The sequence below is a fragment of the Zeus faber genome (assembly GCF_960531495.2).
Source record: "Zeus faber genome assembly, chromosome: 14".
Classification (NCBI taxonomy): Eukaryota; Metazoa; Chordata; class Actinopteri; order Zeiformes; family Zeidae; genus Zeus; species Zeus faber.
In genome coordinates, this window is record NC_137200.1 from 12,733,539 (window position 1) to 12,805,627 (window position 72,089).

At 44.2% G+C, this 72,089-nt stretch overlaps 5 protein-coding genes across 5 annotated transcripts in view; 4 read left to right on the plus strand and 1 right to left on the minus strand.

Annotated features, from left to right (window-relative positions):
- LOC307239844 (beta-2 adrenergic receptor-like) overlaps positions 1-1,894 on the plus strand; it is a gene marked incomplete at its 3' end in the record, with an annotated part of 4,462 nt that extends 2,568 nt beyond the window's left edge. The window contains exons 2-4 of the mRNA XM_080013423.1: positions 238-403; positions 518-809; positions 952-1,894. Coding sequence (XP_079869549.1) covers positions 241-403; positions 518-809; positions 952-1,894 — 1,398 coding nt within the window. The 5' untranslated portion in view covers positions 238-240. The remainder of the gene's footprint in view (positions 1-237; positions 404-517; positions 810-951) is intronic.
- A 16,035-nt stretch (positions 1,895-17,929) lies between these two features.
- On the plus strand, positions 17,930-34,493 carry ubtd2 (ubiquitin domain containing 2). Its single transcript, XM_080013318.1, has 3 exons — positions 17,930-18,053; positions 26,151-26,387; positions 32,176-34,493. Exons 1-3 carry the CDS (start codon positions 17,984-17,986, stop codon positions 32,673-32,675), a joined length of 807 nt encoding a protein of 268 aa, XP_079869444.1. The 5' UTR covers positions 17,930-17,983; the 3' UTR covers positions 32,676-34,493.
- Positions 34,494-39,039: 4,546 nt separating this feature from the next.
- il12bb (interleukin 12B, b) lies at positions 39,040-42,482 on the plus strand (the record flags this gene model as incomplete). The annotated part of the gene is made up of 6 exons (XM_080013424.1): positions 39,040-39,106; positions 40,135-40,323; positions 40,891-41,008; positions 41,165-41,334; positions 41,757-41,926; positions 42,363-42,482. 6 exons carry the CDS (start codon positions 39,040-39,042, stop codon positions 42,480-42,482), a joined length of 834 nt encoding a protein of 277 aa, XP_079869550.1.
- Positions 42,483-44,423: 1,941 nt separating this feature from the next.
- Positions 44,424-47,852, minus strand: ublcp1 (ubiquitin-like domain containing CTD phosphatase 1; the record flags this gene model as incomplete). The annotated part of the gene is made up of 10 exons (XM_080013426.1): positions 44,424-44,451; positions 44,584-44,711; positions 44,894-45,010; positions 45,253-45,351; positions 45,470-45,507; positions 45,925-46,023; positions 46,691-46,806; positions 46,929-47,014; positions 47,253-47,344; positions 47,699-47,852. 10 exons carry the CDS (start codon positions 47,850-47,852, stop codon positions 44,424-44,426), a joined length of 957 nt encoding a protein of 318 aa, XP_079869552.1.
- Positions 47,853-51,645: 3,793 nt separating this feature from the next.
- Positions 51,646-65,729, plus strand: LOC307240053 (RING finger protein 145-like). Its single transcript, XM_080013630.1, is given in 13 exon segments — positions 51,646-51,779; positions 53,904-54,162; positions 56,172-56,280; positions 57,967-58,001; positions 58,004-58,057; positions 59,246-59,481; positions 59,923-60,098; positions 60,463-60,603; positions 60,893-61,075; positions 61,338-61,485; positions 63,908-64,030; positions 64,132-64,365; positions 65,115-65,729. Coding segments are annotated over 12 exon segments (2,175 nt in total). The 5' UTR covers positions 51,646-51,779; positions 53,904-53,978; the 3' UTR covers positions 65,667-65,729.
- The last annotated feature ends 6,360 nt before the right edge of the window (positions 65,730-72,089 follow it).

Genomic DNA, 72,089 nt, shown 5'->3' on the forward strand with positions numbered 1-72,089 from the left:
AATACTGTCCCCCATAATGGCTTCAGCCGTTTCAGATGGTACAGATAGAGATATTTCAGTCTTTCATTCATTCAATTCAATGAAGGATGCCCATTCTCTGGGGAAGAAAAAGGTTTCATTCTTTATCCGTCAGGAGCCAGCTGTTAAACTGCCACCTAGCAGGGAGATTTGGTTCAAATATTTAAAAACATATTTTATTAAAACATAAAATATTTTTGTTGTGTATTATGCCTGCAGGTGATGGAGGATACACATGTTCTATTACTGCTACCCAACCAATCGCAGCACCAAAACTCCTCCTTGCTTTCTCCTGATTGGTCAGCAAGGTCATCGGAGTACACCGATGTAGAACTCGTGCTGCTTGGAGTTGTTATGGCCCTTCTGGTGTTGGCCATAGTCTTTGGTAACTGATAAATTACTCTTCTTGTCTATTGATTGAGGGAATAATCAAGTATGCAATTGTACTGATTATTAGATGTACTATAAACCGATACTAATACTAACCAATACTTGCCAGGCAACATTCTGGTGATTACTGCGATCCTACGCTTCAAACGGCTCCAAACTGTCACCAATCTCTTTATTGCCTCATTGGCTGCCGCCGACCTCATCATGGGTGTGGCTGTGGTCCCCTTCGGTGCTACCCACATCTTGCTGGGCTGCTGGAAGTTTGGGAACTTCATGTGTGAGTTTTGGACTTCGACTGACGTGCTGTGTGTGACGGCCAGCATTGAAACACTGTGTGTGATTGCCGTGGACCGATACCTTGCCATCACCTCGCCACTGCGCTACCCATCACTGATCACCAGGTAGAATCTCCACAATAGTAAACCTCTGTCAAATATTCTGCAATGTGATCTGTATCGCTGCATCAGACATTGATTTTTCCAACTGACAAATGCTTTTCCTCTTTCTCCTTTCATGGTCTTTCCTTTCCCTTGGTGCGAACAGACGTCGGGCCCTGGGGGTAGTCCTGGGCGTCTGGGTGGTGGCCTGTCTCATCTCCTTCCTTCCCATCTACATGAAGTGGTGGGTGTCAGAGGAGGAGGAGGCCCTCCGTTGCCTGGCCGACGCCGCTTGCTGCGATTTCAACACCAACATGCCCTACGCCGTGTCCTCCTCGATAGTTTCGTTCTACCTGCCTCTGGTGGTGATGATTTTCCTGTACGCGCGGGTGTTTCAGGAAGCCCAGAAACAGCTGGGAAAGATCCGGGTTGCAGAGGAACGCTTCTATCATTTGCATCAGGAGGAGAATCGAGTGAGCACCTACTGTGATACGGGGGGAGAAGAGGGGGAAATTGATGGGCATAATGGACGGAGCAACGGAGGAGAATGCAGACATAAAGCAGACAGCGGGGACGGCAAACATTGCACCACGAAGCGGCACAAGTTCTCCCTGAAGGACCACAAGGCTGTGAAGACCTTAGGTATCATCATGGGCACCTTCACACTGTGCTGGCTGCCCTTCTTCATCCTCAACATCCTGATGACCTTCCTCGTTCTGGGCGATGTGAGGATACTCTTCAGGGTCCTCAACTGGCTGGGCTACTCCAATTCGGCCTTCAACCCGCTCATCTACTGCCGGAGCGGCGACTTCAGAGACGCTTTCCAGGAGATACTGTGTCTCAGGGACAAGAGGCGGCTGGGAGGGCAGAGACGACGGTTACCGTGGTGCGGCCGAGGATTCAAAGAGCCACACTCCAAGTCCCCGCGCAGGACTAGGCAAGCCACATTGTATGATGTTAAGGGGTCTAATGGGCTAGTTGTAGGCCAAGGGGAGACGGAGGATATGGGGAACTCGCTGGCTCTGGCTCCTCTCACGACGCTCGCTGAGCAACAAGATCTTAAAGTTTCTCCAGGATCTATGTCTGGCCAACAGTTCCACCGACGGTAGATCTGAAGAAAACGTGACCTCTATTGTCTGGCTAATAGGAAGGGTATGAATGTTACACCACTTGATAGGGGTGTGTGTTTTGGTGATGTCTGCTGTGGAAATACAGAGGGAGTTCATTTCACCATTTTGGCAACACATATTTTCATGAAGAACTTCTTGATTTATTGATTGTCGCATGTCGACAAATCATACAACCGCACAACTTTATCCATCTAATGACGGGAATAGCTTTAAACAGTCAAGAGAAGCGAATCAACTTCCATGATGAGCAGGCAGGGCATATTTTTACTGGGCAGCTATCAGATGTTTTGGATGCGCCGAATGGTATTGCTCGAGAAATACTGATAATGAGTCAAACTTCCCGTGTTAAGAGAAGTTCTGATCGACTCTATGCGATTTGTGGGATGTGTTTTGCCATTGCAACACTTTGTTTCATGTGTCCATTCCACTGAATGACCAAATTGAAGCTCTGAACTTGATGCTGCCTACTAATATGACAATGTAATGTCAGACATTTTGTTTACACACTTATCTCCTGCCACCTACACACCTGATTAAGCGCCAGCTCTAACAGATAGGTATACCCTGGAGAAGACACAAATTCACAAAAGCGTATTCAGATAAAGGGCATAGTAAGCGACAAGTGGGAGACAAGTATATATATCTTACTACCCATGTCAAAAGTCTACAAAACAATATTTTTTACAGAACTGGGAAGACTATTGAGAGTTTGCGCGCAAATAAAATTACTTTCCAATTATTCAAGTAACTAAAAATGAAGTATTTAAACACAAGGACAGTGCGAAGACTTGTATTATTCCAGACTACTCTCTCCTTCCTTCGATCACCGATTTTGCAGTAGGCATGGTGTGGCCGAACGTTTTTGATCTGTAATGGAGGGCGACCAAACAGTGGGATAGTGATCTTGTTTCAAAACGTGGTCATCTAATGAACCCAGTGTAAAACAAAAAAAACACTGTACTTTCTGTCAGTGTGTATCCAGTGGTACGATTTGGTAGTTAAATTTCTCCTGAACTTGTTTTGTAAGGACCTGGATTGTTTGGCAAGGGTGACGTATTCAGGGATGAAAAAATAAATTCCATTTTTGAAATACAATATTTTGCTATTCCAATAGATTATGTATCGTAAGGGTTATACTGTCGATTGGAAAGTAATTCCCCTCCTATTGCTTATAAATGTATAAACTGTTCTCTATTGAATTAGTGCTCATTGCTTATTTTCCTATGTGAGGCTGTAAACAAAGCTTCGAGGCTAAATTACTGTGGATTGTGTGCATGTGATTGGTCCATACGTGTCTGCTTGCGATGTAGATAATGTTCCGTGTGTGTCTGTGAGGTGACGAAAACACTGAAGTTGAATAGAATTTGCAAACCAGATCATGATGTATCGTCGGACCTGCTCGGCACGGTGTAATACATCAGGCACAATGAGATATTTACAGAGGTGGACTCATCGATCGTCAAAAAAGGCTTCTCACTCGAAACCTGACTCACACCCTGATGCACCAAGAAGAAAACAAACACCTCAGACATGCGATCTGTGAACAAATGCATGAAAGGTCAAGGACTTTAAGCTGCACTGAAACCCAAATTATTTTGTAACAATGTGCGTTCAGTCGTGATGACCAACTAACTTCTTGAAAATGTATGTTTAAATGAGTTTACTAGTAGAGGAGTAGACTAGACTGTTTACTACTAAGTATTTGTTTGTATTTGTCCCAAACTTCACAAATGGCTGTGTTGATAACAAAGAAGTATGTTTTCGTCAAAAGAACAACATTGTTTCCGTTTTTGTTTTTTCCCGAATGTAAACTTTGTGAAGGTTTGGTGCTGTTTTTGAGAGAAAGGAGATAAAGTTTTAAATGTATTGATTTAACGCCTGTTACTTGAGTATGTGTGTGTGTGTGTGTGTGTGCCTGCGTGTGTGCGTGCGTGCGTGCGTGTGTGTGTCTGAAGTCAAGCCCATGACAAGCACTAGCAGGTGCGTGCAGCCAGTTATAATCAGCTGCTACTGAAGTAATTGAAGCAGCAATCCTGTCTTAAAAATACACATTCACAGTACCAGATCACACAGATAAACACTACCACACCACACCGCCAGTGTGTGTGTGTGTGTGTGTGTGTGTGTGTGTGTGTGTGTGTGTGTGTGTGTGTGTGCGTGCATGCAAGACTCTTACTCTTCTGAATAAAAATAAAGCACGGTTCATCTTCTGCCTAACACTATAAGGAATTGTTAGAATCACATGTTACAGAAGATGAAAGTTAGTCGCAGTGTACCATACATAGATGTGCCTCAAATACTGTAATCAAGTCCTCATGAAGTGATAAACATCTATGACGGTATCTTTATTCCATCACAGTATGCTGGTGCGGAAAGCACAAAGGAGCTGGCCAGATGTATGGAGAACAGGGATGACTGGAGACGCCGATGGAAGGCTCGTCTGAGGACGACGTAGAGAAAGAGATGACACCCCAGAAAGATGCTAAATTCAAAACACACATTTGCGGTTGAAGACTTCTAATTGCCATAAATCCACTCCAGGATTAAAGTGTTTCTTGGTCAACGGGGGCAATAGCTTTGGATAACTGAGACAGCCTCTGGGTTCGGGCGTTGTCTCCGCCGCCGTTAGTTTGACTTACACGTTCCCTAAAAGTGTTAAAGGGAAGACATGAATCGCTGTGGAGATTCCGCACTGGAGCCGACCCCGCACTGACTCACTGGGAATGACAGAATAAAGGAGACTCCCACTCCTCCACTCTCCATGTCGCTCTCTCGCTCTCTCTCTCTCTCTTCCCTCCATCTCCCTCTCCTGGTAAGGACGTGACCTCTAAAGATTTGCCTGGGAGTGTCTGTGTGTTTTGGTGTGTTATGGAGTGTTAACTGGTATTAAGACATTGACAATGCCAAACATCGTGGGTGTTCTCTCAAGCTTCTCTAAAGCCAAATGCATACACACAGTCACACACGCAGACGGGTCTGCATACTCAACAAGTAACGCTTGAAAATGTGATTGTTTGGAAGAGAGGCAACATACACTCACTGAGCACTTTATTAGAACCACTAAACTAATACTGGGTAGGGGCCTCCCTTTGCTCTCAAAACGGCCTCAATTCCTCTTGAAATGGAATCCACAAGATTTTGGAAAGATTCCTTTGATACTCTGGTCCATGTCGACATGACTGCATCACACAATTCTTGCAGATTTGTCAGCTGCTCATCCATGCTGCGAATCTCCCGTTCTATCACATCCCAAAGGTGTTCTATTGGATACAGATCCGGTGACTGGGAAGGCCACTGAAGAGCATTGAACTCATTGTCCTGTTCATGATGACTTCTCCTTTGTGACACGGTGCAGTATCATGCTGGAAGTAGCCATTTGAAGATGGGTCAATCGTGGCCATGAAGGGATGCGCATGGTCAGCAACCATACTGAAATAGTCTGACATTCAAGCGGTGATTTATTGGTATAAACAGGCCCCAGAGTCTGCCGAGAAAAAAAAGATCCACACACCATTACACCACCGCCACCAGCCTGGACTGTTGACACAAGGCGGGTCGGGTCCGTGGATTCATGCTGTTGGAACCAAATTCTGACCGTACCATCTGCGCGCCTCGGCAGAAATGGAGATTCATCAGACCGGGCTACGTTTTTTCCAGTCTTCAAATGTCCAGTTTTGTTGAGCCTGTGCCCACTGCAGCCTCAGCTTTCTGTCCTTGGCGGACAGACGTGGAACCCGACATGGTCTTCTGCTGTCGGTGTCATGAATGAGGCGGATAGGACCCAGACGCAGCACGCACCACGGGGGAAGTACAGAAGGTTTATTTACAAGGGGAACGAAATGACGGGGGAATGGAATAAAGGGCAGGTGGGTCGCTCGGGGTCCAGGCGGGCCGGTTGAAGGCACAGGGCTTGGAGGTGTGGACAGGCCGGTGGTGAGGCGGAGGCCCACAGCAAGGCAGGCTGGCACGTGGGAGGTTTTCTGGAGACGAGGGGTGAACAGGGTCAGACAAGGCAAGGCGCAACAAATACATGCTGGAGAGTGGGGATGAGTGTGATAAGGAGCAGCTGTGCCAGCCTGGAACCAGGAGCCACGCCCATGCTGCACTGTCAGGTATAGACAAGACGATACTAGATACAAGCGGGAAAGGGAGGAGAGACACATAAGGAGACCAGGGGACAGAAAGACGCGGCCGGGCCTGTGACAGTTGGAGCCCATCCGCCTCAACGTTTGACATGTTGTGCACTCTGAGATGTTTTTCCGCTCATCACAATTGCACAGAGCGGTTATCTGAGCCACTGTAGCCTTTCTGTCAGCTCCAACCAGTCTGGCCAGTCTCCTTTGACCTCTCTCATTCACAAGGCGTTTCCGTCAACAGAACGCTCACTGGATAGTTTTTCCACACCATTCTGGGTGAACTCTAGAGACCCTTGTGTGTGAAAATTCCAGGAGATTAGCAGTTACAGAAATACTCAAACCAGCCCGTCTGGCACCAACAATCACGCCATGGAAAACACTGAGATCACATGTTTTTCCCCATTCTGATGGTTGATGTGATCATTAACTGAAGCTGCTGATCAATATCTGCATGATTTTATGCATTGCACTGCTGCCACGCGATTGGCTGATAAGATAATTGCGTGAATAAGTAGGTGTTCCTAATAAACTTAGTGAGTGAATGTGGTTAGGATTGACATAGAATTATACCTGTGACTCTGAAATACCTTGAATTCCTCATCTCATTGCACACATATTTTCTTTTCTTTTTTTTTTTTTTTGCATTTTGGCACTTGGTAACTTGTGAGAGGAAGTTATCTCAGGTTAACCCAACATCACTATTTGAACTATGTTACTCAGTATGGATAAACACAATGACACACACAGACAAATGACAAACAAACAGAGCTATTCTCAAATACCCAGAAAGAGAACACACCTGTTTCAACGGGCCCAAAACACGCCACAGTGGAACCTTAAGAAGTGCAGCTGGATACACGTCATGTATAATACATATTATACATACTTTTATATATAAATATATAAACATATCTAGTACACACACACACACACACACACACACACACACACACATACACACACACACACAATATACAATTATTTACATGGTCGTGTATATCGTCAATGTATTAAATGTGTGCGTGTTTGTCTGTGTGTGTACATATTTGTGTAAGTCGCAAGTACGGCTAGTGATCATAAAAGGGTTTATAAATTGGAAAAACTCAGGGGGTTGGGGCTGAACCTGGTTCTCCGACGCAGCCACAGGCACAGAATCTGGGCCGCGGGCGCCAGGCACGGACCGCAGGCCCAGATTGTGCGCCTGTGGCTGCGTCTTGTACCTGTATATGGGGTTGGGTTGTATGTGTGCGCCTCACAGGGTCTCCTCACGCGCTCGAGACTGGGTTATGCTCCTTGGGGCCAGGTGTGGGGGTTGCCCCGCAGGCTTCCAGCTTCTCTGGGGGCTGGGGGGTCTTCTGTGGCTGCAGGGCAGGGTGCTCGGTGCTTTCCTGCGGACGTGGGGTGTCTGTATTACTACGGGACTCAGGGATGGCTTTGGAGCCTTCTCTGCTGCTTGGAGGCGCTACGATATAATACCGACCTTATACACCAGAACCAATTGGGACGAGTCCTGTACACTCACTGCTGGACACTTCACATGCACACACACACACACACACACACACACACACACACACACACACACACACACACACACACAAACACACACACATACAGGCGGTCTCATCACAGGCACACACACACCACCAACACCTGCTTTGAACACACCCCAACACCCTCCTGGTTGCATCCCTCTCCTTTCCTCCCTCATTTACTGTCATAACTATGACAGGAAGAGGCCACGTGCCCAATTGCTGTTACAGTTTTCCTGGACTTAATCTGTTTTTTCGATACATGTTCTCGTCGGATGTTTGTTTTTCCGTGTACATGTTGTTGTTTGGTTCTACATTAAATTGTCTCACCCATGCTGATTCTCCCCCTCTTGGAGTAGTGATTAGTTGTTTATAGACCCAAACATGGTAAAATAGTTCATCAAAGAGGGGGAATGGTGGTAGTTCTGTACAACAAAATACTGCTCTTGTCATCGTTCAGGTCGTCCACAGTTATTGCAGCAGTAATTAATTCATGATTTCTGTTCTGAAGTTGAACATCACTTGCAGACTACCTCTGTCCTAGATGTAATAACATACAAATACTCTGTGTTGTATGGCTACCATGCTGACAGCGCAGGTAAAACTATATAAATAAATAAAGCAACTGGAAAAACTCTAGCTGACCTTGTGCCAGCTACCAAATGCCCAAGAAACAGCAACAGTGAGGGACTATGAAGAAACTTTTCACCACAGTCCAAGAACCTCTCTAACCTTCTCTCTGTGGCGTTTGTCTCTCTGCCCGAAACGTCCAAACAAAGCCGCAGTAGCTGGGTGCATTGAACATCCATGACAGAGGCGGCATTTTCTATCTGCGATGCTTCAAACTGTCGATAGAAGACAGACATTCATGATAATATAACAAAAATATTTACTATTAATATTTATTAATATAATTTTTATTATTTTTATTTATTTATTTTTAATTAAATTTATTTTTATTTTTATTTTTATTTTTATTATTAGTAGTAGTATTATTATTATTATTATTATTATTATTATTATTATTATTATTGTTTTATCAAATATGGTTTATCATTTTATTATCTTTTTTTCATAATGTTCATTTTTTTAGAGACCATCTTAAAAAGTGAATCTGTGGCCTACTGTGTAGTTAAAAAGTTAATTAACTTAGTAGAAGCATCTCCCCAAATTACAACTATTACAACAATTACAAAATATTGAATCAAACCTGTGAACTTTTATTTTCTAGATTAGTGTGTTCTATTTTGTGTCAGAAATTTCTGATTTCTAATTTGCTCATTTGGGGGTAACCCTGTGCATTTCTTTCCAACACTACGGTAGTAATACAACATTACAACGTGTGTGTGTGTGTGTGTGTGTGTGTGTGTGTGTGTGTGTGTGTGTGTGTGTGTGTGTGTGTGTGTGTGTGTGTGTGTGTGTGTGTGTGTGTGTGTGTTTGTGCGTGTGTGTGTGTGTGTGTTGGTCAGTAGGCTTTATCTGTTTGTGAATAAATGTCTGTGGTTTCGTGATTTAGTGATTTGTCTTTGTATATGGGCATGTGTGTCTGTATACAGGACAGTGTTTTACAGTGATATTAAAATGTCTGTGCTCCGAGAGAGCGAGAGAGTGAGCGAGAGAGAGAGAGAGAGAGAGAGAGAGAGAGAGAGAGCGAGAGAGAGAGAGATTAACAACAATAACAGGGAATAGGAGACTTTGGGGGAATGAGGGAGTTAAATGAAGTATGTGAACAAAGTAAAATACACAAGATAAAGCTTGGTGAGGAACGTAAGTAGTGATGGGAAAAAGAAAGAGGGGGTAAAGACAGAGACAAAACATATTATATAAAGGACATACTAACGTGTCAAATGTGTCAAATTTTAAGAGCGATAGAGATCAAATATATCACAAGAGAACAAAGGCTCAATATCAAGATGCTTTAAATAGCCTAAAAACTTTAAAAACGCTTTAAAAACGGTCTAATTATGAAGAGCAAACAGAGAAGGTTAAGTTCGTAGAATTCCTCACGCAGAACTTCCTAATGCACATTGATATGTTGAATGTCAGGATTTCTCTGGACGTGTGACTGGTCTAGTTCTCTATAGTTCAGTGCTCTGTATATTTTATATATTTGACAATTCTTGTTTTCCTTTTTCTCGGCTATTTGTGTATATTTGGCAAATTCTATTTTCTACTTTATTTTAGAGGCAATTTTGTTTTTTTCTCAGACTCTTAAGCTTTTTTTTTTTTTAATTCTAATCGTCTGTAGACACGAACCAATAATCACCATGACAAATTTCGAGTACATGTAAATGCGTGTGGCAGTCGCATCGCTGCAGAGCATTCTGGGCATTGAAGGCATGACGCAAACATTTGCTTTCACCCCTGTTATATTGGTCTAAAATTCAACTCATTGCTAAAGACGTACAGTATAATTGTGCGTGGAGATGTGTGTGTGTGCGTGCCTGTACCAACTTGACAAAGATGGTGTGTGTGAATTCTAATGAATAAGCTCATTGGAATGACCAGCCACTGCTGCCAACTGTTTACTGCCAACATATGCCACATTATGCTGGTTGGCTGGGGAGCCCTGGCATCACTGTCTGTGTGTGTGTGTGTGTGTGTGTGTGTGTGTGTGTGTGTGTGCGTGTGTGCGTGTGTGTGCGTGTGTGTGCGCGCGTGTGTGTGTGTGCATGTGCGTTCGCTCCCATGATATGATTCCAGAGAAAACCCAGGAAGTTAAGTGCTGCTAATGGTCCCGCTGTGGTTCTTCAGGCCCTTTCCCAGGCGATTACCCTCAATGAACCATGGCCGGTGGTGAGGCCATTCAATTTTTCGTCAAAAAGTTGTCGTTCAAATTGTTAATTGTTTCATGTGGCTGCATCTGCCAGGTCTGGTATTTGTGTCACAATAAAATCATAGAGAAATGCGCAGAAAAGGAGCATCTTTGGGATCTAATCTTCAAGGGTTTAAAAAGTGTTGTGTCTTTGTCAATCCGTCACCCACTCACAATCAGTATGAGTTGAGCTTCCAATACGGTATATTATAAGGTAGAAATGACAACAACAAACTATCCTCTGCTGCAGTGTTATCGACCACCAGTGCGCCGTGGCAGCTCGCCAGGTGAACCATGAACTTTTTCCAAATTTCGCTGAAAATAAATTATGCAAACTAGTTCTTGTATTGCAAGATCAAAATTGCCACGCCGTAAGAACTATGGATAGCGATGTAAGGTCCTACTTGTTTGTTATATTCATTATAAATTATGCCAAATGCCTTCGTCTGTTTTGTCTCAGACTGTCATTCAGTCCTCTGTCAATTATTTTGAATTTTGTAAATCGAACATTCAGTCGCCAATTCTTGTCGGAGGGACTCCCGATGCCGGAAACGATCAATTCGGGACTAAAAATTCAATTATGGCACTATTTAGTTCTTTCTTGTACATGTGCTGATGATACAGCCACAACGCAATATTTAGTCATGTAGGAGTATGGGGGCAACTTTTCTTCCGAGCACTTTTTTTTTTTAATACAGGCATGTGGTCATATATAATCTCCTGAATCCCGCCTCCCAAATAACATATTGGAAGCCAGAGAAGTGAAAGTATGTTGTGATGGCTTCTCCTAGACCAATGCATCATTGCACTGCTTGTCCGATTACCTAAATTCAATTTGAGTAGAGGGAGGGGATGACATCACAGCGCATAATGTCTCGAGCTGAAAGGGCTGGAAACTCTGAGGTGCAGCCGCTCTATCAGCCAGACAGCCGTGCAGAGCGAGGTTTACCATAACAAGTCAGGTGAGGGTTTAGTTTTATGTAAAGGAATGAAGGAATATTGCACACACACACGCACACACACACACACACACACACACACACACACACACACACACATACTGTATATACAGTACTGTGCAAAGGTTTAAGCCACTGTAGATGTTTCATAATACATAAATTTGTCTTAGACAGTTATTTTATATATTCTGCATTAGTGTGTCAATATGCCTGTAGCATGACAACGACTCCAAACATTGGTCTGGGATCACGTGAAGAGAGAGAAGCAACTGAGTCAGAAGAGGTGGAGCAAGTTCTCCAAGATGCCTGCAACAACCTACCTGCAGAGTACCTTAAAAAACCGTGTGCGTTTGTACCGAGGAAAAGAGGTGCTGTTTTTAAGGCAAACGGTGTTCACACCAAATATTGATTTTATTCTGTTTTTTTCAATTCACCACACTTTATATGCCGCTAGTTGATGAATAAAAACTATTTGTGGCATTCCTTTAGAAAGCATCCTCACTTTACAGCATTTGACAAGTGCCTCAAACTTTTGCGCCAAGTCCACTGTAGTAAGAGGGATACAGAGAGATAGCGAAGGCAAAACAGAGCGGAGGGAGATGGAGAGGGAGAGAAACAAATTAATAGGGGAGGGAGGGAGAGCTGTGAGAACAAAGAGATGAATTGAGCCTCCAGGGCTGCAGGGGTAATGCCCAAAATTAGTCATACGCAGGTCCGTTACCAGTCTGGCCGTGTTTTTTCCACTTGCATTTCTTGCCGCCTCACAAGCTTGCCTGTGCTCTCTTTATTGCTTTCCTCAAGGTTGTGCTCATGCATTTGTTCTGAACTAAATGGGCATCTGCATTTGTCTTGTGACAATCGATTATTGGCCCCATGAATATTAGATTATGTGCCTAATAGTAACAAAAAACTAATTACATTATTGCCACTAATACTTCTACGACTAATACAACAATAACAACAGCGCTGTGTTAGGGCTTCTTCCACCTCTACCTGTCTCCATATTTCCATCTCCCCTTCTCTCCCCTCTTTTTGCCTTTCCCGACGGCTCTTATCCTCAAACTCTCTCTCTGTCTGCGAGAGTGAATAATCCCACCACCTGCCCCCTTCACCGTCTTTTATCTTATCGGGGGAGAAGGGGGTCGCAGAGGACAGTCTGTCAGCGGAGGGGCTGTTGTGGTCCCTGATGACTCAGGTAATTGTAAATCAATAAAAGGACAAAAAGCCTCTGTGCGGTCTGTCAGCTTTTCTCACTCACGGCTGGAAGAGAATGAGTTCAGAAGCTTGAAAGGGGCCGGGGACATTCCCCGTCATCATTCAATGCGTTGTGGGGTTACAGGTCCAGGCCCGGGGTAAGCCCCCGCAGATAACAGCAGATAAATTGAAACCACTATCAGGCCCATATCTCCCACACAGATGTGACAGCTCTTCAAACAGCGAGACAATTGAAAGTAACCTCTGATGGATAACAGCGGAGATATGCAAAGGCTATAGGTTCTGGGTGATCGCCGTGGCTAAACAGTGGAGAATAAATCAATGACAAGGCAATTAGCCCTGTGTCAGCTGGTGGCTCCATGAAAGAGAGAGAGAGAAATAGAGATAGCCGGGGGGTGGAAAGAAGGAGAGTCTGAGAGAGAGAAAAAGAAAGCAAGAGAAAAAACATCAGAGATGAGTTCCATGCCCTGGCTTCTTTTGTTGTTTAGTTCTTCTTTGCCTGAGAAAAGACACAAGGATACAGATGCAGACACGCACGCATGCACACGCACACACACACGCACACGCACACGCACACGTACACGCACACGCACACATACACGCACATGCACAAATGTCAGTGTTCTCTGAGTCTCTGGCTTCCTCTCATCTGCAGCAACAGGCACGATAGTCTGAAAGAGACAAGAAATACAGCAAGAAAGAGAGAGAGAGAGAGAGAGAGAGAGAGAGAGAGCGAGAGAGAGAACTTCAACATCTTCAAGCAGGGATAACAGACACCACGGCCCCACAAACCTGAAGATCTTTAAGGGAGTAGAAGAGCAAACCTTTGGCCTCGGTTTATTCAGAGTTTTTTTTTTTATTCTCTGGCGCCATCTACTGACAGCCAGCAATAATGGCAGGTGTGGGCATCTGCATATTGGTGCCTGTAAATCAAAAATTTTAATGTGTTCTGAGATTGTCACACCACAGAAAAAAACGTGTCATGAACCACCCAGCCAAATTTGAATGATGAAAAATATCACCAAATATGGAAAATTAGGTTTCCTGGTCGCTGGAGGTTGGGTGCCTCCAGGTGCGGGAGGTGGGCGTGCTATGGTGCGGTCGCGTTTGGAGGGGGGGGGGGGGGGGCGACGTCCGCGTGGCCGCACCCCGGGCCTGCTGCGCCCCTGTGTTGATCTGGTTGCACTTCGCCTATCTCTCCCAGTGCCAAAACTCATACTCAGTACATGCACCATACAATAGGCCTAGAGTTTGCGGCATGGATGGGGATGTGGCAGGCAGCTGCCCTCTTGCCCGTAACGCTCCTGCCCCGACGTGCTTCTCATCCGTCCCAAAATTTGAATCCCACTCATATTAGAGGAGAAGACATACACTCACACACCAATCCCACTCCGAACAACACTCCATCAGCCCAGGGTTTGTGGGGCAGGAGGGGTGTAAATGATTCGGGTTTGACTTGCTTGGAGGACTCATATCCACAAGACCCGCAATTCTAACTGCAATTGCCAACAGCACACATTGAGCACTGGGTTTTTTTCTGGGGTGGCGGGTCGCTGGTGGGTCGGTGTAGGGGCGTGGTTGGGTTGGGTGGGCCCCCTGCCAGCTGGGCTGCGACCTGGCGGTGCTGCGGAGAGCGCTGCCGGGTGCCTTCCGGGGGGTTGCTTGCTGTTGTGGGTGTGGGTTGGGGTGAGGGGGGACGGCTGTTGGCCTTTGCTCCTGCTGCGCGGCTTCTCTGCGGTGGGTGTCCCGGTGTCCCTGGCGTCGGCGGTGGGGGCTAACATCCGGGTGCCCTGCACTGAGCACACGCTGCTACGTGGATGGGCGCCCTGGGCTCGCGGCCGGGTGGGGTGTCTGGTCGGCTGCGGTGGGGCACACACACGCCCTTGCGCAGGGCGTGTGTCTGCATGGGGGTCCCACTGGCTCGCCTGTGGGGCGGCCGGTTTGAGTGGGGTGTCGGTGTGTCGGCGCGGGGCCGGGCTCCAGGCCTGAGGTCCGTGCCAAGCGCCAGCAGTCCGGGTTCTGTGGCTGTGTCTTGTGCCTGCACTTGGGAGTGGGTTGTATGTGTGCGCTCCGGGGATGCGGGGTTTCCTCGTTCTCCCTGGGACTGTGTTATGCCCCTGGGGAACCGGGGGTCTTCGGTGGCTGCAGGGCGGGATGCTCAGGGCTTTCCTGGGTGTCGGGGAGACCTTTCCGCTGCTTGGAGGCGGCACGACATAATACCAATCTCATACACCAGAACCAATTAGGATAGGTCCTGTACACTCACCGGTGGACAACTCACACTCATCACACACACACGCACATACCACCAACACCTGCTTTGAACGCACCCCAGCACCCTCTTGGTAGCAATCCTCTCCTTTCATTATGACAGGAAGAGGCCACAGGAAGAGGCCACGTGCTCAGCTGCACTTCCAGTTCTCCTGGACTTAATTAACTCTGTACATGTCGTCGTCTGATGTTTATGTTTTCCGTGTAAATGTTGTTTGGTTCTATGTTTAATTGTCTCACCCGTGGTTTATCTCCCCCTCCTGGAGTAGTTATAAGTTGCTTATTGAAGTTGTTTCAAATATGTTAAAATAGTTCACCAAAGAGGGGGATTGGTGCCGGCTCTGTACTGCATAACAAAAAACTGTGCTCTTGTCATCCTACAGGTTGTCCACAGGACAGAGTTAGTGCAGCAGTTCTTGATGATAAAGATAAAGAATTAATAAAGAGTTGCATTGCAGGTTGAGAAGCTGAACTCCACTTGCAGACTAACTCTGTCCTGGATGTAATAGCATACAAATATATGCAACAAATAAATAAACAAACAAACAAACAAACAAACATATAAATATATAAATATACAAATAAATACATATATAAATATATAAACAAAATAACAAATAAAATAAAAGTTATGATTTAGCCCCGCCCAAAGAATCCACAGCACAAAAATGGTGAGAAACAGTTTAACGCCACAATTCAGTACTACATCGTCTTCTCACATGTTTTCAGCAATTACTTTCTGACATTTATAATGTGCTTAGAACCAGTTTGCTGTCGGTTGAACATTGAGAAAATATTTTTAAATGCGATATATAGATTTTTTTTATTTTATGTTATTCCTCCTTTTTATTTATTGTTATTCCCATTGTTCTTTTATTATTTATTTTTATTTGTAATACTCTGCCCTGCACAGTCTCTGGACTTTTCCCGAAAACATTTCACGACACGATGCTTTGCACCGTGCAATATGCATGCGACAAATAAATCTCTTGAATCTTTGAAATGTGGTTGGAGTTTATTTTGTGAGTATGTTCGTTTTTACAAGCTGCTATCCTGCCAATTAGGGAGTTGTAGTTTAGCTCCAGCGGTCTTCTTCAAAGTAAACTGATCCAAGATCCCAGATCGTGAACTAGATTTTATCTACTTTGCACAGAATATTTTGTTCCTCATTGTACAGTCCACGTTTCTATTTCTATTTTTATTCTATTTAACATTGATATATTGGAAATTCTGTTGTTTTTGTTGCTTAAAATGTGCACAATCTCTGTAGGCACTGCCACTTTGCATTTGACTGCATACCTGCATGCGTGTGACCAATAAAAAAAATCCTGAATCTTGAATCTTGAATCTTGAAGACATTACTAGTTCAATTCTGTTGGTCGGTGATACACAAATGATCCTTAAAGCACCGTTCGTTGTGCTTGTAAATCTATAACTCGAGGTCAGAGTTGGGTCGTCATCGGGTTTTGGGGCAAAACCGAAATGAGAGCAGCATTGATGTGTGGAGGCTTATTCTCAGTCCGCATTCTGAATAACAGTTATAGGATTGCGGTGGGTAGCCATTCGATCTAGGTGATTTATTGTCGGGCACGGAAAGGAGCTTTTCTGAATTCTTCTAAGGTTATGGGTTGATCCAATGTATTGTTTGGATCGTTTCGGGAGGCCAGTGCTATTAAGGAATGAGTTGATGTCTGAGATGGGTGATGCTGTGGGGTAGGTGTTATATGCCCCTGCAAAATCTTTGACGGCTGCGATGAGTGTTGGGCCTTTTATCTCGTTTCAATTGATTCCCAAGGAATCGACCTGCTGGGTCATTGTATTCAAATTCAGGATGTCGTTTCTGCGGAAAAGAGAGAAAGAGATTGGTCCGTTGTTGATCGGGAGTGAGGTGTTTGGGATGGCTTCGTTGATGAGGCTGAAACTGATTGGTCCGTGATCGGAGACGACAGTTTTGTAGGATTTCAGGGTTGGTGATTTTGGATATTACCAAGTTACTTGTTAAAATAGTCATTTTTGGAGAAGCCTTTGCAGGGCGGAGAGTAATATGCGTGTTCTCTGCTATGCCCTTTTATGTCTGATACGGCGGTTTTATTTTGATTTACTTTAATTGATCAGTATCGAGAAACCAGTTTTTTTTAGAATTGTAAAAAGCAGAGAAGGTACGATAAACCCATTTAGCTTTTTAGGCTGGAGGTGCTCAGATGCAGTTGGGAGCATGTGGAATATACTTCCAATTGTCGGGCATCATTTGTGCAAAAATGGGGAAAAACTTAAATACCGTGTCATTCTCTTCAGAGGCGTTATAATCTATTGAAAACAAAAACACATACTTGTCATTTTTGAAAAAAAAATAATCGAAAATGACAAAAGCAATATGCTTAAATGACCTCTTAAATAAATATAATGAAATGGTATGTTAGTATGTTCTCAAGTGTAGTGGGAGTGATAAGAGATCGTTCACTAATGGAACGCAAACAGCCCAATTTAACAGATTGCGGGTGGTGTTCATTTCATGTTCACGTGAATGATACCCTGATTGTCACTCCCCTCTCAAATCCAATAACCATAAATGGTCCGTAAATAGGCTGAACCCTACTATTAAAATGCGCAGCGAGAAGCGCGGCGGACGGGCGAAGGTTGTGACATTAAGCAAAGATGCGCAACTCTCCGTTTCAAACGGGTTGGGGTGTGACGGCCATCGCTCGTGTCATTGGGGAGCTTTGTTGCGGAAGGAAGCGTGTTTTGAGGAGGAAACAAACAAACAAACAAACAAACAAACAAACGAGACGGTTTTGATGAGACGGCGAAAGGTGAAACTGGCCACATTTCGCCGCGCGCCTCCTCTCCGGGAGTTCGCTGCTCCGTGGCCACCTTGTGACGGACTCCGCCTGGGAGCCCGCGCCCCCTCCCGCCGGGGCCCCCGTCACAGTGGAGAGCGGAGGAAGTGAAGGAAGGGAACAAGGAAGGAAGGAAGGAAGGGGAAGAAGACGGGGGGGAGGGAGAGAGCGAGAGCGAGGGAGGGAGGGAGGGAGGGAGGGAGGGAGCGGAGGAAAAAAAAAAAAAAAAAAAACAACACAGGACCGGGGCTAGCTGTGGGTCGGGGGGTAGCTAGCTTAGGGGGCTGCGCAGCTGAAACATCCATGGGCGGCTGTGTCGGGAGCCACCACGACTCTTCGGGCAGCTTGAACGAGAACTCAGACGGCACCGGAGGTAGGGAGCCCCCCCCTCCCCTCCCCTCCCCGCCCCCCCGCCCCGGTTGGCCGCGGCGCGTCGGGGTCCCCAGGAAAGTGTTTGGTTCTTGGGTTTCTTCTCTCACCGCGCCCGTGGTTCCGTGTCCTTTCTGAGGGCTCCCCGGTATCCACGCCGCCCCACCACCACCACCCCCACCGAGGCGGGCAGAGACCGGCGGCGGCGCCGAAACGTGACGGGCCTTCTGCGACGAATGGCGTGCGCACTAGTTGTCGGTGCGGATTGTTTTATTGAGCCGCTGCCTTTGTTCTTCCGTGGGAGGGCGGTTGGCGTGGATGGAACTAGCCTAGCGCGACCTAGCAGCTAGCCCGCTAGCTCCCTCACCAAGTACAGCTGCGAAAAACAAAAAACCGTTCATGAGTTCAAACATGTCGCAGTGGATGGGATCGTGGGGGTTTGTTTTTGTTCGCGGCTGTGAAAGGGTTGCTTTTTGAAAAAAAGAAAAAAAAAAAACCAACTCGGTCTCGCGTCGATCCGGCCGATATATCGCTATTAATTCGATATCGCGACAGACCACTCAGCGGTCATCTGGGGTTTTTTTTTGTTTGTTTTCCATTTCGCGATCGATCGTCTCCTCCACATTGATCGTCCGTCCCCGCTGGCGACCCTGTCACCGACTAACAAGTTCGAAAAACTTAACTTGTCTTCTGGCCGATACGTCATATCACGTTGATATGGCGATATGAGACGCGATGCCGCCCGGGGTTAATTGCGGTAATAGGGAATGTGACGTTTGACGGTTGCTACGGGTTGCCATGGACTACGGAAGGTGCGGTGGGCACGGGAAACCTTGCAACCGAGATTTTCCGTGGCCGTTTTTCACCCAACAAGACTCCCAAGGCAGCTTTTAAGTCAAAAATACCGACCGACATTCACAGTCAATTAGGGATGTTAGTAATTAACCGTTGACCGGCAATAATTTTGACCGATCCATACCATCAGTTTAAAAATATAAAAAAAAAAAAAAGTTGTTTTTTTAAGTAAAAAATAAATGACAAGTTTGTTGCATGGTAAAAGAGAAATAGGGAGGGACAGTCCATTAAACATATGGAGGATCTCTGTGTGTTTCCTGTTGTTGTTATTATTATTATTATTATTTTTATTATTATTCCTAGGGTTGTACCCGACTCAGAATTTTGTCAGTCGAATGGGATTCGGCTCTTCAATTCGATTATAGGACGAGGGAGCGTTGTTTTCTTTGGAGTCTCCAAATTTGCAACATCTGCAGCCGAACTTCATAGGCCATCGGTTCTCGCTGTTCTAATCGGCCTTGTTATAATATCCACATTACTAACGTAAGATAACATAACACTTTATTCTTCCCTGGGGGGAAATTCGCAGGTGCATATGTCGGTACATATTCAGGCGACCATTGATTGTTTCCAGGGGTGTGACGGATCACAAAGCTCATGGTTCGGATCATATCACGGTTTTGACCAGATCAGAAAAAAGAGGAAACAAAATGCTTTGCCTTCCATTTATTCTTTAAAACACTTAAAGTAAGGACCCTTTGCCCATGGTCTTAAAGGAAAACAACATACAAGATGTCCAATGTTAACAGAAAATTCTTAAAATACGTTAAATATTCAATACTCAATTGTTAAATTTAATTGCAATATGAGGCACGCGCGATACCTTCTTCCTTCAAACATGGTAGTGAATGAAAACATATGATTAGATCCGCCCCAAGTAACTGAATTCAATTCCAGTATCATGTTCAATTTCTCGCGTTTATAACAAACCAAATTTCATGAAGATCGGTTCAGAATTAGGCGAGTCACAAGTCTCCATCTCTCAATACACATTGTATGTTCGTATGTTGTTTACTAGCGGATCTTGACCACGCCGATATGGAGGACGAGCAGACGCATGGCGGCGACATTTGCTTCACAACATAAAATAATAATCGAATAGAAATCATAAAATAGCAGCAACATAGACCATAAACATGTACCATAAAGCAATCAATGCGCTTCAGAGTAAAACACAGCACGCATCTGTCTTGTCTCTTCTTTCGACTGCAACTCTGCATCGAGATCTATTGAATTATTACTTTAAAAAGAAACAGAGGCAGTAAAACTGTATTTCACCATGACGGTTAAATTTTGCATTTAATCCTCGGTTCACACGCGTTCCGAACTGTGGGGGGCGTTCTGTACGGATCGACTACGTTCCGTCACACCACCAATTGTTTCTCAACTATTTCTTGTGTGTAAATATCTCACAAATGCACCAATAGTCATCCCCAAAATATTCTCAAACGGTCGATATCAAGGAACTCGACAGCAAGAATCAATATTGTGTCATGTAACACCACAGAACAAAGTGTCCATGAAATGTTCTAATAACCTACTCCTACAACCACGCGTTGCATCATCACGCTTGAATCACATGCTGACGTGAACGTCCTCGAGAACAGATTCGTTTAAGCAAAGTTGCGGGGATGTGAAATCCTCGTCCTCGTGGCCCACCGCTTTCTTTTTTGAATTACCGATAGCAAGATAGATTCCGGGAAGTACAGTCTGTGTGTATGGCCCCTGGTGTCGGCCTCCCAGTGAACAGGGTTGTGGAGATATCATCTGGCTGTCTGTGTCTCTGCTCGTTTTGTGTGTGTGGTTTTTGTTTTTTTTGTTGTTGTCAGCGTGCCAATTCGCATGCCCGCATCTTTCGGTTGTGACAGAAACGCCCGTGCAAACTCCCCTAAGCTGTAGACCACTGGCGGAAGTGGCCCAGCAACTTCTAAATGTTGATCAATTATTAAAAGGGCAGCCATAAAAACTGCTTTTGATGGGTTGTTGCTGGAGCAGGCAGTGTACGCTACGTCAGGCCTTTGTTCCTTTCCTCCACGCAGAGGGATATAAATACCAGTCAAAACACTGAGTCTGTATGGGGGATGGAAGTTTGAGGTCATTGTGGATATTCCAAGTTTCAAATCTCATCTTTGCAAATGAGAATTGTTTGAATATTCCAATTCAGGGCTACGGCGTTGCTCTTGGGGTAAATTGTAAATGTGTAGTTATTTAACAGGCATGATTGATATCATTTAAAGTCTAGTTTCATTTCGAAATTTGAACAAATGTATTACTCATGGTGCTGAATTCTTAGTTCAAGAATGTTTAATTCACAAAAACGTATGTTAGATAAAGGTCCTTCATTGAATGTAAGATTGATAAATATTTACATTATTTTCAATTTTAGGATTAATCTACACCACAAGTGCCAGCATTAAGGCAAAATGTTTACATGGCAAGTAATGCCGAGTTCAGACCACGTGATTCTGGGCTGATTTTCATGACAGGTTTTTGGAGATCACCGAGCAAAGCCCCAGATTGGAGGAAAATCATAGCGTGCTCCCGTGAACGACAAGCATGTGGTGTGAATTGCTCACAACGCGATGGCTCTCCGGGGCCGGCGAGGTATCAAGCGGGTTTAATATCTGGTCGTGTCGGGATCGACATGGGAGCGACACTACGAGCTACAAGCCAAATGAGAGCAGACACGGAGTGGAGGGGGCGGGGGCGTCGAGAAGTAGACGGATAGAAAGAAAAGAAGAAACAGTCTTTAATCATCACACGACACTCCACAACACATGCTTGCACACACACACACATGCACATGCTTGATGGTGGCCGGTGAAATGGCTCCTCTGCTTTTGACCCATCCTGGCTTGTTCTTCCTCCGGGGGCACAGCCAGGAGCAGTGGGCAGCATACGTGGACGCGCCCGGGGACCAGGTTATAAGTGTCCATCGCTGGTCAGACGATGATGGGTGCATGTTTTTGGTGGGGGTCCTTACTGACGTGAGGTGGAGGAAACCCCATGTGAACACGGGGAGAACATGCAAACTCCACACAGAAAGGCTCCTGTTTTTTGGAAGATAACCCGCCGGAGCACGGATAGACAGGAGTGCAACGGAGCAGTAGCCATAAACATGCCACATGCCTATTTTACTTTTCTTTTTGTGACCAAGAAGGAAAAAAAAAAAAGATCCTGTCCCACGCATGGGATCGCGTCATTCCCGGTGTCAATTCTCGCGTTAAAAAATAGAAAGCCTTTATTGTCATTGTATAGAATACAACGAAATTAGGAGCGATACTCCTGATCAGTGCATTAAAAGACACAGAAAAAAAAACAACCTCAGCAAACAAACAACTACAGCCAACAACACAGGTTGTAAATAATAAGTACAATAAATAAATACAATGTCATTTTTGCACTAAAGTAAGTGCACTCCTTGCACTTGAATAAATGTCATTGTTGCACTAATATGAATGTAATTATAAAACAAATTATTTGCCCTAAGAAGACAGTCATCATATTGCACGTGAGAAGTCATTCAATGCTTGTTGGAGTTTAGAGTGCTTGTGGCCCAGGGAAAGAAACCGTATTTAAGTCTGGTGGTCTGTGCTTTCATGGTCCTGTAGCGCCTGCCAGGGGGCAACGGGTCAAACCGGTGGCATCCAGGATGAGAGGAGTCCTGTAGAATGTTTTTGGCTCTGCCGAGGCAGAGCTGGAGATGTCTTCCAGGGAGGGCAGAGGGCAGCCAATGATTTTCTGTGCGTTGTTGATGACCCTCTGAGGGCTCTGCTGGTGAGCAGCCGGCGTATCAGACTGCTGTACAGTACGCCAGTACACGCTCGATGGAGCAACGTTAGAAGGCCACCAGCACCTCTTCTCCCAGCCTGTTTTGCCTGAGCTCTCTCAGGAAGTATAGTCGCTGATGTGCATTCAGTTGGGCTGTGCCTACACGCAGTGGTGTTTGCAAACCAGGAGAGGTCCCCAGAGATGTGGGTTCCTAGAAATTTGAAGGTGGGAACCCTTTCCACACAGTCCCCAATGATGTGAAGTGGAGTAGGGTCTGCTCTGTTCTTCCTGAAGTCAATGATGAGTTCCGTTGTTTTTGTGGTGTTCAGTGTCAGGTTGTTTACTGAGCACCACACTGTCAATTTCTGGACCTCATTTCTGTAGGCTGACTACAGTGGTGTCATCTGCAAATTTGATGATGGTGTTGGTGGGGTGGGTTGGAGTGCAGTCATAGGTGTATTAGAGCATAGAGTAACGGACTCAGCACACAGCCTTGTGGAGAGCCAGTGCTGTGCGTGAGGGTGGAGGAGAGGTGGGGGCCAAGTTAAACAATTTGCGGAGGTTAATGAGGAAGTTCTTTATCCGGTTGCAGGTGGGAAGGGGGCGTTTTAAGTCAGCCAGTTTGCCAACTAGTATGTCTGGAATGATTGTAACGAATGCTGAGCTTAAGTCCATGAAGAGCATCCTTGCATAGCTCCCCCAGTGTTCAGTGGTTCTCAGTCAGTGTTTCTCAATCGGGGGTACTCATACCCCTAGGGGTAGTTTGGGGCACTGCAGTGGGTACTCTGAAAATTAAAAGCAATGTGTTGAAAAAATATTGGTCACTGGACAATATCAAAAATAACAAAACACATACTGTACATCATTTATGTTAATTTTCTTGTATTTCTCCCAATGCCAATGAAGGGTTTACACTACTATAAAAAGTTTGAGAAACGCTGCTCTAAGTAACTCAGCGCTGCGTGAAGAATTATGGTGATAGTGTCTTCCGTTGACCTATTGTCTTTGAAAGAAAACTGATGTGGGCTGAAGGTTGGAGGGACGGTGGCTTTGATGTGCTGTGAGACCAGTCTCTCAGAAAACTTCATGACTACTAATGTGATTGGATCAGTCTGTAGACATTAAGACTGCCGATGGCTGGCTTTTTGGGGATAGTTGTGATGATGGCTGACTTTAGGCAGGATTGGTATGATGGCTTGTGTTAGGGAAGATATAAGGACTTGAGTGAAGACCCCTGAGAGCTGGTCAGCATATACTTTAAGTTGTTTCCCGGGTACTCCGTCAGGACCAGCAGCCTTCCTTGGGTTCACCGACCTGAGCAGACATCTCACTGTGTGTTCCTGTAGAGTGAGTGTGTGGATGCCGGAGGCTTTTGGAGGCAGTGTGTCTATGTTTGTTTGGCCTTTTTTACCTAAAAGCGAGCAAAGAAACAGTTAAATTCCTTTGCCAGTGAGGCATCGGCGTTGACAGTCACGGGATTGCTGCCCTTGGAGGGGTTGCTTGCCCTTATGGTTCGTGATGTGCTGTATACCCCGCCCGACCTGATGGGGTCATTGTCTGTGAGATGGTCCTCGATTTTTCTCTTATAGGCCTCCTTGGCATCTTTGAAGCCTCTCCTCAGATCGGCTCTAGCAGTGCTGTACTGGGCCCTATCACCTGACCTGAAGGCAGTGTTGCGGTCCTTGAGAAGTGTCTGGACTTCGCTTGTCATCCAGGTTTACTGTTTGGGAAAGACCCAGAAACCTTTGTCAACAGTGCCATTGTCAGCGCAGTTCTTGACGTAGAACAGTACAGTTTCTCTTTATTTCTCTAAGTCCTGTTGTTCGAATATATTCCATTTTGTTAGTGCAAAATGGCAGCAGTCGTGTAGCTGGGAGAGTGCTCCCTCAGGCAGGTTTTTAAAGTCTTTATGCTTGGCTTTGATTTCCTCCTGGTGGGAGTGTATGCCTGGATAAGGAGCAATGAGAGGGGATCTGACTGGCCTAGATGTGGGAGAGGTGCATACTTTATGTTGGAATAGACATGATCAAGTGTATTTATTTCCCTAGAACACTTCACATACTGGACAAGTTTAGGAAGCACTGTCTTAAAACGTGCTGGTTTAAAATCACCGTCTATGATGTAAACTCCGTCGGAATGAGCAATGACCTCTCTCCCCCTTTGGTTGTGCTGTTTGTTAGCCATTCAGCTGCACTGCTGGTTTCTAGCCTTCTGTTTGAGCTCCATAACAGAGGATTAGTAGTATCAGTGCTTCTACTGTGAGGTCTGGCTGTCTGTTATGCTAGGGTCACAGCGCCGGCGACAGGTCTGCTGTGTGATGCCAACCAGCTCTCGTTTCGTCGGCGTACAGTCACACCGCCGCGACGCCCCTGCCGTTTGTGGGCGTGTCGGCTCAAAACGACTGGGTGTTGTGGGCGTGTCAAACCACAAAATTTCAAACCACTCTCCCTTTCCCTATTTAATATACATTATATAGATAGATGGGGCTTTGTGTACTTTTTTTTTAATTAAAATGGTGTAGCTGATTACTAAGCAAAATAAATTACCTCTCGAAAAAACCATTACGTAAATAATCTTGCCATCCGTCCCTTAAAATAAAGAATTGTCCTTATTCGAGAAACATAAAATGACGTGTTCCCTATTTTATTAATAGTTTAAGGGACGTTTTTCATAAAAAATGAATGGCCTGATTATGTGTCCGGGTGTCCATTTTCCAACGATCAGCGTCATTCAGAGCGTATCTTCCCTCCTATTGGTGGTTGCCTGTCACTCTGCACTGTTCATTTGCATAAAGTTGAAACCTGCTCAACTTTCCTTGTCGCCGTGAAGCTGTCAGCTCGTCGCCAGCAGTCGCTCCGTCCCCTGCAGCTGGATGAAGCCGAGCTCCGTTTGAAACGCATCCCAGCCCGTCGCTTTGCAGCGCATGTACGCTTAACATTGACCGTACCATTATGAGTTGGTGAAAGCCAGGTTGCATTGTATCCTAGCTAAACCTGACAACGCCCTGTTTGGTTCATTTTTATTTTTTAACCAAACCCTCCTGTGTTGCACTCTCCACACTTCTTTTTCCTACCTTTCTTGTTTTTCCCCTCCATCCTCATCTTCATGTTTCTCCTTCCCTTCACCTCCTTCTCTCTTAATTTCTCTTCCTTATTTTCTGTCTTGACCTTCATTTTCCCTTTCGTCTTCTGCTTTCTGGACCCTGCCACTGGTCATCTCATCCTCTCATTTCACTTCCTCTCCCACTCCCTCTCTTCCACTCTCCTCATCCTCACGGTTGTCCTTGATTTGCCACCTGCTCTCCTCCTTTCCTTTCCTTAAGATATTCTCGTTCTCTTTCCTCTTTCACTCTGGATCACTTTGCCTTCTCTCTGTTTGTCACAACCTCCCCCTTTTTTCCATCTTTCACCCTCTGCCTCTCTCACACATCTATCCTCCATCCATCTGTCTTTCCCTCTCTCTCCCTCCCTCCCAGTGGCTCTAGGGCGTAACCAGCCCCTGAAGAGAGAGCGGCCTAAATGGAAGAGTGACTATCCCATGACCGAGGGCCAGCTGCGCAGCAAGAGAGATGAGTTCTGGGACACTGCGCCTGCGTTCGAAGGACGCAAGGAGATCTGGGATGCGCTGCGGGCGGCGGCCAGTGCCTTCGAGAGCAGCGACCACCTGCTGGCCCAGGCCATCCTGGACGGCGCCAGCATCACCCTGCCTCATGGTAACTCACCCTCGCACTCTCCAAAGCTGGATCTTTGTCCGCTACCAAACCACCATGTCACCTATTGAGTTATTAGATTAATAGGTGATGAGTAATTAAGGAAACTTGATTCTATGCCTTGATTCTTTTCAGAACTGGAAGCCCGAAACTGATGCGAAACAGATACTCCACTTCAATATTTATTGGTGAATGAAGCATCGATTCGATATCTAATGTGTCTAAAATCCCAGACTAAAGACTAGGTTTATTTTGAAAAACAGAAAGATGTTTTGGTCTGATATACTTCACATTACCCTATAATTCAAATCTCATTTACATAGGATTTGAATTCATAGGATATTTAATTAATATAGCCATTGGTCCTTATAAACATGGATATCTTGTATCTATCTTGGGTTTGATTATCATGGTAAAAAAAAAAAAATCCATATCGGCCAGCTCTAGCCCACACACACCCAAAAAAAGACGCTTGAGATAGTCATAGAAAATTCCAGTACTGAATGGGCCTGATGTGGTACACCCCACCCATGTGGCTCTCTGAGTGCATCAAACAAGTAATGGTTGACGTGACACTGAAGGAGAGCTGCCGGTATGAGTCAAAAAGTCCAAAAAGTCTAGTGCCTCCATTGCTTCACGGTTACATCGCTTTCCATAGCTGCCTGTCCTGCCTGTCTGGTTTGGATCTAGTCGGATCAGAACCAGATGAGCTGCAGCTGGTGATTCCACTGGCCTGATGTCACCATTTGACTGGTACTCCCAGTTGGAGGCTCAGTCACAACGCCCTCACTAGATTTGGTTTCTATTTAAATGTCGACTCTCTGTTGACGCTGCATAAAGATAGGTTAAGGTTTGGAGTTAGGTCTCTAAATAGCCTCTTTCCACTCTTCCCTTTTTTGTTAATAGTTCTGCTTACAACTAACTTGACTACGAGGTTATTCCATTTGCTAACGGAGGTGTGAATGCCATGATTGTACCATGACAGATCAGCAAGCTGCTGAGTGCCTGGCTGTCACCCCCCTCCACCAGGACACTGTATTGTACTTAAGTTGTCTCACATATGCTCCCACATAGCATAGTCTACCAGAACAAGACTATGATTAGACTATTTAGTTTGGCCTTCTTTATTCCACTGTCAGTGATTCATTCCGTTTGACTGTCTATCAAGTTATCCTCGGGAACGTTTTGATTACAGGTTAAATTTACTACACATTAAGGCTGATTTTGCTACAGTACAAGTGAATTTACTACTCACTTATACCGCAGAACACAGAACCCCAAACTGCGTAGGCTTGGAAATTGCTAAAATATCAAGCGTAGACACAATTGTACTGGATAGTACTTTTAGGAAGAACAAGCTCATGGCAAAAAAAAATGTCCATTGTTATCCAAAAAGTTATTAAAGCCACAATTTCATTGATCTGTAAATTGAAGAATGGTGACTTCTCCCCCTCTCTGACTGTTCCTCCCTTTTTGTCATTGGCAATCCTCCAATTCCTTGGCCAATTTTTTTTTAAGTGCTTCTAAAACTGCCCCAACTAACCTGAACTCACTCTTGCAGCAGAGACTGTTTCAATCAGCTGTTGCGTGTGATGCTCGATTCTAGATTTCATCCCGGGTGCAACCAACTGTTACGTCCAATCATTTTATTCCTAATTTATTCACTTAAGTCTAAATTTTAAATATTCCTTACTTGCAATGTAGCTTTTCCAGAAAGAAGGTGATGGTTTGGTGCAGGGATTATCTCCCTTCTGAGGCAATTGGAAATGGTTGGGGGTTTTTTTTGCAATAAAAGCCCACAGCCAAAGGACGCAGTGCCTGGAATCCATTAGCATCCTCTCCACTAAGCTCTACAAATAACTATGAAACTGACTGCGGAGTGAGTGGAGAACTGTTACCGTCATACCCATGAAGTCCAACCAGGACCATGTTTTTATAGACCATTGGTGAACAAATGCTGGCATTGGCTTTGTGTTTGTCTACCAAACTTAAGTGCATGATCTCCTGTTTCTAAATTCAACCAGTTACAAACACAAGATGTTGTAAGGAATCCGACTAATATATTGTCGTTAGTGTGTGTGTGTGCGTGTGCGTGTGCGTGTGTGTGTGTATATATATATTATTTTTTTGTGCATTACAATAACAGGATAAAACAGATAGAAGCTTATAAAAATGCACAGGGATAACATTTCGAGGAGGAACTCTGAAAAAGGGGAATCCTAGATACAATTTTATGTGGGAATTCGGACGCGACCGCAGCTCTCCATGCGCCCCAATCGCAGACTGCCGCGCCCCGTTCATATTCGCATTGAACAGCCAAATCTGATTAGACCGACAAAATTATCAGTCGGGTACAGCCCTAGAAATAATTATTAATAATGGGAAATGCACAAAATAAATCCCTCATATGTTTAGTGGCCTGTCCCTCCAGCTCGTGAACATTTATGGGTGTTGAATGGTTGGACTTACCAGGATGATGAGGAGGACTGTCTTGGGAGAGATTCAGTTGGAGGTGGTGTTTCTTCATTCAGAGGTATCCCCTGGCAGAAAGGAGAAAGACTTTGCCACCTTCTTTCAAGAAGGTGGCAAAGTCAAAGAACAGTTAACGTGAATCTGTAGTGTTGTTGATCAACGCGGTCTCCAGACTTCCTGGCAGCCGGCCTGAATTTCGTCCAGTGATCTCTGAGAGTCCCAGACAGCCAGGGGTTGGAGGGTGCTTCCCAAGCTGGTCTAGAGGAAAAGGGACAGAGGTTATCAGAACATGAGGTCAGTGTGGAGCAGAGCATGTCCGTGGCATTATTAACATCAAGTGAGAAAAGGTATTTGGGTGGGGGGAGGGAAGAAGAGACCAGAGAGGGGAATTGAGTGTGGGGAGAGTGAGCAAAGGTTTAGATGGAATTTCAGATTAAATCGTCTGTCGGCGATCGACTCCATCGATCGCGATTGACATTGATGACGGACGTTTTTTTGTTGTTTGTTTTTTGTTTTTTTTGTTATCCGCCAGAAAAAAATCAGAGAATTCAAACTGTAAGTGCAGTTTACCGTGTTCTGAAACTGGAGAGGAGAGAGGGGGCGAGAAGGAGGGGGAGAGGGAGGGAGAGAGGGGTCGGAGGCTCCCTCCCTGGTCGGGTCTCACTTCCCCGCTCTACAGTCCCCTCTGCAGTTTGTTTCCTACATGTATGAAACAAAATTAAAAAAAAAACTGAGTTAAGGGACTGTCCAAGTCCTTACTCCGTACTGTTCCAAAGAAACCTGTGGGTCCCCACTGTCGGGACGCACGTGCCAGAACTTGGAGTGCTGAGTGTGCGGCGAAGGCAGGAATGAAGTCTGCCCTGTCGACCGCAGACCGGCAGTCCCGCGGTCCCATGGAGAAGGAGGCGGCGGCAGCAAATGCTTTCTGAAGCGGGCGCAGGTATGCAGGGTCGCGAGTTCTCCCGGGAAAGGAATGACGCACGCTGGCAGTCGGTGAAGGACAGGAATTCACTGAAAGCACACGGTGTGTTTTGATATGAATAGCATGTGAGGAAAGATAATGTGTACTGAGCTGAGACACGGTGCCCTGTGCGTCTTCACTCGGTGGACTCGCGCAGGTAGACTCAGGGGTTTGATTCTTTTCACAAGCAAGTCTTCACGCGATGTAGACTGTCGCTTTACTGTAGCAGGGTCTACATATACTACCCCTGATTGGTAATGACTGGTACCACCTACTCCATTATCACCACAACCGGCTGGGATTGGACCGACTACCGGAACAGTCACGAAACCTAGCACTAACCGTTCTCGTAAAACAACAATGTTATAAACCTTCAGCCAACTTACAACAAGTTACTGATTAAACCAGAAAAAAAAGTTACAAACACGTACAGATTATAGTGTGCTCCTAGTCAGATGGGATGCTTTGCCTGGTTAGGTTTCTCTATGCTTTCTGCTAACTCCACCACCTTCTGGTCGTAAAATAACCCAACAGCCCCATAACCCTAACCACACCGCAAAACAATGTGAAAGTCCTTTTAGTTGAAGGATACGGTTTTCACAACACTAGTGCTCGCTTCCAATGAAAGCCAGTGAGATTTGCCTTTTCTCAGGGCGGTGTATATTGTTTCAAGAGACGTGACGTGATGTTCCATGCACCGTTCAGAATAGGCATTTCTCACATTGCAATATCTGATTGTGTTTCGAGGATGAAACTGTCTTGTAAGGGACAGCAATGAGGAACACTCCTAACACAACACTTATTTAATTAGAGAAAAAAAAAATCACGCTTTAAAACAAACCCCTTGGCTCATTCATTCACTCCCTTAAAGTGCTGATCTGTGTTGGTTTAGCGTCCTTAAAGAAATCCCATGTTTTATACATTTCTTTTTGATCTCACACTCTTTAAGAAACAGCCGTTCAAAGTATGTCCCTTATGCATGTGCTCCTGTTAAGCTGTTTTTCTGTTTTCCTTGACGGCGGCGGAGTTTGCCTCCCCCGGCGGAGGCTTTACTAACCGAGCAAGAGCGAAAAGCAGCCGCAGTGAATTTGAGATGTTTTTTTGCCGGTTGTGGTTAGCAAACCGTCGATGTGGATGAGCATTCACAAGCAAGAACAGTGTGCTGGGATGAAAAGAAACGACTATCCCCACCTCAATCGACCAAGAAAACAAAACAAAAAAAAAACCTGACCTTTCGCCTTGGGGCTTTTACTTTGCTTTACCTCCATCCGTCTCTGTCCACGACTCCAATCTCCAATCTCTGTGTGACTCACGGCCAGGTCAATAGTGAAAGCCCTCAATGAGTTCAACCGTCAGAGTATCAGCGTATGAGCGAAAGAGGCATTTCAGAGGTCTCTGATACTTTTTGGTTTTCTAGTCTCATGTTTACTTGCAGCCACTGCTTTCTATCAGCTGCCGCTCTCGTTTCTCCATTTAATTTCACAACATCAGATGGTGAATGTGAGGTCTGGTTTTGGCTTCTTAAATCCTGGTAATCTCCCAATATGAGCCTCCTGTGTTTTAGTTGGGATTTGATGCGTATCCTGATACGACACGGTTAATACAGAGATACATTGCAATTTAACCCTAATAAGGATAATTGTCTTCAGTTTCCACTGAGATATATTACAACAGATAGAATACAAGGCTGGAGGCACTAATAAGCATATTTGCAACTCCCCAGGCCAATTAAAGACTTCATCAAATTATCAGAAATGAAAATTCAGTTGTGAAAAAACTGCAATTCAAACCCACTTCACAACACACATGGATAGGCCTAGAACAAACAATACATTAACACATATTATGTGTTAATATTAATATTCCAGATCTACCATTCATTCGAGTGTGAAACGTCACAAAAATACAGTTATATCCTCAACTCAGGCGGCCTGCTGGAACGTCATCGAAATAAGTCAATCAGAATTGACACCCTGCATCGACACCCGATCTGGCATCGCCCTTTGACTTTCGGATGAACAAATGTCCCCTGCCCTTTGCCACATGGGAAGTCAAAGGAATCACCACCTCTTTCATGATAACAAATTTTGTTAACGACAGGGCAAGTGAATTTAGAAAGTCAGTGGCCCGAAGAGCTTGTGGAAATTTGCTTATTGTCAACTGCTTCAACTGTGTAACAATACTGTATTAGGACACCTAGCATGTGGGGTAATTGAACACAAAGGACAAACTCCAGCTTTCCCATCTATGTTTAACATCTGTGAATCAAATGTTGTTATTTTGAGATTCGGCGCAGTATTGGAAATTTGATATTTTCTTACACCCTTAATCCTCTATTGTCACGTCAATGTCTTCTAGGGGCGTTGACGGAGTGCTACGATGAACTGGGGAACCGTTACCAGCTGCCGGTCTACTGCCTGTCTCCTCCCGTCAACATGATCGAGGAGCGCTCGGACGAGCCGGACTGCTCCGACCCGGACTCTGCCGCCGCGGACGCCTCGACGGGCAGTGCCGGCGACCACGGCCCCGGCGCAGAGTGCCTGCTGCGCCTTCGGCTCTCCACGGGCCGCGACCTGCGGCTGGCGGTGCGCTCCTCGGACACCGTGGGCGTGATGAAGCGCCGCCTTCAGGGCCAAGAGGGCGTGGCGGCCGCCACCCAGCGCTGGTTCTTCTCGGGTCGGCCGCTGACGGACCGCCTGCACCTGGACCAGCTCAACATCTCCAGGGACTACGTGGTGCAGGTCATCCTGAGCCAGCCCCCCTCACAGCTGCCCCTGCCCACCACAGAATGTGCGGGGACGGTGCCGGGTAACGAGGAGCCGCTGCCGATCCAAGCGCCCACGCCGGTGGGTCACTAGCTGGTTTCCAGCCTGGAGGCAGGCAAGGCGGCATGTTTGGACAAATGGGGAAGAAGACAACGGCAGAAGGGCGGAGAGAATGCATTTCAAATTCTTTCTTTCTCCTGTTCCTGTACTCGCTCCTTTCTCTCTTCTGTGCTTGCTCGCTTGAGTTATTATTGTAAGACGTGTGTGTGTGTGTGTGTGTGTGTGTGTGTGTGTGTGTGTGTGTGTGTGTGTGTGTGTGTGTGTGTGTGTGTGTGTGTGTGTGTGTGTGTGTGTGTGTGTGTGTGTGTGTGCGCGCGCGCGCGCGCCGTGCGCTCTTAGAGGGGGGCTGGGGGGGTCTGTCAACTGGGGCAAAAGACTTGAGACAAGACCCTTCGCTTTGGTTTACACAATGGCATTTTGACCTTTTTATTTTAAGTATTAGGAGACTGTTGCCATGGAAACCAAACAACAGAAAAGAAATCAAACTTTCCTGGCCAATGGGCAGTTTAAATGGTTTTATTAGAATTGTTTGTTTTCATGACTCGGTCTTCATTCATCAGCAGAGTCGGCAGGGTTCTGGTATTGAGGCTACAGGGTTAAGGCTGCTTTATAGTTCTGCGATGAATAGCCGCCACAGGCGGATCTCTACGTCACCGACGTAGCCCCGAGATGTCGGGGCTGTGGCATACGCGCACCTCCCCAGAAATGTACCCATGCGTTTGGGCGACGCAGGACTGCAAGAGCTGTGATTGGTCTGCTTTTTCCCTGCTACATGTTTCTAGTGTTTCAGGTTCATTCCCCCCAACAGTGGGGGGGGGGGGAACCAAAACGGAGCGGATCGGGGGGCTGTCTGAGGAGGTTTGAAAACATCTAAATTTATACGACACATCATCCTCTAATTGTAAAGACCAACAATGGCGTACCTACGGCGGCTATTCGACGCAGAACTACAAAGCAGCTTTTAAAGATGCATTTTTGTGTGTAACATTTCAGGCCATTCAGAGGAAGTTGAATAGCTTTTATTATTTTTGTGGAAAATAAGTTGCTGGGCGGTAACAATTCATAAACTGATATGTATTTCTATCATATACTGTATATCACTATCTGCTGATGAATTAAAAAAAAAAAAGAAGAAGAAAAGCTGAGTTTCATCCCATCAAACGGTATTGAATTGTATCGTACTCCCTCTGTTTCAAACCTCATATTGTAGGATCTTAGTTCCAATCTTGTGGTAACCATTAAGTCGCCTGCAATTTGGCACGTGTCACGATATGACAACATCTCAATTTCACTATCACACTGAAATAAGACAAAAGACTTTATTCATCTCCGGAGGGAATTTTTAGCAAATATGATAAACTGTTAAATCAAACTCAATACATTGCCCGTCACTATTTCTACTTTGAATATACTTTTCTACCCCTCCTTGCATCCATGAACAAGTTAGAGGGGAAAAAAATGCTGTAGGGACACAAGGAAACAACTGCCACATGCTCCGTTTGGCTGTCCCCAGTCCAGTTGTCCAGTACCTGGATCTTAACTCAGCATGCTGACAACTATGAATGGAGAAACATAAAAAAAAAAGATTAGAATGGGCTGCAGATCACATGTACAAGGGCATCAGGCACCAGCTTAGAAGCTGTTTTAACTCAACGACACAATCGGAGCAGAGAGTCGTCGAGGTGCGTGTATACGTACGTGCGTGCTAGGCCGTGTCCGTGAATGTGAGCTATGAGTTCCAAGGCACATCCACACTTACTGGTGTAGCAGAGCGGATAACAGAATCACAGCGATGTATTTTGATGAAATAGAATGTTTTTAATTAAACTGACCATCGTTTCTACTCCTTGATATGTGTTGCGTCTTGATTTCTCTCCTTTTTGAAAACGTTCGACGTCTCATAACCCGCCGACCATGTGAAATGATTTCAGGCCACACTGTTTTGAGACTTAATCCCGGTTTCCGGGGGGCAATGGGGTTGGTGTCCTTGAGCAAGGCACCTAACCTCTGACGGGTAATTATGAGCTGGTTGGGTGGCTGTTCCATTCCTGCTCGTGTGTGTGCACGTACGCAAATCGCGTGCTCTCTAAATGCATCGTGTGGCTGAAACTCAGCATGTGAGGCACGCCAACACGGCGAAGAGCTTCAGTGGAATGGGGAAGATGTGTGATCCAAATCGCTTTCACCGTGGTGTGATTGCGCTGGTGGCGGTTCCAGCGCTGCGGAAACCTCTGCTCTCACACATCATTCTGTAGTATTTGCACAAAGTGGTGCAATGAACAGAATCCATCTCAAGAGCAGCATTTGCGCGTGGGAAAAGCGCCGAGGCCGGAGGTGGCGGTGTGATGATCTGGAGAACCGGCGTGGGGTTTCTTGGCACACATTAGGCCCATTAACCGCGACTGAACACGGTTTGAAAGTCAGAACAAACCTAAGCATCATTGCTGACCGTGTCTATCCATTTATGGTCCGGTGGTCTGGTTCTGCACCTATTCTATTGGACACATCCACACACAAATCAGCTCGAGCTGGTTCCACCCGGGTCTCAGCCCAATAGAGTGGATGAGGTTCGCAGTGTGATAGCGTGGCCAGAAATGGGTGATGCTCTCACTCCGGCATCGACCAAAATCCCAAATGAATCTTTCCAGCACCTTGCAGCACAGAAAAATATATTTTCTGGAAGCAATTGAACCTGAATATTGTAGTTGGAGCTCCTGCACAGTACTGAATATAAATACATTTGTAAATAAGAGGCGATAATTGTAAAGTCTTATAGTGGTCCTACTGGTCTAACGAGCAACAGGTAAAACCCCCATCCCCACACACCCTTGTCATGACACACCTCCATCTGCTCCCGGGCTTATTCCACCTAGCCCACTCTCTACAATAAACTGTGTGTCTGAAACCCCATCGTCAGTGTCTCTGTGCCGTACGTCCCTGAAAACCCAACTCAGGTGGCGTGTGGCAGGCGGAGCCGCCACAGGTGTGATTTGCGATTATTTGTTCATTACCCAGAAATATTATTTTCAAATTTAAGAAGTGTGGCCGAGTAGAGAGAGCACAGAAACTACGGAGCCCCCGGCCAAGCTGTTGCGCAACTGCTCTTGTCTTTTCATTTTTTCATTCATTTTCCTCTCGCAACTTCCTGATGCGAGCTTCTCCACTTCCTTGTATGTTTTTAGCTCCTTAGGACGGTCTGGGGGTAGCCCCCGGCAGCCCAGCACCAAGCTGCGGCAGGAAGAGGCTTTTCCTGCAGCGTCTAACCGTCTCTCTCTCTCTGCCTAGGATCTATCGATCTTGCCCTGTCACCGCGCCACTGGAGAGCCCCAAAGGTCACGGTGTTGATGAGTGGCACATGGGGAAGTGGAGGGGAGACAATGAGCTTAGTGTGGATTTGAATTGCCGCCCTGTTAGGTCATCGGCTTGGGAGGAAATCCCTTTATATGTGAAAAAATAGGTACATCCAGCCTTTACGATCCTCACAGCAAGAAGGTCCTGGGTTCGATTCCTTCTTCGGGGGGTTATTTCCCAAATAGGAGCCTTTCTGTGTGGAGTTTGCATGTTCTCCCCGTGCTCACATGGGGTTTCCTCCACCAAAAACCCCCACCAAAAAAAACATGCACATCACCAGGTCACCAGGTCCCCGGGCGCGTCCACGAATGCTGCCCACTGCTCCTGGCTGCGCCCCCGGAGGAAAGACAAGCCAAGGATGGGTTAAATGCAGAGGCCTCATTTCACCGCCCACCATCCAAAGCATGTGTGTGCGTGCATGTGTTGTAGTGTGGTGTGCTGTGTGACAATTAAAGATTCTTCTCTCTCTACTCAAGCCAAAACAGGTTGAGAGAGGTGATTTGGTTGACACGCACACACACACACACACACACACACACACACACACACACATACACGTTTCCTATAGCTCAGTGATTCTCACCCCGCCTCAAATCAAGGACCCTCAAATTGATGCACATGAGGTTATGGACCTCCATTTAATGAGATTAGGTCCCTGGGACCCCAATTTAAGAACATTTTTATTGCTTGATATGATTTAGTCCAAAGTTTGGACTGTGGTTAGGGGGATAACAGCGGGGATCATGATTAGTACATTCTCGAACGGTGCTGAGGTCTCATCAATGAAATAATGAATTTAAACCATTTGCTGGGGACCCCCTGCAACCTCTGGAAGGACCCTTGGGGGTCCGCAGACCGCACCATGACGTCATGACTAACGTCATAGGTACTGCTATGAATCAAAAACAAATGGATGGATTGTCAATGGTTGTGGCGGGAACTGTGGTGTTTTTGATTTTTTGTTCTTACTTTGAAAAATGAAGCATGGGATTTCAGGTCACTCACTGGGGTTGGGGGGGGGACTAGTTATTTCCTCATTTCAATTGTATTGTATTCTTCTTCCAATTCTCTTTTCGGTCTCCGTCTCGACAGCGACCGCACCATTCCCCTTGAACTTCCACCTCGATGTCGTCACAGAGCGTTTTTACTTTCTGATGCTGGTTCTTGCGAAGCGCCATAGTCGCTACCTGTTTACACCAGGGCACTCCCACACACACTCCCAGTCCGTCATGTGGCAAAAACCATCAATGTTCCAGTTCCCCAATTCCATATCAGAATTTGACTTCCACAAAGTTTTTTTTCCACTGCAACGGTGATAAAGAAACCGCATGTGACAGATAGATCATGCACAATTATTTGTTATTTCTGATCTGTTTTAAATTTTCTCGACTTTTTTCTGCCGCTGTCAACGCCCGAGCTTCCCTCCAGGGATTTATTAAGTCTTATATCTTATATCAGCAGCAGCTTTACAATCATTAAGTTCATCTCCATCATGGAGGACGAACCGCAGACATAACCCATCCCCTCGGCCGCCTTAACCCAGGACAGAAAGAGGGTGAAGCCGACCACGAAGATTCATCCAGATGAGGCTCACACACACACACACACACACACACACGCGCGCGCACACAAACACACTAAGACTCTACAAGGCCAGTTCTGCTTTGGAATTTTTTTTTTATCTCCTGCTTCCATCCTATTGTACATAAATACTGTACGGCCACGCTCATAAGCTCACAGAGAATAATCTGAGCACACCCTCACTGACAGAGTCAGATTTGTACCGGGGCATCCCTTCCATCTTTGTTTGATTCACACCATCAAGGTAAGATCTGTCTGTCTTAAAATGTGGGGAATAGAGGTGGATCCTTAATGCCAATATTATGGCCAATTGTACGAGGCTGGTGACAGTAGCATGTGTCGTGTTTCATGTAATATAATATTACTGATATATATATTGTATTATTGATTGCCTTTTAAATTATGTGGTACATTATTCATTGTGTACTTCATTTTGTCAGATAAATTACATTGGAATCTTATCCTTGGCACCCATCTTCACCTTGTGACAAACTTTTAACTTGAACTTGAACTTTTACCACATTTACTAACTCATGAATCTCAGCTCTTTATTCTAAAATGTGAATGAATGGTAAATGTCATCTCTGAGTGAATAGATAGATAGATAGATAGACAGACAGACAGACAGACAGACAGACAGACAGACAGGTAGATACACTCGACTCACTTTTAGCGTAGCACCACCTCGCACTGACTGTGAACTGAACTGTTGATTACGTGTGTTGCGTGATTGGGTCAAAAGGGAAAGGAAACACAATCAGTGCCAGAACATTTCCAACTTGGCTTCTTCATCATTGTGTTTTCAGTAGTGTGGCTCAGACTGACTGTGCCAAATATTGTGCTGAATGCCTCGATGGGAATTGGCAGGGACTTTCCAGGTCAATATCGTAATATCTAGCTGCCAGTACGTCCCATCCTGGGTTAAAATATAGCAATTATGTTGTCATAAAAGTGCCACCAAGAAAGAATTAATATTTCAAAATTTACAATCTACTGGTTTAAACCAAATTACAGTTAGACAGTGGACGTGATAGATAGATAGATAGATAGATAGATAGATAGATAGATAGATAGATAGATAGATAGATAGATAGATAGATAGATAGATAGATAGATAGATAGATAGATAGATAGATGGATAGATAGATAGATAGATAGATAGATAGATAGATAGATAGATAGATAGATAGATAGATAGATAGATAGATGGATAGATAGATAATGTTGTTGTCCTTTATTCTTCTAGATGAGACTATTTCTCTTTATGGTGCTGTTTGCGGCCCTGTACTGTGCCAGCGGTGACGATAACCTCATCACTCTGATGGATCATGGTAACTACTAATACTACTTATCTCCCTTTATTTCTATTCTGTCACCTTGGTCGCTCTGTCACTGTCTTTTTGCTATCTCACTGTGTGTGTGTGTGTGCGTGTGTGTGTGCGCTATCATTCTAGTGGTGGTTCTCATGGCGCCCAACGCTCACACCAGGTTCAACGTTCCACTGATGTGTGGAGAGTCGTACAAAGACCAAAGTGTGTTTTGGAAGAGAAATGGTAATACTTTTATCACTACTAATATACTATTACTACTAGTGAAAATATACTACTACTACTAATACACTACTACTGCTACTGCTAATGTACAACTAGTACTACTGATAATATACTACTACTACTACTAATCCACTACTGCTACTACTGCTAATATACTACTATTACTTCTGATGTACTACTACTACTAATATACTCCTACTACTTATAATGTACTAATACTAATAAACTACTACTGACACTACCACTACCACTATTTCCACTACTACTACTACTGCAAATACTACTGACACAACCGCTACTACCACTATTACTACTACTACTACTACAATACTACTACTACTACTACTACTATGATGACTACTACTACTACTTATTCTACTGCTTCTATTACTACTACAACTGACACTTCTACCAATACTACTACTACTACTACCACTGATGATGATGATAATAATAATAATAATAATAATAATAACAATAATAATAATAATAATAATTATTATTATTATTATTGTTATTATTATTATTATTATTATTATTGTTATTATTGTTATTATTATTATTATTGTTGTTGTTATTATTGCATACTACTACTACTACTACTACAATACTACAACTACTACACTACTAGTAATACTAGTACTACTACTACACTACTACTTCTACTACTACTACTACTACTATCACTACTAATACATCTTCTACAACTACTACTACTAATACAGCTAATACAACTACTACTACTTCTACTACTACACTACTTCTACTACTACTAATTCAACTACTACACTACTAAAAGTAACACTACTATTACTATGACCATTACTTCTACTACTACTACTACTACTACTACTACTTCCTCTACGAACACCACTGTTGCTACGCCTACTGCTTTGGCCACTACCTCTACAACTTCTACTAACTCTACTCTCACTACCCTTACTACTACTACTATTATTACCACAACCATACTTCCCAGCATTTCCTCACTGGTGTCCCTGCCTCAGGCCACGAGCTGAACCCGGCGCTAGTGGGGAACAAGGTCAGCGCTGTAGTGGAGGAGATGGCTGGAGGGAAGTACACCTGCCACCTAAGCACGGGCGGGGACTACCTTAACTACACCATGGTGCTGGTCCAGCTCTCCCAGGATCACGCACCTGTCATCCTGGAGGACATGCAGACCAGTGACGGAGCAGGTCAGAGGATGGATGGATGGATGGATGGATGGATGGATGGATGGATGGATGGATGGATGGATGGATGGATGGATGGATGGATGGATGGATGGATAGAGAGAGAGAGAGAGAGAGAGAGAGAGAGAGAGAGAGAGAGAGTGAGAGTAGACATGGTGTTGAAGAGGAATCACTCTTTAGATCAAAGCGTAAAAATACATAGCGAGAGCCAAGGGAGGGAGCCAAAGTGTTCAAAAAGTGATCAATAATTTATCATTTATACCCTTTATCCCCATGCCAATAATTTATCCTGTGCATAGAATCCCATCTTGTATATTCTGTATATTTTTATACTTGTTTTCTGTTTTGTATATTCCGGCTATTTTTTTAAATTTGCCTTTTTTTTTCTTTACTTTACTTTTTATTCTATATTGTTGTAATTGTATTTTTTACTTATTCAGACTGACAAACGCACCAATCCCTCAACATGACAAACCCCTCCGATATGTAAACGTGCCTTGTGGAATAAATTCGTTCTTTTGCTGATGATTCTCATTCTGAGATATATATGTTTGTTTATTCTTATTGCAGGGAGCGTTCCTGAGCACATCCAGTGTTCAGGCCACAATTACAATAGTTCCTTCTACTGCACCTGGAGGAGGAAAGCCTCTCGTTCCACGGCCGCCGTGCTGCTTGTGAAGGCAAACCGGTAAGACAGACACACACACACACACACACACACACACAGATTTGGGTAAAACTGTCCACCAAAAATGAATGACGTATACGGTATGACCACAGGTGGCATTGATATACGATCTACTGTATGTAATAACTATAACACATTGTGTCTTCAACCCTGCAGTGGTTCTGAGAAGATTGACTGTGAACTGGACGCTGAGGGTTTGGGGGTTTGGTGCCAAGAGAACAGATGTCCCTACAAAGAGGAGCAACAACGCATCTCCATCATCATGTACATCCACAGCAATGCCCGGCTGGAGGAGTACGCCACTTCCTTCTACCTCCATGACATAGGTACGGCCCCCTCCTGAGGCTCAACCTTGGAACTTTGGCAATTCTCATTTTTCAGCAACAGGGCCTAAAAAAAAAGAAACCCGTGGAAACAAAGGAGAGATATCTCATTCAAAGTCACTGAATTAAACTGTGAAAATTTAACGTCGGGGGGTGTGGCACAGTAATCGGGGCCGGTGAGTGTTGGGCACCACGAACCCATCGTAATTTTGTTTGGGGAAATTGGGGAACATTAAGGAGATGCAAACCGTTTGAAAATGAATATCACCGGAGACAGACTGGAGGCTTGTTCAGAACGACTTGCCTTGGGAATGGAAGTCGTCACAACCTGCCATCGATGTCCCCCGCCCCCCTCCCGTAACCTGTAACCCTGCCGTTCTCTCCCTCTCACCCCTCCCCAACCCCTGCGCCTTCCCTTTCCTCAGTGACGCCGGAGAGCATTCCCAACCTCCGCCACACCGGGGCCGGGGTGTTCCGATGGGACTATCCCGAATCCTGGGAGAAGCCTTGCAGCTACTACGGCCTGCAGTTCCAGGTCAAGCTGGTGCGACCCGAGGAGCCCTGCCACTCTGGCGCGGCCATCGGCATTAAAACGGTGGGACACGGGACTGTCGCAAAGACATCCAAAAGATCAAATTTGCGCTTGTATAAGGTTAAGCGGTGCATCGATGTAATATATTGCAATGTATGACTAGATATCAGGATTTGGTTTATCATTATATTGTGATACAGTCCTGAATCAGAATTAGAATACGTTTATTCCGGCAAGTACAATCGCATATACAAGGAAGTTGTCACGGTGAGTACTGGTGCGATTCTCTGCAGACAATTAGTGCTAAGAAAGCTGAATAGCCTAGCCTTTTTTTACATTTAAATTAAAAAATGAGTTACAATTACATTTAAATAAAATACGTACTAACAATATAATAGCCAAATATACACAAATGTCCAAAGATAGAAGAACAGAAATGTCTAGTTTCACATTTTTATCTCTCATCTTCTTATCCCATCTCTTCCTCTTGCAAACGCAGCCCGATTTCACAGAAGGAACTGAGTACACCGTCTTTGTGCGAGCCAAGAAGTACACCTTCTGCATCCGGGCACGGGACAAGTTTACCGAAGGGCCGTGGAGCAGCTGGAGTCACGTGTGAGTGTGTCACTCGGAAATGACGTGATCCATGACCGGAGCCGTTCATCTGAGAGCTACATTTTGTCTCTACATTTTGCATCCCATCATTTCTTTCTATTATCGTTTTTACAATTCATGTGCAGGTGCACGGCAACAAGCTGTATCATCTCCGAGTAATAAGATTAATATTCATTTCCGTTTCCAACTCTCTCTGACGACAGGGTGAAGGACCACAAAACACACCAGTGACGATGCTCGGTGAAGTTCAAGGAAGGAAAGAAGAATAGAAAAAAACGAATGGAAATAAGAAATTGAAGAAGCAAACACCTTGACAGCTTACATAATCATTAAACTATTTAATATCAATCCATACGTTGCGTTAGTTTTCCTGACATTTTAAGTGCAAATGTGTACAGTATTTATTACTACTGAGTGGTCGTTACACTGTTTAACGCCAACATTTTGTGATGTGCCAATAATTATTATTATAATAAAAAACCTCATCTCTGTTCTTATTCACTTTTCTCTGTTCATTTTTCCTGCACCAAACGAAAAAGTGCAAGAAAAGCTAACTGCATTCAGGGGAGAAACAAAACAAAACATTTCTATGGATATTCAATTAATTTGCTCTAGTACTGTATGGTCATCTTTGAAAACCAACTTCAACAGATAATCAATTAGTGCTTTTTCGATGTAGCACGGCGCGGCGACACGGTGTAAGACCCTACGCTTTAAATCTATGCAGCACTCATTGAAAGAGACTCCCGTGATTTATTACAAAAAAAGTTGTTTATTCTCATATTTACAGCCAGGACATCGGGGGGTAAATTCAGGATTAAAAACGTGAAACTTTATCTCAATTATCGCCTGGAAACAGGAAAAGAAAAAAAAAAATATGATCCGGGCAAAACTCCACAGGTCTTTCCCTCACATCCATGGGCGTATGGCTCCACTAGGACGCAGGAGAAACTCGTTTGCAGCCCCCTATGCCATGGTGACAAGGCGTCATTTTTTTATAAAAACCGCTGTGGCTGTAACTGTTTGAACTTACTTTCTCCTCCTTGTAGTTCACTACCCACCCCCCAGACTGTAAATACCCTCCTGGAGCTTCCAAAAGAGTTCAGTAAGAGCTCCAAACCTTAAGCAGCTTTTTCTCCCCCCCAACCCACCATCCCTACATACTACTTACATCATTGAATCGTCTCTTTTCAATTAAACCTACACAATACAAAAAAAAAGGAAAAAGAAATGCAAAAACAAAACCGTAAAAAAAAAAAAAAAAAAACAGAGGTGCATAGATTCATGTCGGGTTTATAATCTGCCCATGCGATATGAAAATGCTGCTCTGTGGGAAATGTCGCTTTCTGCAGAAGCCGACTTCCTCTTGTATGAATGTTTCATGATAATGTTGAGTGAGTCGCTTTGCGTCCATCTCTTTCGGTGGCCGCCGATTCTTCCTCCGGTTCCGTTTTTGCCAACCTATCCTTGTGCCTATTTTCGGCCGGCCAGCGCAGCGCGGCTCGCTGTAACGCGACGCTGTTGAAATGGGCGCGTCGTCCCATTCGGCCACATCGAGGAAAAGCTTTTGTTGAAACCCGCTCAAAGGTAACTCAAAGGGTAGCCGGAAGCAATTTTAGTAGGTTTTAGTAGGGGCTTTCCTGATGTCAACCCCCCCCCACTCTCAATAAGAATTCAACCCAACCATTTTCGGATTTAGCTTGAGACGCCTGACTTAAGTGCCTGTTTGGACGGGGAGAGACGGAGAACATGCAGGCGTATAGATAGGGAGCCCATATCAGTCCTGAGCTCAGGTGTGTTTGGTAGTAGTTGCATGTCTATGTGTGTGTTAAACTTGTGGTGAAAGGCCTTTTTTCTAGGTGTGTGTGTGTGTGTGGGGGTGGGGGGGTGATGGGGCTGAAGCTTCCAACACTGTTCCTTGTCTGGGGGGTGGAATCGATTCCCACTAGTGGCTCTGCTTCTTGGACAAGTACCTGTGAACATCAACAGAGGCGCACGCAAATGTATTATTATTTTTTCTCGTTCACGCGGTACATTTTAAACGACGTCGCATCACACACTTATCTCAACTCATTTTCATAAGGTCGTGTCCTGTGTCTACCGACCGTTCCCAGTGTTTGTGGTTTAGGCCGCTGAGGTCGTCGAGTTTGGCGATCTCTTTGAGGTACTGAGCGAGTTTATACAGCTCCCTATCCTTCTCCCTGTTGAGATGGGCCTTCATGAAGGGTCTTATCTAACCACACGCACACACACGCACGCACACGCACACACACACACACACGCACGCACACACACACACACAAACGTAATTAAAACCTTCTGACAATATCACAGATAATGATATCTAAGATGGCGATGAAGAAAATAACACAATGGCAAATATCAATATGATGAATATGATAATTGTCAATCTACCTTCAGTCCGTTCTGTGGGTTCATGAGGAAGTTTCTTCCGATGTCATCAAACATTATTGTGTTCTTCCGACTGTAAAAGTCCCCGTACTTGCCCCAAATCACTCCCAAAGGCTTGACCTGAACACACACACAGACACACACGCGCACACGCACACACACACACACACGCACACACGCACACACGCACAGACACACACACACACAAAACAGCCAAAACAGCAGACTGTGAGCGAGTGGGATTTCAGCTCCACTCAGGCCTAATTTTCTTCTTGTGCATAATGATAATGACAACAATCCAGGGCTGATTTTTGACCCCGCCCCGCTCGATTGTGTGAGTGTTTACTCTTGTACAGTCTGACCTCCACTACGCCTCTCTTAGGAGTGTGCACTGTGATCATGGCCCCGCTGTCCAACGTGAAGGTGATCTTGTAGTTTGGGTTGTCCGTCACGCCCAGCTCCTGAACAGGGATCAAGCGTAAAGGATAAATACTGCCACCTGTTGGCTATGAAAGGTAAATGTTCTGAAGCGCAACTCCGCCACACAAATACGCAATACAGATCAAAACGAGTCCTTACTTTCATTTTGGCATCAATCCACTTCATACTTGTAGCAGCTAAAGGAGAGGATAAGAAGTGTGATTTTATCTCGACATGTCCATAGGTAAGTGCACACCCTGCTCTTTTTTATCTCCACATCAGAGTTCCTGTAAGTATACATTTGTTTTATTATTTTCTACATTTATTGGTGTTTTTATTTGTATCTGTTGTCATTTCATCACAGTCTTTATCGCTTCATGCTTTGTCTCATGGTACTGCGACAACATCCAACCATTTTTAAATTGCGTTTTTCTGTTGTTGTCAACATTTATTGAGTGACATTGAGCTATTCAAGTCACAATTATACCAAACGATATTATACCATAACACTCAATGTTTATAAGTTATTAACTGAGTTTGAGAAATCTCAGTAATTCTGTAGACCAAGTTGTTTTGGTGCTATTATTCACAGTAAGAGAGAAAAGTAGACATACACCAGATGACGATGTCGTAGTCCTCGTACGCCGAGGTCAGAAATTCATGGAGGAACGGTCTCATCAGCTCCTGGCCCGTTTCTGCACACGACTTGTGATCTGCACGCAGACACAACATAGTGAGCGGTTTGAAGAGCCAGTGCAATGAAACAGCAACCATTGAGCTGACAAGAAGCAATAGATTCCTCTTTCACAGCATGTGTCTGTAAAGAGTTGGTCCTTGGTCCTTTTCGAACACTTCAGCAATCCACTACACATTTTTTTACATGCCGTCATTCCATATAAATAACATCCTGCAATGCTTTATATGTAAATTTAAAAAAAAAAATGACAAAAGCAAAGAACATTTCTGAAGAATGCTCAACATTTGCTTCAACCAATCACACTTGAAGTCATGCCCACATTGTCTGGAAATATACTGAGTAACCAAACAATTTATACATACAATCAGATGTGACTGCATCAAATATGTTGGAAAAATATGTTTTCGTTTCAAATAAATCGGCTGCACTTGCTTGCTTATCTGGCTGAACGTGGCACTTATGTCACCCACTTTCAAACGTTTTGTTTGACTTCATTGAAGAGGTGACCGGTTGGCGATGTAGAATTAAAGGAGCAATTCTTCTTCGAAAGGAAGTCATGAGAACTAGCACAATATGCGTTTTAACCAAACATTTGAGTCATTTTTGTCAAAACAATGGAGTGTGAGAAGCACTACAGTTACGTGCCATTCCTTCAGATTATACCCGGCATGAGGGTTACTCACCAAACAGCGTATAGTCCACGTCCAACACAAGGAGCTTCTTGCCTTCTCTGGGAGGGTTCGCTTCTTCCACCTTATAATCTTTCACTCTCCTAGCTATTTTAGCCAGGTTTTCCTCTCTACAGACACAGAAAAACTGATTGTTCACCCTGACAAACCTTGATCTTTCACCATGTACTCATTTTGTTGAGCACTTTTTCTAATATACACACGCACACACACAAATGCAGACAGATCTTACCTGTTCTCTACTTCAATGACCTCTTCTTCAATGTCAAAATCATTCACCACATCATCATTCTCTGGGGGAGGGGCCAAAACTTCTTCCTTCACCGGACAAAACACATGCATAGTTAAAGCATATTTCTTACACCAGACCATTCTGATTTTTGGTTGATGAGCACATACTAGACATTACGGCTGAGAAAGCCAGCCAGAAAATATTCCATATAAAGGCGTTTCTTTATTGGATGTACCCCCAGTTATTGAGTGAATCCACTGAGTGAAAAAAGCACATTTATTTACAAAACACAAAATTAATCACTCCACAATTGTGTCCTATTACCAGGCCCTCCTCTCTTGTGCCCATCATCATGATCTTGGTGTTTGGCTTGAGCTTCAGAGAACCCAGCTTCACCTCATCCTCTGCTGGTTTACCTGGAGGGAGGAGCATAATTAAAAAGGGAAAGAGAAGATTTAGATGTAGGGGCTCACTCCACTTCACAAACCTGCAAAATATAGTATTATATGACACAAACATGAAAGAACTAACCTATCCAGCACATGTGTACTCAAGCAAATATAGCGTAGGTGGGATTGAAATAGTGAAATGAGAAGGCATTGAAGATATTTGTATTTATCAGAAAGATTAAACTGCAAAAGAATGACTAATGTTGTCAGGGGAGGGGTGGCCTTCCCAGAGTTAACTATAATGCAGACACAAAGACCAAAGACAAACAATGAAAGAGGCCAACACCCCTAAGATTAAAAAAAAGAAAAAAGATTTTGTACCTTTGACTTTTAAACCTAGGAGCTTCTGTCTTTCTGGGAGCACCCCAGTCAAGATCTTTATGGACTGCTTCAGGTCCATCACCGTGTCCTCCTCGGACAGAGAGCTTATGGAGTACTCCTGGCCTCCCCACTTTATGATCACTGACACAGACATGACTGACGGGAGGCTCACCGCCCACACATAAACACCCTTTGGCTGCAGATGAGACTGTGTATGCACACGGAGGTGCGCTGGACAGCGCACACACTCAACTGGTCGCAGATTGTGAGGGCATGTAAACACGATCCTGAAGGAAAGAAAAGCATCATGTAAACCACAAATTGTGTTGAGAGTGTCAGTGTCACAATCATGAAATGAATCCTGTAAAATGTGTAGTAATATTGGAATAAATTATAATAATATTACAACGGGTAACATGTCTACTTATTGCAGAAGAGCCATTGGCATTGAACATTGGAACATTTGGGTTGGACACTCGTATTGCGACATTTCTAAAATTGTTTTAGAATTAACCTTAAAGTTTTACGGAAACACATACTTCGTATTCGTGACAGCTCCGCCCGTAGCGTAATGCAAACGTTATCCGAAATATCAGGAGAAACGCAGTCAGGGCGGAAGGCGACAGGCACAAGTTCAATTGTGTGTAAAACTTGGTATACAAGCTCGTTTCGGCGACAACGTCAGAAACGCGCTATGAGCCCGGGGGAGCAGCGTGTTGTTATTGTTATAGCATGTGCACGACACGGCTAACGGTGGCTAGGTCAACACTGTGGGAGAAAGCCGGCTAAAATAACTCGTGGCGTGGATATGCTCACCTGTTATAGATACTCAACGAGCAACGTTTGATATGCTCGTTTGTTTGTTTTTTCTAAATGATATTTTGGGTTATAGTGGCTTTGGTTGTGGAAAAAGGCTTAATGGGTGAAGTTTGCACTGCAGTCCACTTTCATTGAATCGAATTGAAAGCCGCTCGCTTCCGGGCGTCGCAGCGCATGCCGGAAGTGACGTAAACGGTATAGCCCGTTACCATAGTCACTGATAAAACAACAACAACAAAAAAAGGAAACATTAGCACGTTTATCATTATTTAATAAAGAAATGCGGCGAGGAAACAATGGAAGTTATCGGAACCTCTACAAGTCGGATTGTGTTGATACTCTGCACCAAGGGTTCCACTACCAGTTACAATTATCCACACTTCACTAAACCTATTTTTTCACAGTTTATTGTGTAAGTATTTTCCTCATTTAGATCATATTGTTATTCTGTATTACTCTGACTTTGGAGTTGTCCTTTTATCATTTCAGTGCACTGTACTGGTGTGACGTATGTGACAAATAAAGCGTGTTGAATCTTGAGCTGCTCTAGTACGTAAGTACATTTTATTTATATGGCGCCTTTCAAAATCAGAGTTCCAAGGTGGTCTGATCAAGGTGTTTCCTGCACTGAGCACACTCAGGACTTGTGGCCCCATCCACATCGACGGAGCTGAAGTGGAGAGAGTCTCCTGCTTCAAGTTCCTCGGTGTGTCCATCAGTGATGACCTCTCTTGGTCCAGGCAATCGGACGCAGCAATAAAAACTGCCCAAAAGCGCCTTTTCTTCCTGAGGAGACTCGAGAAGTTTGGCATGTCTGTCAGGACTCTCACCAACTTCTACCGATGCACTATTGAGAGCATTCTCACTGGCTGATGCCTTGGGAAAGTACGAAAATCATAAAGGACTACAGCCACCCAGGCTACGGACTGTTCACGCTGCTGCCGTCTGGTAAAGGTTACCGGAGCATCCGGGCACGGACTACCAGACTCACAAACAGTTTTTACCCTCTCAACCTGCAACATCTGTAGTCACCTATGTAAATGACATGTACATCACCACAACTACATGTACATATCCACCGGCACTCCTTCACCTTATATCTATATCCATATCTTGTGCAATAGACTGACCTATTTCTGTTGGAACTGCTACAATGTTCCAATTATTTTAGTTTCCGTTTTAGAATTATTTTTCTTATTTTCATTTTATGTACATACACTGTGACCTCCTGCCCGTATTTGCAACATCCACTCTTACTCTTTTTTAATTTTTTTTATATTCGACTCTTATTTTATTAACACATTTAAATATATATTTTATCTTTTCATGCCCACTACACAGTTTTTGCTTGTCATGCCCCAAGAATGTCATTGTAACGAATGACCTTGTGTTGTATTGTACACTTGACAAATAAAACACTTTTAACTTTGAACTTTGTCTGGGGGTCCCCAGCAATACACCTGCCAAGTGTGAAGTAGATTGGATGAACGGTTGTCGAGATATTCAAAGGACATACATAATACAGACATAAAGACAGACAGACAGACAGACAGACAGACAGACAGACAGACAGACAGACCGACCGACAGATTCATAGTTATAGTTAGTTAGAAGATGCTCTCGGGCCTATGAAAAGTACTTCAGTTTTGTCAGGGTGAAAGGACACAAAAGAATAGGACCAGGGATTGAACCTTGGTGCATACCAGAAGTCAGTGGAGCACTTGAGGAGACAAAGTCATCAACAGCCACAGAAAAATTATCTGACAAGTAGGAGGTAAAACAGTCAAGAGCAGTCCCAGTTATACCCACCCATTGATTTAGTCTACTGAGGAGGATAGCGTGGTCAGTGGTGTCAAAAGCTGCACTTAGCTCAAGCGGAAAAAGAACTGAACTCTGCCCAGCATCAGCATGCATTAGGATGTCATTTGAAACCCTGAGAAGAGCAGTTTCAGTACTGTGCCTCAGACGGAAACCAGATTGGAACTTATCAAAGTTGTCATTGTTGTCCAGGACATGTAGACTAGGAGTTGCTTACAAAAAATTTTCTCCAAGACTTTGGAAATAAAAGGAAGTTTGGATATAGGTCTGTAGTTAGTGGGGAGCAATGGGTCAAGGCCTGGCTTTTTTAAAAGAGGCTGAATAATAGCTTGTTTAAAGTAATCAGGCACACAGCCAGAGCTAAAGGTGTGGTATAGAGTATGTGTAAAGTATGGGTGGGCTTGAAGAGCCAAAAACATCTTTAAGAAGAGAGGCTTGAATAATATCCAGACTAGAGGACTAGAGGAGGAACGCATTTGGGAGACAGTGGCTGGGAGCTCTTCCAAAGAAATTGGGCTAAGCTGTACTCAGTAGGGAAACGCGGGCCAGACAGTGAACCCCAGGGGTACAGGAAGGCAAAACCGTCGATCGTGACCTTATTCACAAAGAATGATACAAACATTCCCCGGTATACATAACGCTTTGTGAATTTATCTTTCACATCACAAAAGAAAGTGATTTTAATGCGGCATTCCCCAAATGGCTGTCTACCGTCCTTTCGGGGAGCATGGTTTGGATTCGATCGGACCCTTTATTTGGAGGGTGACTGTGGCGTAGGGCACATTAGAACAGATAAGGCGACAACGATCGAGTAATTTGGTATGTTTTAGTATTTTTAGAGCTTATAGAGCTTATTGTGCGTAATCACCAGGTGTCATGACATTTCACTGCATATATGTATGACCGTATGTATATGTATGTGACAGATAATCTCTTGAACTTGAACTTAATGAAAATATAAAATAAAATTGGCGCCTGACAAAAACGTTCAACTCAAAGTATAACAAAAATGTAAATCTACAATAAACAACAATATACATCAGACGCACACACACACGCACGCACACACACACACACACACACACACACACACACACACACACACACATATATATATATATATATATATATATTTATATACACATACACACACACACACACAAGTTCGAAAAGATGCAGCAGTTGTAACACAGCCCACACTGCCACTAGACACACGCGGCCAGCACGATTGCTCTGCGCCTGCGCTGAGCCCCACCCCCGCTCCACTGCGCGGTAATGGCTGCTGGGTGAGATGAGCGGACGGGCCGCATCCTCCGAGGAGGCTTCATCGTCAGGACCGTTAAGTCGGGCGGCGCCGAGTTAAAATGGTCGATATCCGACCCGAGAAGCAACTGGAAACCGCGCCACACCTCTAGACCGTCGCCCCGTCGCCTATCAAATGCAGGTCGCTATGTGTTTTTTTTAATCTGTTTTGGAGGGGGGGGGAAATCGGCGCGCTAGCTTGGCGTGAGCTAGGAGCTAGCTAACGGAGGGCTACCGGAACTTGAGCACGGCGCCAAATGGTCAACTTATGTTCGGTGCGTTTCCAAATGTGACCTTATAACTTTGTTGTGTCAAGCTGTTCCATCGTGCGAGCATGTAATCGGCCCAGCTGAATATCCGAGCGCCGCGAGAGGGGATTTTTTTTATTTCTTTTCCCCCTCCCGTCGGAACGACGGCAGTGGGGGTTACTAAAGTTCATTCCCCGGCACAGTTGATGCAGCGGTCTGTTTAGAGGGACAGATACTTTATTCGCTACAGCAGCTCACATCGAAACAATAGGCAACTATAACACAACAATCCGAATAACGGTGACATAGAAAACATGGCGATATGTAACAAACTAAAACATAAACCAAAAAAATAGCAACGTACAATAAACCTGAAAGTTAACAAACAAAAACAAATGGAAATATCCAATAAATCAAAAACAAACAAACTATAAACCTATATCTACAATTGTCAAGAACTGGTAAACAATGTAAGGAAATAGGAAATTGTGCAAGTTTGCATACAACTATATATAAATTAAAATCTGTGTTGGATGGATTAACCCTTAAGAGCTACATTTAACGGACTAACTAGAATCCTGTTCATTGCACTGGAAAAACCCTGCATCATGGTTAGTAATGCTGTCCCAGATCTGAGTTGAAGCAGCATCCTGGGCCGCAGAGCTCTGGAAGGATGGAAACACTGCTGTCAGCGATATGGGGGAAGCTCTTTGAATTAGGAAAAGGTTAGATGCGGATTTTTTTTTTTTATAATACAGTATTTCCACTGCTGTATCTGAAGTGAATAATGGTTGATCTATTCTGAAAGCTCTGAGCTATTTTTTTCTGTGCAGTTGCACTTGTTGAACAACTTAAAATTGTTTCAAGCCCTTCATCTGAAAATGTGGATCAGATATTAGCAAGGTGAAGTGAAACCTGTTGCTTCTCTTCAAATCCAGGTATGGAAACATTTAAGATAGTTCAGCCTGAGCTTGTAGTTGTGTTCCAACATGCAATGCTTGTCTTTGCAATTGGGCTTCAGTTTTCATTGGTAAGATTCAGAGACTAAAGAGAGATTATAGTATGGAATCTAAAATTAGCATCGTAAGAAATTCTATCCCATAATTAAAACAGTCATAATATCTGGAGTTTACTTAAGGTTGATTACTAATGTATAATATACACACTTTGCCCATACTTAAGTTCATTTGCAAAAGCGATTATTTACCTACCCAATAGCTTATTTTAGTTTTCAAAAATGTTAAATAGCTTTTGCTTTTTTAGATGTACATACTGTCATAATATCAAAGTACTGTCTCCTTTGAATGAAACTTGTACTTAAAGCAGATCGTAGTGTAGCTACTTGTTTTTGATGTTAACATTGCTCTAGGTGCGGTGTAATCTCCACCATTCTAGAATCATTCCAGAGTATTTAAAATCAAGTGAATACTTTTCCTGCCTTTCTGGTTTGTTGTAGTGGAAAGGAACAACACTACAGCACAGGCCAGAGGAGGATTGTAAACAAACAGGAGTGGGACGGGTCTGGCACTGGACAGCCTCATTTTGGTTAGTCCCAAAATGTTTTTCAGGGTTGGAGGGGGAAGGGGGACATTACACGTTCCAGCAAAAGACTGACTTGCTGCCAACCACAACAGCAGACGGGTTGCTATTGGAGTTTTGCTACAAATTATAATTTTTATATTTCCTTAAACAGCTGTGGGTGTGTTTTGTTTGTTCTGTCTACAGGTGAAACGTTACTTTGCTGATGGTGATGCTGTTCATTGTGAAATTAGTGTGGGGCTGGTCTTTGTTTTGTCTTTCGCTTCCTTCCTTCCTGACTCGTTTATCTTTCTGTCCACCTTTTATCTCTGTCCCCCACCCATTCTCTCTTTCTGTTCCCCTTTTCTCATTCATGTTTGCCGGCACGTCCCCATGTTTTCGCTTCTCTCTACACCTCTTTCCCCTCTTCTTACTCTGTTCTCTATTTTTTTTGTATTTGTTTTTTAATCTTTTCCTCTCCTCTGCTATCCTCCTTTCAGTGAACCCACACTGCATTCCCAGTCTAAGTGGTCAGTACCGCCAGGCTTTTTGGGGCAAAAGGCTAAGCTGAGGCCATGGCAGTGAAGGACCGCATGGAGGCTGTGCTGAATGTGGGCCTGCGTGTCCCCAGCATCATGCTGCTGGACGTCCTGTACCGCTGGGATGTCAGCTCCTTCTTCCAGAAGATCCAGCGCTCCAGCCTCTCCAACAACCCACTGTTCCAGTACAAGTACCTGGCGCTCTACCTGCACTACGTGGGTCAGTGATGGCATGCGATGCACAAAAACACACTGTGAACCAAGATATGGCACTTGAACTGCAAACCTGGGCGATATAGACAAAATACTAATTATCAAAACCATTTGTCATTTCTATAATCATATGGAATTTTAGATTTATAAATTTATGTCACAATATCTTGTGATATTTTCACCATTTCAGAAGAATTATGTATGAATTATGTATAATTATGTATAAATTGTACTTATTTAATATTTGCATGCTCAGAAATCTATCGTGGATAGGGCTGTGACAGTATGAGTGTGGGGGGCAGCACTTTTTTTATTTTTATTTTCTTGTCAGTTTGTGTGCATTACAATAACAGGATAAATACAATCGACACAATAACCAGACATACAATAACCAGATGGAAGCTAGCAAAATGCACCTACGCAAACACAGCTCTCCATGCCCCCTGATCGCTGAGGCCCATTGCTCCAAAAATAAAGAGTACTAAAAAGAGTCCAAACAGTAAAAACAGTGTATTAATAGTATTTGGTCAGATTCCTTGTCAACACTTAAGATTTATATAAAATATACTTAATATTATGTGCATTATTGTGTGTACTGTACAATTTGTTGTATTTGTGACCAGTGTCTACACTTCAGAGCTTAACATTGTCTTAATCAAACTCCAAACCGTGTAACGTGTCATTTCACAAAAGGCCGTTTTATAATTTGCACACAAAGTAGCAGTCAATGTAAATTTTCTACAGTAAACGTGATTATCAGTTGTGATATTGTTCTGGTGTTTAAACTTTGGAAGTATTTTAATACCTTATCTTATCAACATGGCTCCTGTTCTGTTAATTTAATGAGCGGTTCACTTGTCAGTTCTCCTCATTCACCCTCTTTACTTTTGCTTATTATTTAGATGTGAGGATTTATTTTGTTTGTTTGATTCTCTAGTCCCAAACCATACACAGGTTATATGCATGTATTACATGTGTCTTATATTTAGCTACTCAGGCAAATTGAAAATTGCATTGAACCTGATACAAAAAAAAACACCATATCATACATGTGGGATTAGATGGTGTGAGGGACTGCAGATATGTTTTGAAGTATACTCTGACATTTTTGGTAGTGAACTCATCAGCCCATCTGCAAGCCTGTAAAGCCCTGGTTTAACCACACTTTCCTATAGTGAGTGTCTCCACAGATGGAAAGTATGTTTCCTCCTCAAGTTGGGAACGGTGTTTTCATTTGTGGCACATTATGTCTGACTACTAGGCTGTAGAAGTATGGATGGAACAGAAAGCCAGTTAAGACAGGAGCAACGTAAAACAACAAAACACTGATGGATATGATGGAGGAAGACACAATGCGTCTTTCTGACAGAAAGTGGCACTGATATTAGAGCAGAGTTGACCCGACAAAGATTCTCATTCTTGTTTGAGCTGGTTAAACGTGTGTGTGTGTGTGTGTGTGTGTGTGTGTGTGTGTGTGTGTGTGTGTGTGTGTGTGTGTGTGTGTGTGTGTGTGTGTGTGTGTGTGTGTGTGTGTGTGTGTGTGTGTGTGTGTGTGCGCACGTGCGCACGTGCGCACAGTCAGACTTGGCTATAGTTAGTGAATGAGCCAACAGGCTGGGTATGTGCTCATGAATGCTGTTACTGGACTACAGCATAGAGAGAAAGAGATCAAATAAAATGGAAGAAAAGGCAATAGAGAATTAACACAGAGAATTTAATTTGTGCCATGGCTAGTTGTCTGTGTGGGGCAGGCTACCCTAAGCCAATTGGCAGCAGTCTGTCTTACCCGTTGACTGTCAAAAATAGCTCCCTACTGTTACATAACAAACATCTGGTGCACACATGGACCATGGACAGGACTTCCACGCAACTTGCCACAACATCTGTACTAATTGGTGTGTGTGTGTGTGTGTGTGTGTGTGTGTGTGTGTGTGTGTGTGTGTGTGTGTGTGTGTGTGTGTGTGTGTGTGTGTGTGTGTGTGTGTGTGTGTGTGTGTGTGTGTGTGTGATATGCAGGTTACATCCTGAGCTTGGTGCTCCTGACTCTTCCTCGTCAGCATCTGGTCAAACTCTACCTGTACGTCCTTACTGCCCTGCTGTTGTTTGCTGGTCACCAGGTCTCCAGGTACACTCTCACAGACACAAAAATTGACTGAAGATAAAATTAGTCAGGGATGTTCTTATTTAATATGACAAAAGTTGTGAAAAACATCCAGCCTCCCATTCTTTTAGTATTGTGATTTTATGAGTATTGCAATTAAATGTTACAATTCCTTAAAAACCCACTCCCTTATAGTAAGAAGGTCACATCTAAACCCCTTTCCCACATGGAATGGGTAACATTGCTGGATAAAAATCTCAAGGCGGTGGGTAGTTATTCTCACATTGGCCTCGTTTACGGAAAAGTTCTGTATGGGGTCTGTTCCCATATTTAATGGCTGTTACGAACACATCATGTAATGCTCACACGAGACGTAGGCATCCGTTTCATTTTTAGACCAGCGCTTCGACAGAGCCCCCATCCCCGGATGCAATAACCCTAACCCAAATTTTTTAAATCAGTCATCATTTTCAACCTGTCCTACACGTTCTCCACCTGTTCTACCTCTCCCTGTCCGCTTGCTCCCTCTGACTCCGTACCGCACCCCTAACTGTAAAAGACACGTCTAGGGTCTAAGTGCCAGTTTTAAGAAGAAAATGTAAGAATATAAAAACCTTTCTCCGTAGAGAGTGACTGTCAGTTTCTCGTCTTTGCAGCCAAGCGCCACGATTCAGTTCGGACTCGTAATTTTTCCCAATTTTTTTTTTTCTTATCCTGAAAACAAATTATTTTCAGAATATTGCTACAAAATAAATATTTTTTGCTTTATTTGGATTCAGTCCACCCTTACTTTATAGTTATGTTACTGCTTCCATTCCCACACTTCCATTCACAGCTGTACCGATTTTTCCCAGAAATTACACTAGATCGAATTTACGGACGACTCTATGGAACATCGAGATCGGCTCCTTTTCCCACATGATGCCAACATGGAACATTGCCTGTAGATTTACAGCTTTCAGCGCAAGTGGGAAAGGGGCTTAACTCCTCTTTGACTTCAGTGAAATCCGACCAATCGAAATGCAATGTTGTTTTTATATTGAAATTCAGCAGCTTAGCTGGTATTTGTAGCTGTCATTTATCTCACAGGAGAAATATAATTCTAACAATGTCAATTCACTATAGATTTCGGAGCCCGTGGTTGGCATTGAATAAAACAGAAAATCCTGATAATTCAACTCTTTATTTCCTTGATCAGATTGTGAGCAAATGAATAAAACCTCATTCAAACTACCTAAGCTCAAAGTCATTTAAAAGTGCTTTACAGAAAGTGGGGGAAAAAAGTGAGAAGTGCATTTGAGCTATTAAGGAGTTAAGAATCATCCGGATGCCATTCAAATATAAAAACAATAATTACGACGTTATGACAAATGCGGTAGTTTGTTTGAATCACTCGTCAAGAACCAAGTCCAACCTTTCATCACTACTCCCTTGGCGTCTCCCTTGCTTGGAACACATAAACTGTATAATTGGTTCTGCTCAGTAATATTTTTTTTTATTATTACTTTTATTTTTTGAATACATGAAATAAGAAATTGGAATTGTATGGAGTTATTTATCCCCAAAATACTTTTTACGTGAAATAAAATATTACTTTTTTATTCAGTGGATACTATCCGCACAAAAGTTGTTGCCCTAAAACTTTTTTTGCTGGCATGAACAAATGGAATATACTGACCCAAACATTTACCACCTCTACCCTTTGTCCAGGGACTATGTCCGCAGTGAACTGGAGTCCGGCTATGAGGTCCTCTTTACCTGGAACCCCTCTCTATGAACAGATTCACCACCGCGCTCATAGGTACACACACACACACACACACACACACACACTCTCTCTCTCTCTCTCTCTCTCTCTCTCTCTCTCTCTCTCTCTCTCTCTCTCTCTCTCTCTCTCTCTCTCCTCTCTCTCCTCTCTCTCTCTCTCTCTCTCTCTCTCTCTCTCTCTCTCTCTCCTCTCTCTCTCTACTCTCTCTCTCTCTCTCTCTCTCTCTCTCTCTCTCTCTCTCATATCCTGTCACAACTCTAAAGTCTCTGCCATCTCCATGGAAATTATTTGAGCCAGTGTTCTGTACTTCCTGTAAATGCTATTTTCTGGTGCCCTTGCTGAGTGGCTCAGTTGAAAAGTATTCACTGGTTTAATGCATACTGTATTGTGCTAAAACATGATCTTACTTTCCAGAAATAATAAAACATTTAAAATGAATTAAGAGAAAGTACGATATGTCTTTGAGTGTAAACACTCATGGTGAGCACTCACTGGGGCCGAGAGTTTCCTTTGCTATAAATAGGGCACTTCACATGCGAGTTTCTCAGCAAATAAATTAATAACCTGATCATGGTGCGAGAGGGTGTGGCTTCTAACAGTATTCATATCCTTGAACAACAAATGAAACATAATTTTGCTCTTCATAAAATACATTTTTAAAACTATTCTTTTTAAAACTATTGTAATAGTTTTATAGTTTAAATGTATTGAACTGAAAGCTTTTTGGCAGCAAGTTTGTGTCTCCCAGTCAAATGCAGCCCCATTGAATATAAATAGGCCAAAATAACTACAAAACTGTAATTGCAGCACAAAGTAAGTCCAAATGTTATTAATTGTACCAAATATTATTGTGTGGGGCTGAATACATATCCTATATAAGCATATTTTAGTTCTATTTTTAAGTATGCTAGAAAATAATTCATTTGGGATTTGGAAGTGGATTAAGAGTACACAAATTGGCATTGAAACAATAGGCATCAGTACATTTTCTAATTATCAGAATCCAAGAGATGGGATGTCTAGTGAAGAGGAAATAGCTACAAAAATGCTTTTATTTTTTATTTTTTTGCGTACAAGCTAATAGAAATCAAGGCATCACATTAGTTTAAATATTGATGTGCTCTGACAGTATTTCAGCAGTATTTGTAGTTAAACAAACACAATATGAATAATTTTTTTCATAAATTGTGCTTGTGTGCGTGCGTGTCCATCTCCATGAAGGCCAGCTGGTGGTGTGCACACTGTGCTCCTGTGTGATGCAGACCAAGAGGATCTGGCTGTTCTCGGCTCACCTGCTCCCCCTGGTGGCCAGGTTGTGCCTCGTACCCCTGGAAACCATAGTCTTCATCAACAAATTCTCCATGATCTTCACGGGCCTAGAGGTCATCTACTTCCTGGCATCCAACCTGCTAGTGCCATACAACCTGGCCAAGACTGCATACAGGGAGCTGGCTCAGGTAACGGCCTCCAAACTTTTGCACGGGTGCACAGCTAGGCACCAGCATCCAGTATTTTGTGCCATACTGGGCTTGTGTGCTCTTGATATGCACATAAACTCACACCAAATCCACCAAAGGAAACACTAGAACAGTAAGACTTGTAGGATTCCTTTAACTGAAACCTTTCGGCCGTTCTACCGCAGACTTCAAGTTGCTTTTTCACCCTTTTTTGTCCTAATTTGTTTGTTCCATGTTAATACTGTACCTGCTGTTGCTAAAGGAATTGTTCAAAATTCGATTGACTTGATTTATTGAACTTGAATTTGATTGACTTGATTTAGTGAACTAATACATTCGTAGGAATGCAGAAAATAAGAGCACAGAAAATGAGCACATGACTTTAGATTTTCCATGCTCTGTGGGTCTCCTTTTCCCATATATGTCTCTCTTGCTCACCAGGTGGTGGAGGTGTACGGCCTGCTGGCGCTGGGCATGTCTCTCTGGAACCAGCTGGTCCTTCCCGTGCTCTTCATGTGTTTCTGGCTACTACTATTCGCCCTGCAGATCTACTCCTACTTTAGCACGAGAGACCAGCCTACCTCCAGGGAGAGGCTCCTCTTCCTCTTCCTCACCAGGTACGCTGGCTCACACCCCAACCCCTTTCTCACCGCGCATCCATGCGAGCAAGTATCTCTAAGGGTGGAGGAATGTATCGCTCAAGCTGCAGTGTGGAACCTGGCCATATGCTCTACAGAGTTTAAAGTACAAACAGCAGCCATTGAAGGTCCGGAAATCAGGGGTTGAAGTGGGGGAATTTAGGTTTCTTGAATTTGAGCTGTACAGGATGCACCGTGGAGGATTGTTTGTAGTTTTATCCATGCTATAGCATGCTGTAACTACTGTGAAGGACCAGCCAAATTTGTTTCAACTCACCCCTCTCCCTGTCTGTATCTCTCTGCTCTCCCTCTCTCCTGTGTCCCTCTAACTTCCTCTCCTTAGTATTGCAGAATGCTGCAGTACCCCCTACTCTCTGCTGGGTCTGGTCTTCACAGTCTCCTTCATCGCCCTGGGAGTCCTCACTCTTTGCAAATTCTACCTGCAAGGCTACAGGGCCTTCATGAACGATAACACCATGCACCGGTTAGTGTGTGTGTGTGTGTGTGTGTGTGTGTGTGTGTGTGTGTGTGTGTGTGTGTGTGTGTGTGTGTGTGTGTGTGTGTGTGTGTGTGTGTGTGTGTGTGTGTGTGTGTCAATCAATTACGAGATTTCATAGTAACTGGAACACTACTAACTAGCCTGATTTGGTAACTATATATTACATGAAATGTAGAAGCTATTATCTAAATTCTTTATCTAGATATGGTGTAAAACTCTCTGTGTTTAGTAAGGTCTGTATCTGTGAACTAGCTATCTGTGTGTTTGCATCCAGGGGTATGACTGAAGGCATCACACTCCTGATCCTAGCAGTCCAAACTGGCCTCATCGAGCTGCAGGTTATCCACCGAGCCTTCCTCCTCTCCATCATCCTGTTCATCGTGGTGGCTTCTATCCTGCAGTCCATGCTGGAGATCGCAGACCCCATTGTCCTGGCCCTGGGAGCGTCCAGAGACAAGTACGGAGCCCCGGAAACCTCTAACCCCACACCCCAGTGCCATGAGTGGAAAAAAACCGAGAAGCGTCAAAAAAAAAGAAATAAGAGCTATTAAAGCCATTGTATGTTCATTGTAGTTGAGAAGTGGTTACTTCTGAACAGCAAATGATCCATTTAGTCTCGCCATTCAACCTGCTGCTTTTTGTTTTTGGATTCATGATATCTTTACTCTTGGTACAAAGGTGTTTTTCGATGTGTCACATTTTGACCTCGTTCCCTTCAGGAGTCTGTGGAAACACTTCCGGGCGGTGTCTCTGTGTCTCTTCTTACTGGTCTTCCCTGCCTACATGGCCTACATGATCTGCCAGTTCTTCCACATGGACTTCTGGCTCCTCATCATTATCTCCTCCTCCATACTCACTTCACTGCAGGTAACACACACAGAAACAGAAAGGTCCCAACATAAACATATTTTGGAATAACTCAAATTTATTTATTTTTTCTCAAATTAGGCAAGTTATTCTGCATCACTCAACATTTTTGATGTTCTAAAACCCTTTAAGGGTGGTTTATAGTCGCGCACGCCAAACATGCACCATTGTGCTTGTGCCAGCACCATACGACCATTTACATTTTTCATTTTCCATACAAGTAAGAAAGTGTGACGTGGGGATGGTGTGGTGAGCAGCCACACCTGACCTGGATCTAGGTGATTTGGATCAGGGTGGCTGCATACCTGCTGCTCGTTGGTTTGTCGAACAAGCAACAGGTTAAAACCCCCATTCCCACACACACTCAAGATAGGAGCCTGTGTTATGACATGTTCTATCTGCTCCTGGCTAATTTCAGCTGGCCCACTCCCTACAATAAACTGCTGTTAACAACCCCCCGTTGTCTGTGTGTCTGTGCCGGAGGGCCCTGAAAACGCCACTTGGGTGGCGAGTGGTGTGAAACTGCCACACTAAGGAAACAATATCAATCTTTGACATTTTTTTTTTCTATATTATCACAGGATTTTCATATTGAGTGACAGGAACATGCTGGTGCCCAAGCACCTGGCCCCCATGGTCCCCTTTTTATCAGGCGTGTTTATTTATTTATTTATTTATTTATTTATTTAAGTGTGAATGGGCATAGAGGCTGCGGATTGTCTTGGAAAGATATATTCATGAGGGATGTGTCCTTGGCGCACAGAGCTGCTCCATTTTCACTGAATGGCAAAATGCCTAGAACCGGAGCTGGGGGTCTCTGGCAGTGTCTCCTACCACACTCTACCCAAGTGGCATTTTGAGGGCCCTCTGGCACAGAGACACAGATGACGATGGGTTCAGTTTATTGCAGAGAGGGGGCTAGGTGGAGTTAGACAGGAGCTAGAGAAGATAGAACATGTCATGAGAGGGCTTCTCTCCTGAGTAAATGTGTGGATGGGGGTTTTAACCTGGTGCTTGTTAGCACAACCAATGAGCAACTGGGTTGCAGCCACCATGACCCAATCACCTAGATCCAGGTCGGGTGTGGCTGCTCAAACAATCCCATCCCCACACCACAGGGTCCATGTGCCTTTTCTCTCTTTTTTTTTTTTTTTGAGCACCTACTCCTCTTAAAGTTTGAGACTGTAGAGCGGGGAAGTGAGATCCAACCACCAGTGGTTACTAGGCATCTCCCACCCCCCCCTCTCCGCTCGAGTTCCAGAACACGGTGAACTGCACTTTCACCGTTTCAATGCTTGGATATTTCCTGGCGGATAAAAAAATAACAACAATTGTCTGTCATCAATGTCAATTGCGAACATTGGAGTTGATCGCCAATAGATAATTTAATCGTAAATCGGCCAAAGCCTATTGCTTACCTGAGAGGAATCCAAGAAAGCCCTTCTACTTACCTGAAAAAAAAAAAAAGATTTTTAGATTAATTAAATTACCTAATCACTTAGCTTGCTGTCTGACCTAAAGGGAGCTATTTTAGAAATGGTTCATATAGATTAAATTCAACTAATTGTCATTGTACAGATTACAACTACCGAGGCAACAAAATGCATTTCTCTGCATTTTACCGATCCCAGTAACTGACGTATCTAGGAGCAGTGGATCTGCCATATAGCGGCTCCCAGGGAGCAGTTAGGGGGTTAAGTGTCCGGCTCAAGGACACATTCATCACAATTACTAGACGACCCGCTCTACCTCCTGAGCTGAATAATCATCTACATCATAACCGACCCTATTTCTACCTAACACTTATATTTCATACTTAATTAATGGGGATGGTAGCTCAGGCGGTAGAGCTGGTGGTCTAGTGATCTAAAGGTTGCTGGTTCGATCCCAGGCTCCTCCTGCTAGCATGCTGTAGTGTCCTTGAGCAAGACACTTAACCCCTAATTGCTCCTGATGGCCCGTCGGTGATTGAACAATTGTAAGTCGCTTTGGATAAAAGCGTCTGCTAAATGCAATGTAATTTCTCCAAAGATCTGCATTACATTTTGTTAGAATTTGTCTTGAAAAATACATTTAACTCTCTGATACTCTGTTTTATACAGACAGAGGCACATTAGGAAGAATTCCTTTTTTTAAAAGTCTTAATTTGTGTCACGAATAAAAGGCCTCGGAGGAAAAAAAGTTAACTTTTCTGTATGGCTTATTTTACTGTGTGTGTGTGTGTGTGTGTGTGTGTGTGTGTGTGTGTGTGTGTGTGTGTGTGTGTGTGTGTGTGTGTGTGTGTGTGTGTGTGTGTGTGTGTGTGTGTGTGTGTGTGTGTGTGTGTGTGTGTGTGTGTTGAACCCAGCCAGTCATGCAGAAACTGTTATGTTGTGTACTGCAATGTCAAAACTGAATGAAATGACCAATCACCCCCCCCCAGGTCCTGGGCACACTGCTCATCTACATCCTCTTCATGGTGGAGGAATTCAGGAAGGCTCCAGTGGAGAACATGGACGAGGTCATCTACTGTGTCAACGGCACCTACCGCCTGCTGGAATTTTTGGTCAGCAAACACACACACTGCAATTCATAATTTTTTTTAATGGAAAATGGGTTAACGTGCTGTGTCATGGGAATGAACCCCCCCCCCCCCCTCCCCATCAGGTGGCAGTGTGCGTGGTGTGCTACGGCGTCTCGGAGACAGTGTTTGGGGAGTGGAGCGTGATGGGCAGCACCATCATCCTTGTGCACTCGTACTACAACGTGTGGCTCCGGGCTCAGCTGGGCTGGCAGAGCTTCCTGCTGAGGAGAGATGCCGTCAACAAGATCAAGAGCCTTCCCACGGCCAGCAAGACCCAGCTGGAGCAGTACAACGACATCTGCGCCATCTGCTACCAGGTAGGCACACCAGGGGTGGTTTTCTTATGGATTAATACCATGGTTGGTTGATTTTAACTGGAGAACAAATAGACATTTTCTACTTGTACGCCAGTGTGGAAAAAGCGATAAAATGCGTTGCATATTTCAAAGCCAAAAGCTGTTCAGATTTGAAAAGTTAACAAAGTTTTCTATACCTTTGGATGCTTTAAGTCTGTGATTCACATTTTTCCACATCAAGGATCCTCAGTTCAAATCACATTAGCTCACGGGCCCATTTCATTCGATTTCTCTGTCTCTGGGAGCTCAATCTGACAAGATTCATAATGTTAGATCAGATTTAGTCTTAACTTCCATACCTGTCTACACTATAGTTAAGGAGCAAAGAGTTGAAACAACTGCTCCAGGTATTTTTTGTCACTATTATTATTATTATTATTATTATTATTATTATTATTATTATTTTTTTTTTTTATAAATGGTCGTTTCCAGTCAGGTTTCATGACGATTTTAAAGACCTCTAACTCCGAGTGCGATGCTGTCGCTTCAGTTATTTTCCTGCACAAATAGGAAAACTGCCGCATTTGGCACTTGGCAGGCATTAATTTATGATCCTGTTGGGACATCCAAATGATGGATTATGCGCTCATACCACCAGTTGATTATTCAACCATGAATAACATAAATGCTGCACATCCCAAGTTAGTATTAAGGTTTATGCTATCATGGTGTAACATTGCATTTGTTTGGGTTTCTTTTCTCCCGTCTAGGACATGAAGTGCGCGGTGATCACACCGTGCAGCCATTTCTTCCACGCTGGCTGTCTGAAGAAATGGCTCTACGTGCAGGAGACCTGTCCCCTTTGTCACTCGCAGCTGAAGAGCCAAGCAGCAGCAGCCGCCACCAACGGCCCCGCCCAAGACCCCCCTGCGGCCAACCAGAGCCCACCAGAGGCGGGGCAGGGAGACGCCCAGAAGCTCACGTCTTCAGACGGTGTCGGGGAGGAGGGCGCAGCAGGAGAAACCTCTTCTGGTGCCGGGGACTCCTCTTCCTCCTCCGCCCTCTCTGTCTTTACGGAGAGCCAGACTGCCGCCACACCAGCATCTCCACCAGTCTCTCGCCGCTCTTCCTCCACCAGCCCTGACACCCCGGACACATCAAGCTCCCCTACCTCTCTCTCAGCCTCTCCGTCTGTCTCTCTCTCTCATTCTCACTCTTTGTCCGTTTCCTCTCCGTGTACGTCTCAGGCTCTGACTGACCCTGTCCCTGCCCCTCACCTCAGCTCTGGCCCCTCATTGGTCGGCGAGGATCCATCCAGCTAGACTATTGGCTCATATTTGCAGGCCATCATCCTAGCGTCACCTCCCTCCCATAACGCCCTCCTCACCCCATTACACACACACACACACACACACACACACACACACACACACACACACACACACACACACACACACACACACACACACACACACACACACACACACAGCCCTAAAGGTCCACTGTTAATTGTTTAAGTGGACAGTATTAGTCTTACCAAAAAGTACCCTTCATTTACCACCTGCTGCCACAGGCCATCCCAACATTGAGACCAAACCTTTGAAGGGTTAAATCCCATGGCACGACCCGTAGAGAGTAAGTAAAGACTAACATCAGACCTGAAGTCCATCACAAAATAATTCTATACAATACCTCAATGGTGAGCCCATTCAAAAAGTAATGAAAGTCTTTTTTCATGTCAAGCTTTGCTCTTCTGCCACCAATACTTTTGAAACAGTAGGTGTATTTTGGGGATCCGGCTGTTAGGGCGACATATAGAATCCAGGGACGTTGGAATACAAACCGTCTATAGGGCGCAGCTCTCCGAAGAGTGGAGCGCTAGACGGAAAAGGAAAGACATGTTGCCTATATTCTCGCAGCACGACGGGGCATATTGTGTCATCCCCACGATCTTGAGTCCTCGTTTTCATTTCATTTCATTCCCTGAATTTCATTTGATAGTTCTATCTCTTTCTGTGTAGCTTCACTCGCATATGTACATTTTTACAGTGTTTTGAGGTTTTCTCTATTTTTCTACTGTATATATGTGCCATGGTTGGGCATGCCCGCAGGTACGGAAGGGGAAGGGGTTTACATATTTGCTTGTCAGCCCCATGATAGACTGTAGAGATAACTGAGCGCCAAGAGACTCTTCTATTGTAGTCAGGAACTATTAAGTATCTCAGTTGGTTTATGACAGACTATTGGTATTCAATATCAATGCAGAATATTGGTTAATACTGAGTATTAACACAGCATTATAAGGTAATAATGAACATCACTGTGATTGGCTATTGTTCTTCGAGGCCATCATACAACGTGGAGCCTTGTGCTGGTATTGAGAATACAAGGTTTAGCTGTCGGCGACCAGATGGGATGGATTCCCTGATTTCACGTGGGACAAGTACTGTATGCTGATGTTGTGCTTTCTGCCGTGTCCTGCGTGTCCTGTTCATATTGGAGCCACAGGTGTTAGGCTGGTCCCAGCAGAAACCACTTTGGTCCTAATGCTCTTTCACAGTCGCCAAAAGTTACATATTGGTGTCAACAGATTTTTCTTTACCATTTTTATTTTTATTTTTTATTTTTTATTTTTTATTTTTATGGCTTAACAGTTTCATTGTATGGCATACATAAGAAATACCAGAGGAACACAGACATGCAAAACTAAAACCACAAAGTGGTAACTTAACATGAGGACGTGCTTTGCACCTTACACCACTGAGCCGCAACCAAATCTAAAACTTGATTGTTATGTGGGTGTCGTCTTCAACTTTATTCAATGTAAAGACAGCGGCGCTCATCTCATCTCTTCACGTCATATTTGTCCAACCCCCACCCACCCACCCACCCCCACCCCCACACACACAGACAAACGCCCACATTTCATGTATAATCCCAGTGAATGTTGAGTATGGTTGGAGTCAAGGGCACCACTCCAGTTTGCTCCATTTTAAACCAAGCCACTGCCACTCCACCTGTTCTGAAACCATTGCATTACTCCAGCAGCTCAATTCCTCGAATCACTTTGCTCCGTGGGATGGAGCCACCAGCAGTTTGAGCTGCCCGATAGAAAATAAAACAGCCTTTTGTCTTGCATCGCGCACACACAGCCCGCGCACACACAGCCGGTCCCAGTAATAAAGGGCAGTGTGGGGAACGTGTTTATAGTTGCGTTGAATGAACAGATATAAACGTACCGATGTAGAGGCTTGACGCACGCTATGAACTTGCACGCTGCCATTTTGTTTGTCACTTCCAGATGTTCTGTGACCTTGCAATCGTGCGTTTTTTGTTTTTTTTTGTTTTAGTTTTTTTTTAATCGATCATATTTTTAATTATCATTGTGTTGCATTTGCACTAATGTATTTGATAATGCTCCAAAGCTGTTCTGTGGCCGTCTGCGACCACGCGCCCTCCGTGGTGTGTCAGTATGCAAGGAAACAGCCTCTTCTCTCTGTGTCTATGTATATAAATGTTGCTCTATACAGCATCTAGTACGAGTGTTTCTAAATACAATATGACCTGTTTTTTTTGTTTTTTTTTCAAAAGCATTGCTAGGGTAGAATATAATTTTTGCCAGTTTTATTGCTTCTCTAGTCTGCATGACGCATCCTAAGGCTGCTGTGATCACTCCAGTGCCCTCTACTGGTAGGAGTGGGAGCAGCATGGCGCGGATGGACTAGAGAAATCCTAAATAACCTTCAACAGTGTTTCTATTAAGTTCCAATTATCAACTTTATTATTGTTACTAATGTTGGCAGCAGAATTGAGAATGAATACATGACCGATGTAGGTTCATCAAACCTGGCCAATGCTCTCTGTTTGACTTGTTTTATAGAAATGAAATGCAGGGTGTGGTTGTTTTTGCACACCCTTGTTCTGAATGGTGAACTCAAGGGCGTCTTTCAGCACTTGTTTTATTTTTAGAATCGAAATTCCTGGAAGGCCTACTTCATCGAACTGCATTTCAAATGGTGACAAAGTATTGAAAAGGGTTGATGCACATTTGATTTTGCTTATCAAGCAGTTGATCTGTTTCAAATCCTCAATTGTCACTTGTAAGAAATTGTAAAATTCTTTGAAAGCTGATTAAAATGGAGAAAATAGTTAACATATTGGCACCTTGTTGAGCATTTTTCCTGTGTAATTATGTTCAAAACTATGGTCGTTGACATAATCACCCCTGCCACAACTAGCTGTTAGTTTATACTGTTCAGAGGGAGATCGTCATCCAACAGTTCAGAAATGTAGCTGTATGTATGTTACGAATATTATTTATCAATTGGAACATCCAAAGCCATTTAACAATAAATGAATTCATATTAAATACGTAGTCACTGCCATGTCAATGCGAGCCCATAAAAGTGTATTCAGCTAACACCTACACCACACACATGTTAACTACCAGACATATTGTAATTTAATAATCACTGATTCAACCAGTTAGAATGGCTTAGATTGCTCATTCTGCTGTATCATTATGCAACACGGAGAAAGGCAGAGAATTGGGATAGTAGCCAAGCATGGACAAATTGAAGACTCTCCAGTGTGTGCGCCACGTCGTCGACAAGTTGATGTTCTCTTGGTACTTTGGTCCTTTTTCATATTGTTGTTCACCGGCCAATCTGTTCTCATCGCGCACGGTTTTCTACTGAATCTCTCCAACAGTATTTCTTTCATTTGCTTCACATTAGACTCTTACTCCTGAACACTGTATATCAAATACTTTCAACTCTTGTGGAAGCTCAGATGTGTCAGTACTTTCTCTCACCAGGAGGTAGCGCTGTTATCAAGCTATTGTCCCTATTTCAGTCAAAAGTAAGGTAAAAATAAGGTCTTTTTAGTCACTCTATGGTATTAATTATTGTTTAGCAAGCCAGATTAAAACTTTTTTTTTCTGTTTCTGCTTTAGGTAATCCAGTGAGTGTACATTATACAGTATATGGTTAATATCAAACATCATTCAGTGTGAGTAACTGTTTTTTACCCTCCAGGCGCTCATCAGATGAGCGTCGCCGGGCTCTGCCGGCCGTACAACCACGGCAATCCAGGTTATTCTCATTTGTAGTTCCACGTTGGTGGAACGAGTTGCCAAAAACGACCAGAGAAGGGGCCTCCCTCTCTGTCTTTAAGAAGCGCTCGAAGACCCAGCTCTTCAGAGAGTACCTCCTCTCCGAACTTACAATTACTTAGCACTACCTCGCAGTATTTATTGTTACACGAATGTCTCTGTCGCAAAGTAGCTTGAATGTTATTCTCCCTTGTAAGTCGCTTTGGATAAAAGCGTCTGCTAAATGACTAAATGTAAATGTCCAGGGTGTGGGGGGGAACGCGGTCTTTTCGAGGTGGCGTAGGATGTCACAGATTGAGCGGAATGAACAAACCGTTTTGAAGAAAGTCCTTTGAAGCGGACGGCGGCCAGTGTGTGAGCATCGACATCGGGACGCGTTGCTTTGATCGGCTCTGGAAATGAAGTCTATGAAAAAAAAACCACACAAAAAAAAAAACGGCTCAAGTTTGTTTGGAGTCCATGCAGATCAACGTTGAAATACTGTGTTGTAGCCGTGATCAAAACCCAAAGTAGCAAAGTGCTTGAGCTCTGAGCACAGAGCTTGAGTCAAAGTGCAAGTAGGCCACCAAATTCTGTAATTCGAGAAAGATATGGAAGGAGTTTTGACCAAGCCTAAAAGCAGCAAAGAGAGAGAGAGAGAAAGAGAGAGTGTGTGTGTGTGTGCACATGTTTGCGTGTTTATCTGTGTGTGTGCGTGTGTGTGTGCGTGTGTGAGTGTGTGTGTGTGTGTGTGTGTGTGTGTATATTTACAGTGGTCCCTGGAGTCCACCCTGCAGATCGCTTGGGAAAAGGACCTCTAGGTCTGTCTGAGGTCTGACTTGCAGCCAAGAACAGCAAGACCAAAATAGAGAGAGAGAGGGAGGGAGAATGGGAGAGCGAGAGAGAGACAGAGAGAGAGAGAAGGAGAGAGAGAGAGAGAGAGAGAGAGAAAAGGGGGGGTGGGGAGTGAGATTTCCAATCTGAGAATCTAGACGTGGGCACGGATGGAGAGATAGAAAGAGAGGGAGGGAGGGTGGGAGGGAGGCCGTGGGCGTGAGAGGAAGGAAGAACTGTAGAGAATAAAGGACGAGAGAGAGAGAGAGAGAGAGAGAGAGAAAGAGGGAGAGGACAGAGTGTTGTATTTGAGAAGGAAACATGGAAAATGAAAACTTTCACATGGTGTCGGTCATGTTCACACACTGACACACACACATTTACACACACGCGCGCGCGCACACACACACACACACACACACACACACACACAGACGCGCACACACACATATGCACACATACATACGCACATGCACACACATATACACATATATGCAAACACACATGCACACACACACACACACACACACACACACACACACACACACACATCCCTATATTCAAGTATCCACCTATCTACCATGTATTATAAAACCTTCCATTTACTTTGTTGGGAATTACACTAATATGACAACATCAAGCTGAGAGATGAAAAAAAAAACAGCTTTGAAAAAAAGAGAGCGTGGAGTGGAGTAGAATGGTTACAGAACCCAAAGCTCACAACCAGTCATGGGAAATGCCGCCGCGCAGAAGAATGTAGAGAAGAAGAAGTGACTCTGGATAAAAATATCTAAATATAAATCCATTGTAAGTGGGGATCAGGCGGTGAGGGGGCGTTCTATCGATCCTTTTTCACTTCCTCTGTTCACTCACCACGCCGTTCACCTCCCTCTCCGCTCGGCCCTTCATCCCAATCAATCCGCGCGGCGGATTTGCAAACATTAAACTTAACGACCTGGCATTCTTTTCGGGGAGGTTACCCAAACAACAATTTATTGTAGAACACAACAATGACCCCCGTCTGCGAGTCACAATCAGAGGTTTTTCTGGCACCGAAAACACGACAAACAGTGTCTTTGTGTTTCTGCACGGACCTGGGATCCTAATTCTCAGGCCCATTACCTTCACTCTCCGCCTCGGGCCGCCAGTTGTTATTTTAAATCTTTGGCTAATTGTCGGACTTTGGCTTGGTTCCTCTCCAGCACCTTATGAAACCCACTCCAAGCAATTAAAATGTAATGTATTATGTGTAGTGTGTGTGTGTGTGTGTGTGTGGTTGTGAATGGAGTTTTTTTTTTTTTTTTTTTTGAGATATCAATGTATTCAGGGCACGCTTGTGAAAACAGAGTGAAGTCACATCCAGGGATCTTTTGCACTCTCCTTTACATGAATAATATTATCGTAAACTATCTGTGAGCTAACTTCTCGTCCATAACCTTCCCGCTGACTAAAACCACATGTGGCCGATTTGAGGGGAGGCCGCGGCCAGCGCTACGGGCCATGTGTTGGGAGAAACGGGATCGATGACATCACAGGTGAAATCCAGGAACAATGGGCGCTCGTGAAACACTTGTGAGATGGAAATATGTCAAACTATCAAACCCGCTCATTCAAATAACGGCACTGGTACGTTTCCACCGACTTCTGCGGAATACGGGTGTGTGTATGTGTTTGGCGATTGTTTGTTGGGGATTTCAACAGCTAACTCCTCTCCATTATTGGGATCTGTGTGTGTGTGTGTGTGCCCATGTGTGTGTGTGTGTGTTGTGAGCGCGTGTATTCGCGGCTCGTCGTGGTGGGTGGGTGGCTGGGTGGGGGT

Bases quoted from the DNA above. Each gene is read 5' to 3' on its own strand.
- ubtd2 (XM_080013318.1), top strand. From the start codon at position 17,984: ATGGGCGGCTGTGTCGGGAGCCACCACGACTCTTCGGGCAGCTTGAAC. The intron at 18,054-26,150 runs GTAGGGAGCCCC...CCTCCCTCCCAG, and splicing joins GAACTCAGACGGCACCGGAG to TGGCTCTAGGGCGTAACCAG. The intron at 26,388-32,175 runs GTAACTCACCCT...AATGTCTTCTAG, and splicing joins CAGCATCACCCTGCCTCATG to GGGCGTTGACGGAGTGCTAC.